This window comes from Lygodium microphyllum, chromosome 29 (assembly GCF_053477565.2).
Source record: "Lygodium microphyllum isolate KBCC chromosome 29, Lygodium_microphyllum_v1.1.10, whole genome shotgun sequence".
NCBI classification, from domain to species: Eukaryota; Viridiplantae; Streptophyta; class Polypodiopsida; order Schizaeales; family Lygodiaceae; genus Lygodium; species Lygodium microphyllum.
The window spans coordinates 120249514-120321602 of NC_141163.1; positions in this window are offsets into that span (position 1 = coordinate 120249514).

Here is a 72089-nt window from a genome sequence, read left to right on the forward strand (position 1 = left end):
AAAGAAAAGAAAGAAAAGAAAAGAAAAGAAAAGAAAAAAACATATCGGTTATGGGAGAAAAGGACTTAGGTCCCTGTCATGCCACCTATTCTTCGAGAAAAGGTGGAAACACCCTCGGGAATAGGGGAAAACAAGAAAAAGAAAAGAAAGAAAAAAAAAAGAACAAATCTGTTATGAGAGAAAAGGAAGCAATTCCCTGTCATAGCAGGCCTCGTTCCAAGAAAAGGTGGTAAACACCCTTGGGTGGGAAGCTGGCTGTGGAAAAGGTGGCAACACCCAGCAGTCCAGAAAATGGATTCATTAATTGATATTCCCAGGATCCAATTCTGAAGCTACCTCCCTTGGTACACTGTGTCCTGGGTCTCTCTGCAAAGTGACTACCTGTCCTCTAGCAGACGACATGTTCCCGTCCAATACAACGTTCGATTTGATGGCTACCTCCCTGGGTACGCCTCTTCAACAACTGATGACGCGATCTTCATCGACAAATAATCGAGTGATGTGAGTTTTCATCCTAACCAGATGGGGAAGTGAGTATGGGTTGCCCTCTATATCTATCAACAGAGTGTAAGACAGAGGGTGGGTCGAGAGACCAGTCTTTTCCCTTCAAATCAAATGAGAGGTGAGTAGTGTGAATGAAGTGTTGCACGCACGAGATGGGCCTCTCAATGCACAAAGCACAATTTGTTCTGTGCACTGCACCATAAGGCTCCCTTGCCTTCCTTCTTGCACTGTATGCCTGCACAAGGCGGGATGCACTGTTGCACCATCAAATGTGCACAAGGCATACAATCTTTGCACAAGTGACTGTGAGGATTACATCAACGGGTTTTAGGAAAAGGCTGCCCTCTTATATCTATCAACAGAGAGTGAGACAGAGGGTGGGATGAGTGTGACTGGAGTTTCTTCAATCACTTACCGAGAGGTGAGATTGAGGGACGTTACGACACTTGGAGTCAGGTATGTTCCCGTTTCCCTATGCACCCATGGGATGGGTCTTTCCCGTCATCACAAGATACATCACCTTGTTCTGTACACTGCACTGTAAGGCTCCCTTGCCTTCCTTCTTGCACCTGTGCCAGACGGGTTGGACTCACTAATGCACCATCAAATGTGCACCCTGGTATACTCCTTCTGCACCATTCCCCCTTGTCGATTCCTCAACTGGGTACACGATATGGGTTTCAATCCTTCTTCCTCGAGTGATATTAGTCATGGGGTGAGTGACTGTTCTTTCATTTCATTTGAGTGACTGCGAGTTGAGTGTAGTAGCCCTCATCATCGACGGATTTTCTGCGATTCCTTCAACCAGCTACCTCCCTGGGTACTGCTGTGTGGTCCCTGCCATGAAGGATGTGCGCTGTCAAGATGCCTTGGTACCTCCTGCAGTCGACAACAACACTGGACGTGCCATCGACACTCAACCTTGCTTCTTGACGAAATGGGCCAAGTTTTTCTAAACCTCCCACTTTGGTTTCTTCGTGATGGTCATGTTTTAAGTGTGGGGACGTTAGTGGATGATCCGTGGCGTGGTCCTAGGTCCCTGTTGCTCGGTTAACCCTATCCGTTAAGGTCTTAAGTGTGGGGACGCGTCCCTGCGCGTCTACAGTGCATACCTTTCTTTATATGCCTCAACCTGCTCATGCATGTATGCCATGACTTGCTTTTACCCTAATGGGATCCCTTCCCACCCATCCGGTTATGTTCCACCCACCTTTGGGGCTGTTTCCTTGCAGTTTTTTGTTATTCCTTGATTTTGAGGTCCTATCCTGTGAATGCACTCTACGTTCACCAAAGTCCAAATCCAATCTTATAGCCCTATTCCTTCCGTTGCACTGACCATTTTTCCTTTTTACCTACCCCTGTTCCGGTGCACGGTTTTTGAGTTATTAATTTTTGAAGCATTTTGCGTAATTTAGCCGGTTTTCCATGTGAACGCGCTTTTCTTGCTTCGAAACCGTGATCTGACATCCTAGCCCTGACAACCAAATTTCCCCTAATATTTTTCCTTTTTATTCCGTGTCATTCCGATACACGGTTTGTCCATTATTAATTTTTTGGGTTTTTACGACTTTTTCGTGCGTATTTTTGACATTTTTCCATGTGAACCTATCCTGTTTGCATCGGAATTCCAATTTGATTTGACAGCCGTGTCCCCTATTCCTTCCCCCACCTTTTTCCTTTTTCCTGCACCCTCTTTCGACTTCCGGATTTTTACTTATTAATTTTTAAATGTGTTTTCAGGAGTATTTTTGGTGTTTTTTGCATGTGAACCCGTCCTATTTCCACTGAAACGGCGTTTTAACATGATAACCCTATGCCATTCCTTCCTGTGGACATTTTTCCTTCTTACTGCATGACATTCCGGTGAACGGTTTGTCCGATATTAATTTCCGATCCCATTTTCGGGTTTGTTTTTGGGTTTTTCCCATGTGAACGCGTCTTATCTCTGTCGAAATTATGTTTTGGTGTGATAGAATTGTCGGGCACATCTTTTAGCCCAGTTTTCCTTTTTTTTGCACCTCATTCCGTTGCACAGATTTTTGGATATTAATTTTTAATTGAGTTTTTTGATACATTTTTTGTGTTTTTTGCACGTGACCGCCCTTTACCCCTCCCGGAATCTCCGTCATATATTTTCCTTGTTTTCCCCCTGTGGTCTTGCCCACTTTTTGTTTTTACGCTATTTCGTTTCGACGTCCGGATTGGGAGTTATTAATTTTTCTTTATTTTTTTATGTATTCGCGCGCCCGTTTTGCGCGTGAACGCGCCCTTTTTCGATTTTACGCATCCCCACGCGCCCCGGTCGTGTCCGCATAACCCGTACCGTCATCTCGGTGCCATTTCAATCCCGTCACGGTAAATTTTTTTACCCCGCCCCGCGCACATGTGCGGGACGGGGATACGCCCCCTCTTGACCCTACCCACCTCCCTTGGGCCCCTTCCCAACCACCTTGCCCACCCCAACCCCTTGACCCTGCCCACCCACCCTGCCCACCCAACCCCTTGACCCTGTCCACCCCCCTTTGGACCCTGCCCACCCCTTTCCCCCAACCACCCGACCCCTTCCCCCAACCACCTCTCTTTCCCTCCTCTCCCCTTCCTGCGTGCCTCCCCTCCATCTTCTCCTCCTCCCTCCCCTTTTCCCTCCATCTTCTCCTCCTCCCTCCTCTTCCCCTCCCTCCCCCGCCCTCCTGCCCCTCTTCCGCCGCCCAGCGCTCCGTCTCCTCCTGCAGCAGCGCCTCCGTCTCCTCCCGCAGCGCCTGCAGCCGCCGCCTTTCTCCCCTCCTCTCCCTCCCCATCCTCCTTTCCCTTCTCTTCCCTCTTCTCCCTCCCCTCCATTTTCTCTTCCTCCCTCCTCTTCCCCTCCCTTCCCCGTCTCCTGCTGCTCCGTCACCGCGCTCGCCCTCGTCCCTCCCCGCCACCGACGTACCGCTGACGCCGCCTCTGACATCGTCCTCCCCCGCCGCCGACGTACCGCTGACGCCGCCTCTGACATCGTCCTCCCCCGCCGCCGACACGCCCGCCGGCGCCGTCGCTCCCTGGCCGTGCCGCCGCCCTCCACGCTCCTCTCCTCCTCCACCTCCACCTCCTCCACCACTAACCTAACCAGGTTTGACACTAACCTAACTGTGGTTAACACTAACCCTAGTTAGTTAACCTTAATCCCACCCCCTAATTTACTAACCCTAGTTAGTTGTAACTAACCCTAACCCTAACCCTGACCCTAACCCTGACCCTAACCCTAACCCTAACACACCTTAGGTTACTTAACCCCCTTTAGGTTAGTTTCTACTAACTGGACTTATCTGACTTATTTAACCTGACTAACCTAATTTGACTTGACTTCCTGTGACTAACATGACTTACCCAGACTAACTAGACTTAACTGACTTACTTCTAACTGACTTATCTGATTAATATGATTTATGTGATTTAATTAATTTCTACATTAATTTTCCCATCAAAATAATTCAGAAAAATTTCTAAAAATTCCCTTTGCTTTTTGCCAATTTTTGGGAGTTTGTCCGCTGGACATTACCCACCCTAAAATTTTTGAAAATTAAACATTTCCTAATTTCACCCCCAAATTGCCAATAAATGTCGAAAATTCATTTACAAATAGTAAAAAAAATTCTAAAAAATTCCCCTCACCTCCCTTGATCATTTTCCATTTATTCAACCATAAATAATCACAAATTACAAACATTAACAAACCAACAAAAAACCAAATCAACACATCTGCTAAGGTGTTGTCGTTGTTGTTTCATCAGTGGTCTTTACTTTTCCTTTACTGGATTCACTTCTTTTGGGAGACTCTTCCGTGCGCATTTCTGCATTACATACACACCCCTTCCAGGTATTTATTTTATGTGTTTTATTTATTTTCATTTCCCCCTTAATCACACATTAATTGTTAAAATGAACTCTTTATTCACCCACAGTTTCCACGCGCATTCGCGCTAAACATACACATACTTTTTAAATAAAATAAACCCGCCGTTCACTTAGCACGCGCTACGTGCGCTACAGAGGCACTTTAATTTTTAATTCAAATGAACCAGCCGTCACATAAGCACGCGCTGGCAAAAAAGCGCTCCACATCACCTTAATTTGTAATCAATGAATTTGCATTTAGAGACCCAGTCGGGTATCGCAATCCGGGATTCGAATAAAAGCAACGTTTTAACCTAATAATTGGTGATTAAATTTATAATAAGGAACTGCCATTTTCTTGCTAAGGTTTATCACCTAATAAAAATTCACCCATTTTTAATAATTTATTAAAATCAACCCTTCATTAAATTAATTCCCCCTCACTGCACTTAATTCCCCTTTTTAATGCACCGTTTCGTGGGATGGGTATGCGCTGTCATTCGAGTTATTTCCATGGTCTCGTCTTGGTTTATTAACGATGTAGTGTTGATATGTGTCGGATGTGGTATTGTTTTGGTTTACTGTCTTTGTTACGGTTACGTGTACGGTATGCAGTTTTTTTTCTTTTATTGCCTGTTACGGGATTCTGGGTGTTTGTTTGATGCATCGCATGAAGCTTTCGGTCGCATATGTCTCAAGGTCATGTCGAATTTTTTCTAGGATGTGGTTTGCTTGGGGTTAGTTGGTCGAGTCACGTTTTTTTTGTTTGGTTATTCTCTTATCCTTGGTTTTTTGTATGTTGCTTTGCAGGCATTCTCCTTGATTGTCTGTGTTTTTGGTGTGTGTGTAACCATCTGAATGGCGCCTTCTCATGCTCCTCCCCCTGTCCAGTACGTCCCACTAGTTAGTAGGGATTACTCTTCCCTACTTACTTTTGAGCCTCTCACGAAGGCGGGCCTTGCTGCTTTTGTGGCTACTTCTTTTCCACTGCTTCCAGCGGATCCGTCGTTATGTGATGAGTTCTTGGCCTCTTACAGCAAGAAGACAGGCGTAGTCCAGGGAATTTCTATGACTTTGACACCTCGAGGCTTAGGGAAGGCTCTGTCTCTACCCTTCAAAGGTGAACCTTTTGTGACCACTCGTCAGCTCTTCTCTAATGAAGAGATTCTCAAGCTGTTGCAAAAGCAGACAAGGGAAATGCTGGATGTTAAGAAGGTTATAAACTCTTCAGGAGTTTTCTTTTCTATGATCACTGATCCCGTATGGAAGACGATCTGTCAGTTTCTTCAGGACAGGTTTATGCCTGCCAAAATGCCATCCCACTATTTGTCCAAAGAGCTTTTTACAGCTTCTAGGATGGTGTTGAAAGGAGTTGCTATTGATTGGAGCACTTACCTCCTCACTAAAATGCATCAGCATTTCGTTAAAGTCACCAGGGGTAATGTTACCAATGTCACATATGGATCATATATGTCTGCCTTCTTGACCTATTCAGGTTTACATAAGACTGTGCCTCTACCTCCTCCATCAGATCCAGTACCTCCTCCTCCACCTTCAGATGAGTCAGAACCCATTGACATAGAGGATGATGATTCTCCGCCTCCCCTGGTCATTCAGCGCAAACGCTTGAAGAGGGTAGCGGATAAAGCTCCTTCCGTACTTCCTTCAGTGCCCATTCCTGCTACTTCTGGCAGTGAACTCCCTGGGTATCTCACTTGTAATAACCTATTCAGAGCACATCGAGAAGGATCATTGGACATCTCAGTTCCCTCCCTAAACAATCTAGTTTCAGGAGATGCGATTCCTTTCCTCTGTAAAGATATTCAAAGTTCCATTGAGTTGTCCGTGACAGCCTGTGTTCAACAGCTGTACGTGTCCTTTTATGAAGAGCTCATGTAGTCTAAGGACCAGCTGCATAAGGCAACATCCGAGTTAGCTTCTGCTAAGGATACCCTAGCAGATTTATTTAAGCAAATGGAACAGCAAACCCAACTGGTTGCCACCCAAAGCGATGAGATTTCTTCTTTGAAGACCCAGTTACTCGAGGCTCAGTCCCAGGTTACTAGCCTTTCAGAAGAGAAGGAGAGGATGTCCAGAGAAGCGAAGGAATTCCAAGCTATCTTAGATGACAAAAAAAACTTTCAGCTTTACAGACTGCTAATGACACAGTGGCCAACCAAGCCTCCCAAATCAAGCAATTGCAAGATCAACTTGCAAAGTCCCGCTCTGTTCCTCCAAGCCCTAATGTTCCATTGATTCCTTCTTTTTCACAGCAGGACTTGGCTGCTCTTCAGAGACAGGCTACTTTGTGCCCTCTATTTCAAGATAAAGTGGAAAGATTGCAGTCCCGAATGGACTTGTTATGGTCTACCTTTGAGCAGTTTCAGGAATATGTCTTACCAGACCATTCTTTCTTTGTCCACTACCACTTACAGAAGTTGGTCTTCTACATGAAGCTTTCCACGATGGATTTACCTCTTCCAGAGTATGGCTGGAGTGGGGCTTGGTCTGCTGAGTTGTTGATAGAGGTAGTCAGAATGGTGTTTGAAGATTTTGTCACACCAGATACCATGTTGATGTCGTACATGTATCTACGAGGAGACTTGTTAATTCCAGATGAGGTGGATATGGCATGGTATGTGGGAGATGTGGTATTATAGGCTGTTTTGTATGTCAATCATTTGGAGTTGCGCATAGCTGACATGTTTCAGAGTTATTCCTCCAAAGTAGCTGATTGTCATGATAATTCGTGGCATCCCATGATTGATTCGGTAGTCCTAAATCAAAGACAAAACACAGCTCCTACCTTTGCCCAGAGTACTAATCAACTGAGGATGGATCTCTTAGCCTATCTTTCAAAGAATAATCCATTTGATGCTCCCTTCTTTGATGCCTATCATAGACGATCTCTCTTAGGACCTTCTGTTCCTACCCTCCTCTATTACCAACAAATGGCTCACCGCTATGCTATATATCTTTCCCTTTGTCAATCTAATTCCACCATTATTTTACCCCTTCTTTTCCAACCTTCATCTTTTCCTCAAATTCCCATTTTCACTTACTGTTCCTTTATTGAGGATAGGGTATTTTCCCCTTCTCCACCCTGTCCTTCTCCCTCCATTAATGTACCCTCCACATTTCCTATTTATTAGTTAACACCCTTCCTTAGTGATTCCTCCAAATTTCTGCCACTCCTTCTTTAACCTTTTCTTCTTTTTATGATTTTTCATATCCCTCCCTTCATCCACTCTTCCTGATTCCATTACCCTCTCCTAACACTTCTATATCTCAACCACCTCAGTTGGTTAGTGACTGTGACGGGTTTGATAATCAGATTTCCAGAAGAAGGGGATGGAGTTCGGATGATTGCCTTACAGGACCGCAGATCAATTGGCCAGTAATTCGAGGAGAATGGACAGCTTCCAGTCAAGCTTATCAAAACTATGTTCATTTTGCTCAGCAGTATTCACAGTCTGCAGATCCTTCAATGAGATTAACTGCTCACTTTGCTTGGTACCTGGCGTATATGCATAGGCACTCTCATAATGATTCCAAGCCTATTCCAAAGTTGTGCATGAATGTCAATGTAAGCATTGATTCCCAGCAGCTGGATATATTGTATTTTCATGCCCTCTGTTTGCCTAGCAGATACCTGGTCTTGTTGGAAAGGATGTGCTGTCTCCAATTTTTTCAAAATCCTCCCAAAAACTTTGTAGATGAATCCTTATCTATGGATCGTTTCCGACAACATCAATCTTTTAAGAGGGATCATCTTCATTGATACCTTTCCAATGTATGGTGGAAGCTTTCTAATGAAAATCTCTCTTTTTGGAGGAGTCATTCAGATGGTTGTGTTGTGTATTAGTGTTTGTGTTGTGACTTCATTTATGTCAACCGAACGTGGTGGTTTCCTATTGGATTTCGTGTACGAGCTACGTTTTGGAGAATTGTAGTGATGGGTTTGTGGATGGAGAATTGAAGCTGATGCAGATGAAGAAGAAGCAAACTCTTATATCCTTTACAAATTTGTTGTGATTTTTATTTTGCTAAGAGGTGTTAATGTATAAAGGGTTTTCCTTTCTTTGTATTTTTATATTAGAAACAGGTTATAAGTTGGGGTCGTGGTGGATGGATTCTTTTTTAGGAGATATTGAAGATCAAAGTTGAGCTTTTCAATGAACTTGTATTCCCTTTTTCCTGGGTTGCAAGGATGCTTCCTTATTAAGTGTGGGGATATGTTGAGTGTTGAAATGACTTGTTTTTTGGCTGATTTTTGTTGTTTTTGAGAGCTGAATGGTTGATTTTATGAGATGATTGATTGATTTGGAAGTGGTTTGAGAGTGTTTTGGATGATAATGATGGTGTTTTGGAAGTTCATGATGATTATTGGTGGTTCTGTGATATTCTGATAGGTTCTGATAGGTTCTGTATACCTTCTGTTTTGTTCTGTTTTGCTCTGTTTTAGTCTGTTTTGTTCTGATTATCTTCTGTAAGGAGGGATGGAGTATTGATTGATGAAGATTGAGATCTTGAGAAAGTTTATTGAATGGTTTGTGAAAGTTTGGAATAATTTGAGAATGAGTTATGTGGTTTTGATGATCTTCTGTAACCTTCTGTAGGTCTTTTGTAGAGCTTCTGCTTCTGTTCTGTTCTGTTCTATACTGTAGCTGTTCTGGTACTGTTCTGTATACTTCTGTATGTGTTGTGATGGATGAGAGTGTAGCTTGGGAAAGTTTTCTAACCTTGGAAAGAGGTGAATACAAGTGCAAAAGAGCTGAAAGAAGTGGAAGAAGTAGCTGCTGAAGACTCAAGTGAAGACTAGAGTGAAGTGACAGTAGTGAGCTATGAAAGGACACTGTAGTGGTTCTGGTGACTCTTCATATCAGACATACCTCTTGGGAGGGGTATCCACGACTTAAGAAGGATTATTGAGGGTGATTTTGAGAGGTTGTAGTGAGGACATGATGTATTATTGATGGAGTGAGAGAGAGAGAGAGTCAGAGATAGCCAATTCTACTGAAACAGAGTGATTGTATATGAGAGATTGAGAGAGAAGACTATGAAGATATTGAAGATGAATACTATGTGATGTATTTCCATTCAAAGATGGTGTATTCCTTTGCTTTCTTTGTTCTATTGATGGATTTTGTGAAGATGTTGAAGAATATGGTTGATTCTATTAAAAACCGTGGGAGATCTACATGATGCTGCATGAAGATTTGTTGTGCCTGGTGTTCTTTTCTTCATTGTGATCATATGAAACATGATAAACAAGCTTGTTGATGTTACAAGATAGATTTTCTTGCAAGAGAATTCCCTTTTCCTTGGTGTTCCTCTTGGGGCTCCAATTGGACATCTGCTAACTCCTTTTTCCTCAGCCACGATAATTTTTCCCATCTTCATTTGTTTTAGTTCCTTTGCTTCATCAAGCATCATCATCAATAGAAGCACCCATGGAGAAGTCTTCTAACTATGTATTAGACTATGTAAGCACATGCACTCACTTAGTATTTGCACCATAACCTATTCACAGTTTTGGGTCCTCAGGTGTGGGACAACACTTCAAGATTCAATCCATCTCCCAAACCAACACCATTATTTGTCTTGTGCACAAACATCAGACTAGCACTTTCCCCTAGGGAGTGATTGCATGAGAGGTTTTACTTTGTAGGTTCAAAGTTTGTAGAGGATCACATGTCATCACTGCTATATCAACATCAAATCTCCCATCTTTCACAATATCCCAATCATTTCCCATGACCATTCAAGATATCTCCATCAACATGATTAAACCTCAAGTGAATCTTTAGAATCACCAACTTCTATAGGATTGTCACCACAACAACAACCTTAGTCACCATCTACCCCAGTACTAGCACTATCATCATTACCAAAGGTGGTAGAAAGAATATAATCTTCATCAACATCATTCATTTCTCCACCATTAGGACCACTACTCGTTCATCGATTGTTCCCAACATTTTGTGTCTTCGGTGCAAGCTACTCCATGCTACCTCTATGATGTGAGTGCCATGGGACTGGCACTTGTCTAGGGGGGAAAATAATGTTAACGGTATTCTGAGAAGGCAAATTGAAAGTGCAAGTGCCAGATCCTATTTTTTGGTGGATATTTATTTTGTGGAGATTTAGTGTATTATTCTAGGCACTTGTGTATCATGGACATAATCATATTATCATGGATGTATTATTTTAAGAGAGTCGGGCTCACTCCCATGCAAGTTGTATTTATCACCCGTAGTTATATTTGTCACACTTGCAAGTGTTGTGTGGGTTGTGCACATGTATTTGTGGTTAGATTAGCATAGAATTAGTCTATTTAGGCTAATGTTGAAGAAATGCAATGATGTTTGACCTGGCCTAGAGCCCACTAAGTAGGTAGAATGCCCAAAAGAGGATGCAAACCCTAATTCATAGTTGTGGAAACCCCAAACGCAAAAGGGATGCAAACCCTAAATGCAAAACAAAAGCCCTAACCCTAACCCTAATTCTTGGTCTATATAAGGGTGGGAGGTCTCAAATATATTTACCCCTTTTGGCACATCCATGTTGCGGAAGCTCTATCAATATGACTACTCAAGCTTTCTATTCTATCTTTCCATTCTATCATCTTGCTTTCCTTGTGTTGATGAGAGTGACTAAGAGAGAGAGAGTGAGAGGTGTGTTGAGAAGGGACTGAGGGAAGGTGAAGCTCTTCGTTGTCTTCTTGCTTTTCTATTCTTCTCTACTAGCTCGTCAACATGTTAGTGTGCTTGGTGGTGGATGCGAAGGAGTGACGGCATTGGATCGTGTTGATCGTGGTCGTGGAACCATCTTCAAGCCTTCAAAAGGTAAGTTAGGTGAGTTCACTACAACTCGAAGCTAGTCTTGTGTTCTTGCTTTCTTGGTTTAGAGAGAAGGATGCTTGGTTAGTTAGAGCGGAGTGTTGAGAAACAAGGTAAGAGATTGTCGCCGAAGTGAGTTTCAGCTTCTAAAACAATAGAAGTCTGTCCAAAGTCCCGCAACTATTGGTGTGTTTGGCTCAACGCGTGGCATCAAGCTGCTCTAGGTCAATGTGATGTCAACATACAGTGGGATTAATCCCCTTTAAGTCTTTATAAGACCAAGAAAAAACATCCAAATTCTCCTTCAATAGGTTAGGAAGTGTCAACAGCTCCTCTTCTGCAAGGCTACTACCTAGATTGAGATGTCTTTCCATCCCATCTGCATCAATAGAAGTCAACTTCTTTTCATCTTCCACTTCTCAAATGAAGGTCCCATGGATTGCTTTTGGGTATAGATATAACTCTTTCAAAGGAGTGGTGTCCTCATTTGATACTCTACTAGAACTAGTTTTGATCTTTAGTGGGGACTCGTCGAGCTCTTTGGGATATTGAAATGGTATCAAGGATGTTTCAAATTTTGGTTGAGAGTTATTTACGTCTTGACTCGAGAACTCATATTTTGAGGATGCATCCAGGAATGTCACAGAACAAGGACCATGTAAGTTCTATTTGGACTACGAGATTGGTGCTTATTGGCAAGGTGCATTATCATGATCCTTTCTTAAGAAGGGTGGATTAAGGAAATAAGAGCCACAACTAAAGGAAGATTTGTTTTGCTTAATCCAATTCCTATAAACCTTTTGGATATGATAAGATTCATTTAGCAGTCCTAACGGTATCATAATCATTCTATCCAATAACATAGGATCTTTAGCTTATGTGGCCTCTAGAACTTCTTGGTCATTAGTATCCTCTTCTAATTGGATAGCTTCTTCCACTTCACTTTCATAATATACATCTTTATTTTCTCCATCCTCCTCTTTGGACTTTGTCTCTACCCCTATAGAGGGCGCTATATAAGAGAAAATCATGTTCTTTGCTTCATCTTCCAGTTCTATCTCTGGCTTTGCTATGGCCATGTAACAGGGAGAGCAATACATCTATACCTCTATCTCACTATCAAAGGTAACTTCAAAAGCCATTCTTGGTTCCGGTTAGGAGGTATTCACTCATCAACAATGAATTTGCATCTTTCACGAGTAATTTTTTACTGCCCACTATTAGGGGATGTGCTTTAGATTCCTTTGGGAAAATATTATTGACATGATATTCTTTGGCTAATGTTCTACTAGTACTGTTTCATTGGAGAAGTCAGAAGAGACTTCTATGGAGGTGGATCCATTTCCTTTCTGCAAACCATAGATCTTCAACACCACTTTATTCAGTCCCTTGCTTAGGGTTAGGGTTTCTTTTCCTTTAAACCAATCTGTCATTGCTGGTGCTTCAAATAGCCATGGAATTTTGAGTAATAGTGGGTAAGATGTTCCATAAGAGTTGGGATTTACCACCTCTAAGTATATCATCCAGTCATCTATTTCGGCAACTATAGTATTTATGTAAGGAAGGATACCTGAAGGCTTGATTCTACTTTGATTAGCCATTGAGTAGGTTGCATGCCTATATCTTTCATCATTACATCCTCATAATGTTCATTGAAGAGCCTCCATATATCAATGCACTTGTAATGAAGCATCCTTCTATCCAAACACCATTCTTTGGAGTTCCTAGATCCAAGAAGGTATTGGCCACATCCACTTCTTTCACAAGATTTGGGACCTTATTATTTTTTGTAATAGTTGTAGGTTTGGTAATCCTTAGGTCACTTCTCCAATTGGCAGGGAAATAGGGAAATACCCACTTTCATTTTTCCTCTTTTTTCAAGCAAGGGCTACATCACCACTGTGTCTATCACTGGAGGTACATCTATATCTTTTGACCCTTGGATTTTTGGTTTCATGTCTTAGAATGTCTATGTAACCTTCTATGGTGCTAGATTGTTTTGCAATGTGTTCTCTTGTACTGTACTACTCTATGGCTCTATTGGGAGCTTGAACTTGACAGATTTTGTAGGTGGAACATTCTCTTTTTGAAATGTTGGTTCTCTTTTCTTGGCACACACAACTGGAACTATTTCCAACTCCACCAAGTTGGAGGTAGGCTCTTAATTCTTTTGTTGGTTATCTATGTCATTAACCTTAACATAGTGAGAGTTGATTTTAAGGCAAAATTTAAAGTGCAAAAGTGGTCCGAGAGCTATAAAAGTGGCAATTTTGGTGAAAATTGTGTAGATAATAGATCAAGGAGCTCGAGTTTTCCTAGGTGGATTTCAATGTTGGAAATTCAATGCAAGTGTTCATTCATCTATCGGAGTCCGTTTGACCCCCCATTTCATGATTGCAAGGTTTGGTGTTATAAGGAAAGTACTTGATTCAAAAGCTAGAAATAGTATCTAGGATGCATGTTGTACACTTGCCTAACAAAATCAGGATTACCTCTATTGCTATACACCAATTCTCCCATTCATATGATCTACCACAATCAAGGATGCTTGCCTAGGCTAACTTGAATTCATTAGTGAGAGACTTCTTGGCTCAAGATGTCCACCAACTTCATGGCCACCAAACATGCCTAAATCTCTCATATCCCCCTTGGTATGGCCTGAATCAACATAGGAAACACACCTTTTGCTAGAACAGCTCTATTGATGTCTTTGTATCCTATGTTTCCATTCCAACCAATGTCACATAGCACTGTGTAGTTCCGTTCCCTATCACTGACTTTTCAGCTTGCATAATAGATGGGCTGATCTAGCTTCGAAGAACCCTTCTGGCAAAGAACGGCGCCTAAGCCTTCAATAGATGCATCAGTGTGGACATGGAACTCTTTCGTCCAGTCAGGAGGTTGTAGAATGGGTGCCTCAATCAGACACTACTTCAGAGTGTTGAAGGCTTTGTCACGTTCTTCTATTCAAACAAACTCTGCATCTTTCCTCAGAAGCTTGTGCAAGGAGGTTGCCTTTGTTGCAAAATGGCCTATGAACCTTTTGTAGTAACCCACATGGCCTAGGAATCCCCTCAACTATTTGAGGTTGGTGGGTGCTATCAGAGCTGCAATCTTTTCGATCTTTGCAAGATCTGTTGATATCTATGGTTGGTCAATTAGAGAATATGGAACATGAGAGTTCCATCTTCCTAATGAAATGTTTTCCAATGCACTTGCTTGCACAATCCTTGTGGCTACTATCAAAACTCAGACATTGCCCATTGCACCATTACCACTTAAGTCTAAAGAAACTATTTTGTTCAAACACCCATCTCTGTGAGCTATCCATAGATTCTATGCTCCTCATCTTGAACCATCAATTATGAACATCAATATAAATAAAGCTTGAGATGTAAGCCAATCATATTTTTAAGGGCCCTTTGGAGTGGAATCCCATGGAAGGATTCTTAAATCCCACATGGTCTGCTGGTGTCATGAGGTGACGGGTCTCGTGGAGGGGGACTTGGGAGCTGAAGAATTTACACGAATGTGAGGAGTGGCCTGTAGATTCGGCGTAGCTTCACTTCTAAGATTTTGGTTGTTAACTATCTTATAATAATGTATGGAATGTATGGAAACATAGTTGAGAATAGCAAATGATGCTTACCCATAGAGGCTAGATGTATCCCTGAAGAGGCTAGAAGATAGACAAAAAATGTATGCTCTAGGAAGATCTGTTCAGAATCCCATATGCACAGTGAGGAGAATGGTACTATCCAAAAAGCTATAAAGGCATGTACTTAGTTGACACTCATAACAAGGTAATGATACTATCAGTTTGAGTCTTTGTTAGTGTCATTATCCATTTTATACAAGAACGTGTTTATGAGTCCAAGCTAATCTATCTTGGAACCTAATTCACTTATGTAACAATTAGTCTATCTAAGTCTATGTCATCATGAGTTGTATATTCATTTTTCATTCCCCATAGCTCCTACCATGCTCTAGATCCACACTTTTGACATGGTATTAGAGCCCAATCTGGGCATGGCACTACTCCTCTAGCTTCATTTCACTCTCACCTAGTTGAGCTCAGTCCGTAAGTCTAGAACCCCATCTCCTACTCCTTCTCACTGCCTTGCTTGGCAGCCATAGCCACCCTACTTGAAGCTCTTAGATATCTTCAATCAGACAAGATCTTGACAAGCTTCCTTCTGGTGATCTCTACTTTTGCTCCTGGAGCTCCTCTTTGTCACCTCAGAGCTCAACAGTAGGTCGTTTGTAGTTGAGCATTGTCAACTCAGTCAACTTCTGCTCTATATGTCCTCCATAGCCAAATAGGACTTGCAGCCAATTGAGCTCCTGGATCTCACAATAGAGGCCATTTTAGATCATGATTTCTTCTGTGGATCTCTTTATCACTTCAGGGAACTCCTCCTTGGTACATCACAATATGAAATTGAGCCTCCCTAACTCCAACATTGTGTGGATTGTTCGTCGCTGCCCTATTTGCCCTTGCATGTGCTATTCGTACTGACGAATCGTCTCCTATGCTACGCGATGTATCTTGTGAGCATAGGGCTTTGAAAGCTCACTATGTAAGCTCTCTCCTCGTAAAATATATTCAAGAAATTTTTCTCCTACAAGCTGCACTAGAAGAAAAATCAGTCAGGTTCAAAAACCCTTACTATGGATTCCATAGCCACTCAAGCTTCAAGCTCATCTTTACTACAAATTTTCACTCCTACCACTTGAACCAAGTTCTTGCGCAAGCTCCCAGCAAGATTTGCACATCAAACTAGCAAAAAAGGGGAAGATCTATGAAGATTTGAAGGATTCAAGCTCATCGTCAAGCCTGACATCAAACTAGTATCTCTTAATACTAATTTAGTGCTTCTTGGCAGTTGTGCTTTTTTAGCATAGCCAAGATAATCTGGATTGCTGATCATTTGAAGTTGATTTCCTATCAAAAAATGCCAAGCATGAAGAAATTTAAGCAGATGTTTTTCATGAAGGGTAACATGACTCATACTACTCATTTATACTACATGGAAGAACTAGTTGTTTCACTTGTAGGGATGGTTGGATTTACTTGTTTTGAAGATCAATCAATGATCTTATTATGAAGACCTCAAAGACATTTCTGCTACCTCAAAAATAATGATACCTTTGCTTGAGGAGGACAAGAAGAGCAAAGTTAAAGTCAAAGAAGCTACAAGCAAAGTAAAGAGTGACAAAGCAAGAAAAATGAAGGACAAGATGTTGTATGATCTCAGAAGAAAATCCAATGTAATGTCAAGTCATGAGTCAAAGCCATATGAAATCCCAAAAGCTATGTATCCCAAGATTTATGAAATAGTTCAACAAGTCATGTCAAGTCACAGCAATGTACCCATCTCAAACTCACTAAGAAAGAAGACCAAAAGGACCTCACAAAGAAGACTAGAGCACAAGATAATGAAGAGCATGAAGACCAAGAAGGAGTCCAAGAAGATCAAAGACACCCAGAAGATTGAGAAAAGCAAAGGATGCCAAAGAAGCATAAAGAAGATAAAGAAATCTCCGCTGCTAACAACAAAGAATATTCCCATAATGGATCTCATATTCCCTTAGTGGATTTACTTCCCATAGTGGATGTAACAAACCCTATCAAAAATGTAAAGTCTTAATCTTGACCTGACTAAGGCTACCAAAGAGCTAGTCTCTTGGTCCATGTCCACATGTAGGGGGGCAAATGCTAGTAGGTGTAGGAACTCATCATTTGAGGGGGGTGTTGAGAATAGAATATGATGCTTGCCCTATCTAAGTCTATGTCATCATGAGTTGTATATTCATTTTTCATCCCCATAGCTCCTACCATGCTCTAGATCCTCACTTTTGACAAGCATTACAAAAGCTAAGAATGTATTTGTTGAGGTTTATCAATTGGATGTTGGGTTGTAGAATGCAATGCTTATAGTGTATGTCAACCAAGGCCAAGAAGGGAATGCCCTATGCCTATACAGTTTGATGCAAAAGAAAGGTGTAAGCCCAAACTAGCAAACACTTGTGAGTGCTCTTCAATCATTATTTGGAAGAGTTGCATCTATTCTTAGTGAGGAGGAGCTTGCCAAGATGTCAATCATAGGTAAAGCACTACATGTGGATGTTGTGAGGTTTGGTTTTGTTTTGTGAACATTGAGGTTGGTAATACAGTTGTTAGTATTTATGGAAAATATGGAGATATTGTTGAAGCAAAGAATTTGTTTTGTGCTCTACACCACCATGACCTTGTATCATGGAATTCCATGCCTTTTGCATTTGTTGAACAAGGAACATTTGAAATTATAGTTGTATAGAAAAATACAAGCAAAGATTGTTGGCTCAAATGGACACCCCTTTGTTATGGATTTTCAAGAATGTGGTAATTTTCCATGAGAAGAAGGTATGGTCCCTTTGACACATGGACAAAAAGAAGTAGCTTTGCAAATGGGAAAGAATTACATGCAGATGCTCAAAAATAGGGAATTGTTGCAAATGTCTTTGCTGGGAGTAGTCTTGTAAATGTGTATGGTAAATGTGAATACATACAAGAAGTTGAGTGCACATTTTATGTATTGTCCCAATGTAATGTGGTGTTGTGGATGTTATGATATTAGCATATCTCAAACATGGGAAAAATGAGAAAGCATTACAACTTCACAAACAAATGCAAGAGGAGAGTGTCAATCCAAACCAACAAACTTTTCTCATTATACTACAATCATGTTGTGAGCATGTTGTGCACTTGCAAAGAGAAGCTAATGCCTCAAATGGACATCCAATTGAAATAATGTAAAGATTGAAAATTTTGAGAGCATTGCATGTCGATAGAAAGGGCTTAATTGCAAATGTATTTGTCAATAGCACCCTTGTGAGTGACTCTTTATGGCAAGTGTAGAAGCATTATTGAAGCATTTTTTTAAAAAAAGTGGTTTGTCCGAGCTCAACACTATGTTATGGAATGCAATGTTCACGACATACTTAGAGCAGGGATAATGCAAAATATCTCTAGAATGGTGCTTGTATTGATGCTTGTTCTACAAGCTCACTATGAAGTAGGAGAATTAGAGGCTTGTACAAAATTGCATTTGAATATTGTATCTATAGGTTATGAGATGAACATAACCCTTGCAAATACTCTCCTTAGTGCTTATGAGAGTTGTGCAAACATGGCAAATGGTCAAGCAATATTGGCTGGACTTGTTTGTCCTTATGCTATGTCATGGAAATGTGTGCATTTCTAGCTATGCACAACAAGGAAATTGTAATAATAGTTTTTACATGTTCTAGGAAGCACAATTGGAAAGTTATGATCTAGACCAAGTGACCTTCCTATCTCTTCTCTTAGCTTGCATTCATATTGGCTGTGTCACCAAAGGTGTTGAGTGTTTCAAGTCTATGAGCAGAGTGTTTGGTTTATCTTTAGACTCAAAGCACTACACCACTACGATAGACCTTCTTGGATGTGCAGGTGACTTTGAGAGGATACAAAGTTTCTTGTTAGGAATGCTTATCAAGGTAGGTATAGCTATTTGGTCCTATTTGCTAGGGGCGTGTTGCACACATGGCAATGTAGAGTCAGAAAAACAAGCATTTGAGCATGCGATCTATTTACAATCCAAGGAAACTTCTACATACATAATTATGTCAAACATGTATATGTTGGTTTGGAAATTGTTAACTCAAGTAGCAAGGCAATTGACACCGGGATTGATGATGAATATTGTTATCTTGTAAGTGAGGAGGTTGGAAAGTGCAAGTGGCTACAATGTATAGGGCACACCAATATGCTATTTGAGCATGGAAGTAGGACGATTTCCATAATCATAATTCATCTTTTGGTTCATGATAATTAGATTTCATGTAGTGACACACTAAAGTGATCCATAATTAGATAGTAGGTCTCTGAGAATGTGGAAGCATAGTCTATGTAATGAATAGATCATATAAAGTGTACATAGTACCAAGGCTTTGAAAGGGATCCATAGATAGTAGATATTTGAAAGTGTGGAAGAAAAGTTTGAATACTAAATGCATCTAATAGCATTCATCATCACATGTGATCCATAAACTAATAGTAGATATGTAAACAAAGCCTGAATATTGAATAGATCTAGGTATGGCAAAATAGTAGAATGCATGCTGCTCTACAAGGCTAATAATTGTGCTTGTGTGGTGCTTGTAATAAAGCAATTTTCATGTTGCTTTAATTAGGAAAATAGCCTAGCTTGGATTGAAGTATAAAAGGCAAGAGGGTGCCAATCTAAATCATCTTTTAATCATTCTTGCACATTTCCACTTCTTGGAGCTTGAAGGCATTTCGTTCTCCACCAGTGTAAGGGGTGAGTTCCTTGCATTAGCCATCATCAATTGATTCTCAAGCTTCAATAGCTTCAACATCTCTTGTAATTATTGGTTGTAAAACATCTTGAACTAAGAAATGGCAAGCTATGGTTTCTAGCATTTCTTGTTACTCCTATGTTAATTTCCATTGAAGTGGCATCCATCTTTACATTGGTATCAGAGCATGGACTTCGATCCATGGGAAGAGTCATTTTCATGGAGAATTTAGTCAGAGGGACACAAACTAGTTAATGGGAGCACTAAGATTTGGTCACAGGGTTTGGTAGAGTTCAAACCGTGACTAGTCAGAGATCTCTGCAACAAGTCGGAACTAATTTTGGTGGCTTCTTGAAGAAGATCTTGAGGAAGATGGAGGTTCTTGGTCAAAATAGCAGGACGTGGTCAAATGGAGGTCCATTTTGAAGGTTTTTGACTCTAACTGGAGTCCAAACTGGCATTACAGGGGTTTAACCTTGATTACTTTTTGGGACCAACTTCTCTCTCTTCTTTCTCTCAAGATTTCTTCAAGCTTTCATGGTGGATCTTGACTTTTTTCTTCTCTCATGCCCTTCAATGGTTCAAGTGACCTCCAAGACCTTATTCTTCATGCTTTAAGATTTCCATAGGGTAGCCATATGCCTTGATCAAGGCAACTATCATCAATGGTACAACAGGCTGAATTTGCACATTTTGCGTGAAATTGATCCTCTCTTCCTCCACGAAAATCTACAACATGTGGCATTGGCTATGGCTTTTGCAAGCTATGATAATGATTCTCTGAGCCTTCTAACAAGCATATTGAACTATATCTCATTCTCTTGAACATTCTTGATCTCTCAAACCCTAGCTATGGCAGATTCAGGACATCAATGAGTTTTCCAAAATTTATTCAAAAGATCAAAGGGATTTTACTCTATCAAGCTCCCTGGAGCTTCTTCAACACTCAAGGGACCAACATTGATGCATTCTTGGACGTGAAGCTTCAAAGAATGGTGGCTATGGAGTCAAAACAGGGTAGCAAGCTTTAGGAATCCAATTTTTGGATTAATTCCTTCAATTTCATGGGGCTTTTTCTCTAAAACACTTCAGGGATCTTCCTTCTACTTCAACCACTCAAGATATTGAAGAATCCAAGTAATGTATTCAAGATTGAAGCTCAATCTTCTCTTGGATTGCAACTATGACAGGGATTGAAGAAATTTACTAAAATCTTCATCAAATAGGTTTCAAATTTTAGGGATTATCATCTATGCTATTCAATGGAGCTGAAGTCTTGATCTATATTTCATTCATGGATCAAATTCGAAGCTAATGAGTTGGTTATGGAGCTACTCTTCTCATGATCAACTGTTTTATTCAAGAGGAAGATCTATCATCTTTGTGACTAAGGAATGACTCAAACAAGTATTCTTCTTCAATCATTGAAAGAGGTATTCCTAGTACTCTTCTTAAATCTCTCCAACCTTCATTCAATTGTTGTTGCATTTCCTATTGCTAAAGGAGAGGTTAAGTAGAGTACTATTGCATTGTTGATTGATCATTGATTGATTACATTGAGCTTCAATTTCATCATTGATTGATTGAACCATAATGCTCAAGTAACCAAGCATGAATTGATCAATAAATCAGCCCATTGACATTGATTGAATAATTACTCCTTGCCTTGTTGCTTGATCAATCCATATTATAAACTCATGCAATTTCCTTTCATTGATGCTAAAGAATTGCTTAACCTCTAACTTTGGGGTCTTTTGTGATTCAACCTGTTGAGAGTACCCAATAAATTGTAAAAGGTAAGCATAGTAAACTAGTGAGTCACTGATTACTATTAGTAAACCTTTCTTATCCTCATTTTTCATACATTTTTCTCTTTCAATTCTTGCATACCATTAAGCGAAAAAATCGTGATTTAGCCATGCATTTCATGCCTTGATTGTTAGAACACTAGCTCTGCCATGTATATTTCGATCGAGGAAAAAGGTCGAAGCCAGACGAGATAGCAAGACAAAAGAGAGGTGACCCTCCCTTACTATTTATGACTTTGTAGGGGTGCACAACCTGGCCTGGAAGGAACTTTGCACACCTTCCAGAGTTTCAAAGCCCATTTAGGTGCCCGTCCTACCATTTTATCCCTCACCATAGGTGGTGGACCATGGAAGAACACTTGGGAAAGAGTGAATAAAGACGTGAAGGCTTATGGTACCAAATAGAGCAAAGTAGGGCAGTCATTGACAATTTGATCATATATACAGGTCTACATGTACTTTGAAGTTGAATCCAAGTAGATGATTGAGCCTCCAGGTCATACTTCAGTTCCCTTAGGTGGTTTTTGATGATCTATGACCAAAAGGTTTGAAACAAGGTCCAAACAGTGAACTTATAGGCTATTACAGGTTGTTGTCTAATACTCTAAAATATTGGTTCTTATGCTCATTGTGTAGAGGACGAAGTTTTGGCCATTTTAGTGACAGGTGGTCACTGTAGACAACACTGGGACTGGTTGGCAGGGTACACTATTTTGATCTGAAGCAACCACATACCTCTTCCAAAGTTATTATTTCAGTAAATATGTATATCTACATGTTATTAGCTTCGTATGGAGCTATCAAGAACTTAGATTGGAGGAGAATAGCTTTGGATATTGACCATTCATTATCAGGTAGTCCTGAATTGTCACAGTTTCCATGATGGCAAGGAACAAGAAGAAAGATCAAGTATTGGAGCCCATTAACGAAGGTCTAGAAGATTACCATGCTGAAGCTAATCCTACCATTGGAGCCACACATCAGGGAGAAGAATTTATAGGCAATAGTACAACAAATGAAGAGGCCATTAGCCAAGGGTTCCCTATGACATTGAGCCCAGAATTGAAGCAAATGTCACCCATGATTCCAATGACTTCCAACAATTATCAAAGCAAATTGGTAACATGAATGAATGTTTAATCCAACTCACACATTCAATGGATGACAAAATTGGGTAAGATGATTACACACATGGAATAACAAAGCCATAGAATGGATGCCAAATTTGAATAGCTGGTCACAATATTCAACAACTTGGGTAACAAATTTCAAGGCAATCCACTTTTTCATGCTGAAGATGTACCTATTGTTCATGGTAATGTGAGGTTCAAAATAGTCCATCAGCATATACCATCAACTTTTGAACATGGAGGACCTTCTAAGGTGAATGATTCAGTTCAGCCTCATACCAATTCTTGGAAGGAACATGCCCAACTTTACTAGTTCAAGAGATAAAGGACAACAAGATTATTCCCTATATGATGATAGAAATGAGTTTGTACATGGGTGTCCTCCCTTTTACAAAGAGTTTGGTTCTCAACATACCCAAGTTCCTCATGCAAGAGATGATCAAGGGCAATATGCACATGATAAAGCAAGGAAAGGAGACAGTTTCCAGCATGCTGAAGATCAAGAAGATAGTTGCCACATGGGATATCCACTCATAACCAACATTCGCATGGACACTCATTGTTTGGTCGTCAATCTTTCGAAAATAATGGAAATGGAAAGCATTCATCTACACATAATCATGGACAACAAGCAATGAGTGATCATTTTAATAGACAATAATCTTTTGGATATACCAACCATAATGGGCAACACTATCATTATGATAAGGAATACAAGGACAAGGCCAATATATCCAATTTTAAAGGAGATAACCCTTCACCGACCGAACTTGAAGAATGGCTCAACAAATTAGAAATGTATTTCACTCTCTACCCACGTAATGATCAAGCAAAGATTTGTTATGCAGCCCTACACCTAGAGGGTTATGTGCATACGTGGTGGAGATACATGAGCAAGATTGGAGAGAATTTTCAATCTTGGGAGGACTTCAAATCGGCCATGACTCAAGTGTTTGTGTCACCAATGGAGAAGGAAAGGCTTGAAAGGAAATGGTATGATCTTAGGCAAAGGGGTTCTACCGTGAGGGAGTATTCCAACAAATTTTAAACCTCTCCATGTATGTGGAAGGCATTTCCGATTCAGCCAAATTGAACAAATACATTTTTGGTCTTGATCAAAACCTTTTAGCTGAAGTAGGGGCAGCTAAGCCTACAAATGTTCATGCAGCCATTCAATATGCTTAGAGGCATAGCCAAAAGTATAGAAGAGATTTGACTTCATTTGAGCCCAAAACAGGAATGAATTATCAATACAATCATCATATGAGATTTGTATAGCAGTTCAACCAACAAAGAGAAGGATTTAGAGTTGAAAACAGGTTTCAAAATAATTCTAGCAAGGTGCCAACTTATCCTACAACATATGCTTCAAAATAGGGCAATAATTTTAGATATAATGCTGATCCAAAAGGAGATTTCAAAAGGGCTGAAGGTGCAAATAGGCAATATCCCAATAAGAACAATAACAAGGCACTTCCTAATGATAAATCCAAGGGTATATGTTACAAATGTGGGGAGAAATGGTCTCTTGAGCACAAGCAAAAGTGCAAGGGATATATAGCAAAGTCTAATATGCTGAATATTGAAGACTACTCTGATGAAGAGGAGACACAAGAAGGACATCTTTTGCAAGTAGAGGTAGTTCCTACTTGTGATGAGATGCATAAGCATGATGATTAGGACACATAGGAGGATTTAGAGCCGGTTACTAATTTTCCTTATGATCCAAGTGGTCCATTTGATCCTAGTGGATCAAGATTGATGATTCTTCTATGGTTACTTGTCAGCCATGTTATGTTCCATATCTCAGGATGCATGGTTGGGTTGTAAAGGTGAAAGTACACTTCGACTTAAAGGCACTATAAATTCAAAGGTTGCCCATATTCTCATTGATACGGGCAGCACATATAGTTTTGTCAATGCCAAATCATTGTATGAGCTGAAGTTACTACCTCAAGATAGAAGCTCCACTGAAGGTACAAGTAGCTAATGGTGCCCAAGAGTTGAGTAAAGAGATATGCAGACTCCTATTGAATTATCACAGACTTGCACTATTATGATGGACTTGATTGTCCTAGAAATGGGTCCTATTGATATCATCATTGGTTGCAATTGGCTTAAACAACTGGAAAATTTTCTTTGGATCTAAATGAGATGTTCAGAGAGTTTACTTGGAATGGGTAGCAAGTAAAACTAAATGGCATGGAGAGAAAGCAAGTGGAAATAATCGGCAAGAAGAAGATGAAGAAGGGAATTAATTCTATGTCTTACGTTTTCACACTTCTTCTATCAAAGGCAAATGAAAATTAGCAATCTACTTCACCTAAGGAGCAAGATCCATGTTTATGTAAAATTTTGGAAGATTTTGCGGATATATTTTAGCCACCTACATCATTGCCTCCTCAGCAAGAAGTAGATCATCCTATTGATCTAATGCTTGACACTAAACCCATCAACAAACCTCCTTACAGGTTATCCAAGTATGAGAGAGAAGAAGTAGAGAAACACGTTAAAGACTTGCTGGAAATGGGGTTTATTCAGCCTAGTCAATCACCTTTTGCTTCTCTTGTATTACTTGTCAAAAAGAAAGATGGGTCGTTTAGGATGTGTATTGATTATAGAAACTTAAACAAGAGCACCATAAAGAACAGGTACCCAATTTCACGCATTGATGATTTGTTGGATGAGCTCAAAGATGTAAGAGTTTTCACAAAGATTGACTTAAGGTCAGGATATCACCAAATTAGGATGAAAGCAAGGGATGAGTACAAGACAAATTTTAGAATAGAAAGAGGTCTCTACCACTTCCTAGTTATGCCATTTGGACTTTCAAATGCACCTGCAACTTTCCAGGCTCTTATGAACAAGATTTTGCATCCATTCTTGTATAAATCAGTCTTGGTATTCTTTGATGACATTCTCATATATAGTAAGAATAGAAAAGAACATCTGAAGCATGTCAGAGAAGTCCTTATTACCCTAAGAAGACACAAGCTCTTTGCAAAAGAAAGCAAGTGTACTTTTATGGCTGATGAAGTAGAATACTTGGGTCATATAGTTGGTGAGAAAGGGATTATGGTTGATCCAAAGAAAGTTCAAAGAAAGTTCAGTGCATCAAGGATTGGCCTATTCCATAGAATTCTACTTCACTACCAAGATTTATTGGATTATCTTCTTTCTATAGAAGATTCATCAAGAATTATGCCCATGTAGCAGTTCCTCTTACGGATAGATTGAAAAAAGAAGCTTTCTTTTGGGATGCTACAGCCACTAAGAGTTTCAATGAGCTGAAAAGTCTACTCATTTCAGCACCTATTTTAGTGTGCCCAGACTTTTCCAAAGAGTTTCAATGAGCTAAAAAGTTTACTCATTTCAGCACCTATTTTAGTGTGCCCAAACTTTTCCAAGGAGTTCACTATATTTGCTGATGCTAGTGGCAGAGGTATTGGGGCTATTTTATGCCAAGACCATGGTGTTATTGCTTATGAAAGTAGGAAGTTGGATTATCAAGAAAGAGAGCTCCATGTCTATGAGTAGGAAATGTTAGCCATTCTTCATGCGATCAAGAAGTGGCATCACTACATTTATGGCAGCCATTAAGGTGAAGAGCGACCATTGTGTGCTAAAATATTTCCTATCTTAGCAAAATATTTCTTCCAAACAAAGATGGTGGTTAGCTACACATCAAGGATATGATTTTGAGATTTCTTATATGGTAGGCAAGGACAATGAAGTGGCTGATGCTTTATCCAGGATGTGGGCATGTTCTGTTTCTAGCATTTCTACCATACATAAGGATTGGATCCAAGACATTCAAGAAGAATATCTTTTAGATGAGCACACTGCCAATATTATGAAGAAATTACAGCAAGATGATGGATCTAAATTTTCCAATTTCAAATGGCAAAATGGACTTCTTTGGTTTAAAGGGAGAGTATATTTGACCCCTTAGTCATCATTTAAATCTCGAATCTTACAGGAGATGCATTCTTCTCCTTTGGCAAGACATATTGGATTGTTTAAAACCTTTGACAAGATCCATAAATGCTTCTATTGGAAAGGAATTTTGAAAGATGTCAAGGAATATGTGATGCAGTGTTTACCATGCCACAGAATAAAGACTCAAATCTATTGCCTAGTGGTCTACTTTAGCCTTTGCCTATTCCACATGGTAAATGGACTGATATTAGCATGGATTTTATTACGTGACTTCCTACCACTTAGTAGGTCTAGAATAGTATTTTTGTTGTGGTTGATCGTCTTACAAAATCAGTGCACTTCATACCTACCAAAGTCCAATATTTAGCCAAACAGGTGGTAGATCAATTCATGGAAGAGATTTTCAGACTTCATGGATTACCTATGAGGATTGTTTCTGATAGGGATTCTAAGTTTATGGGAAATTTTTGGAAAAGTCTATTTACTTCCATGGGTACAAAACTAACTCCAAGCACTGCCTATCATCCACAAACAGATGGCCAAACTGAAAGGGTCAATAAATGGTTAGAAATCTACCTCAAACACTTTTGCCATTGTACACAGAATGCATGGGATCATTGGATTCATCTTGTGGAGTTTTGTTATAATAATACTCATCATATGAGTATTGGTATGCCACCATTTGAGGCATTATATGGATATAAAGTCCAAGTACCTTCAGCATAGTTTCATGATGAAGTGAATTCTCTTGCTAGAGAAGAGTTGGAGAAAATGGAAGCCTTCATGAAGCAATGCAAAGAAAATATCAAGAAGGCATAAGAGACAATGAAATCATATGTGGATGATAAAATAAGGCATGTGGCTTTTGAAGAAGGAGAATGGGTATTCTTGAAAGTACCTAAATCTCGTTACGCTTCTCTCAAGGCATAATGAGCTTGCTCATCGTTATTATGGTCCATATCAAATCATTAAGAAAGTTGGGGATCTTGCTTACTGACTTGATTTACCTTCTACCACACGCATTCATAATGTTTTTCATGTGTTTCAACTCAAGAAGTACATTGGACCTAACATATAAGTTCTTGAAGAATTGCCTCCTCTTGATGAAGATGGCTTAATCATCTATGAGCCCAAAATAATTGTTGGCAAGAGAGAGAAGGTTCTAAGGAACCGTATTGTTATGGAATATCTTGTCAAATGGAAGGGATTGCCTATGGAAGAATAATCTTGGCAACATGCTACTTATTTGGATCAGTTTCCATGGCTTCTTCAAGAAGATAGTTAGTTCATTGCACAGTGGTGGATAGCTTGCTATATTAATTTTCTATCATGAAAATAATTGACCTACCAACATAAAACTTGGATTTTGTTGATATGAATGGATTCTTATGAAGTATACTTCATTTCTATCCCTCAAATGTGACATTCCACCATTTCAGTCAAAAGTTATGGGTCATTTATTATCCCTACCCTGTTCAGGACATCATTCCAGATTTCCACTGTTTTGAGCTTATTTTGGAAATTCTTTTCAATGGAAGATTATCTTCTTCAATGGACAACTTCAACAAAGATATTCAGCATTGGCTTCTTACTTTTGTACCACTTACCATTCATTGTCCTTTCACCCTTTCAAAGTTTTGAGGACAAAACTTTTTGGGCAGAGATGGATTGTAATAAAGCAATTTTCATGTTGCTTTAATTAGGAAATTACCCTAGCTTGGATTGGAGTATAAAAGGCAAGAGGGTGCCAATGTAAATCATCTTTTAATCATTCTTGCACATTTCCACTTCTTGGAGCTTGAAGGTATTTCCTTCCCCACCATTGTAAGGGGTGAGTTCCTTGTAGTAGACATCATCAATTGATTCTCAACCTTCCATAGCTTTAACATCTCTTGTAATTCTTGGTTGTAAGACATCTTGAACTAAGAAATGGCAAGCTATGGTTTCCAACATTTCTTGTTAGTCCTATTTTAATTTCCATTGAAGTGGCATCCATCTTTACAATGCTACATGGAAACATGTATTGTTGTGGGCTATCTCTATTGCACAACTATTTTTGACTAGGTTGATTTTGCAAATCTAGCTTGGTGCTATCAGGATAAACCCTTTTACTTTCCTAATCTTGTTGACATTGGAAGCACCTATGATGAAGATGAATGTAAGCCGATAGAGTCATGACCAGTGGAGTCATGATATTGATTCTTATGAGGAATACATATTTACCTATAGATAGACTAGGTTTGATGGGCCTCTTGATTGGCAGACCTTGCAAAGTAGGACTAGTTTCATCTCAAAGTATTTGGATGTTGGTACAAATGGCCTTGCACATGAAGATTTTGGTTTGATTCTTGTTGGTGACCCACAAAGTTGTACTCAAGAATATCACCAACCCTAACGAGTTATTGCTACTTATGCTCAAGAACAATTGAAATCTTACACAACACATGAACAACCTATTTATTACAACCCTAATATGTAGGCTTGGTTATCATTGCGCACTGTGAGCCAGATAGTTGGCAAAAGGCTCTTCAGCAACCCCAATGGAAAAACACCGTGGAGAAGGAGCTAGAGAGTATTGTGATATCCTGACTTCTCACAAAATGGACTTGAAGAACTCTAGATCATTAAATGGAGAAGATCTCAAGAAAAATGGTCCAAGGTTCATAACCGGACATTTTCTCGGATTGACAAGGACTGTAGTCATTCGTCACAAAAGTTATCGCATGAACGAGAGTTGTGACCCGTAAGTCGAATTTGACCAAACACATTTTAAACTTGACAAGTCAAATAAATCACAATGCTTTAAACTTTAAAAGCTCAAAAAGCTTATGAGTAAAGAAAAAGGAGAAGAAGACATCATGAATAGGCTGCCCCCCTTTTTTATGGAAAAAAACAGCACATGAACCCCCCAATTTTGGCATCTCTAATTTTGAATTAAAAAACTTGAATTCACCTTCAGTATTTCAACAGTTAACTCTAGCAATCTCCCCCTCTTCTCAATTTGACGAGAGGCTTAGATTGAAGCAAGATCATTTGAGAGCCAGGCGAATTAGTCATGACATTTTTGGCAACCTCTTTGGGCCTCAAAGATCAAATCACTAGCATCAAATTGCATCTTGAAAACTTCTAGATTGCTGATTTGCCAAGATACCCTCCATAAAGAGCTTTTCTTATTGGGCACAACCCTTCTCCTTCAATTTATCTATAAATATGAGGCATGAGAAGTGGTTGAGGCTGTCCAAACAGAGAGGAGAGGCCCTTCTCAAGAGTATAAAGTGAGAGGAAGTGGGCAAGAGAAGCGCGAGGATGATAACCCTCGTCACAAAGACAAGGAGGATACTCCACGAGCTCTTGAATTCGAATCCCCCATCCCTTCTATCCTATTTCTCTGTGGAATCAAGACTCTTCTCGATTTTCCTAAATTCTTGGTGATCGCCTTCCCCCATCAATCAAATTTCTATCAATCTAATTAACCCCAAGCTCCTTAGCCAAAATCCCCTTTTGGATACTTGCAATTAAAGAGCATGGCCCCGAAGAAGAAAGTTACAAAGGTCGTGGAGGCAGGAGTTGCCGATAACACTGCAGACAATTACTACAAACGGAATGGCGAGTACATGGATTAAAAATGAAGCTGTGAATACCATTAACCAAGCACCTGTCATGGATCTTTAGGTGCTATTTTTTTTATAAAAATAGCTAGCAGGCTTTCATCCCATGAACGGGCAATAAAAGCTGCATTTGTGAAATAATAACTTATTCAATTCTTGCATATAATCTTTTTAAAAGAATTTGTAACCACAAATTCCAAGGGATAGTTTGGGTCTGTACAAGATGAACCTATGCGAGTATAAGGAAGGTACTGTGTCCCTAAAAGATATATTTTTGATTTGTGTTGATCGAAAGAAACCTCTAATGGGTAATCGCGGACACTAATCCCTGGTATATAAGAGATCTTGAGATGAAATTAACAAGGGATACTGTTCATAACTAAACTAATTTGGATTTTCTTTTATTACAGGCAAGGACCCATGAAACTTCAAAGGGGTTATTCCCAATAAAATTCCTGTTTAGATTCAGTCCAACTAGATCCAACTAGATCCCAAGAAAGGGAAAATACAAGCAGACTATTGGAAGGTATTACCACTTACGCTATTTTTTCCACTTATGCTAATTTGCCTTGATGTTATTATTTTTGGAAAGAAAATATTTTTCTTGGAAATAAACTTGTTATTGAGTTTATGTATAATGCATTCAAAATAAGATGTTTGTGATTGTAAGTTAGATAGTGATCTTTTCTAAAATCATCAGTCTAAAAGATGGATGACTAAGTATAGATCACCAACTAAGGCAGTATTTTGGTGAGCACAGAATGCCAATTGAGGTAGTGTTCTTGATGGCACTAGACCTCCCTAAGGCTAGCGTAAATAAAACTACTTCAAGGGGAATTTTTTTTTCGCGTTAGTGAGTTTAGACCAATCATAACGCGAAAGTTCTTGTTGTAGGGAATTTCAGTTGGCAGGAGGAGGTGAGGATACCAAGGGGGTTTGGTCATAAACTCCTTAGGCTCTTACACGAACTGCCAACTACCCTTCGATTTCCAGACTCTATCCTAGAAGTTCCAATACTAGTTGGAAAACGGAACTTGGAGAGAATAATACCTTCGAATGAGAAAATATTTGTAAAAAGTCATTTTTTTGAAAGGAACTATTAACAAGGAATTACTTTACTCTGTTTTTGTGTCATGAATTAAAGGTGTCTAACGAATTTGTATCAGGAGATAATTCAAAGAAGCTGCTTTTATATATTGAACCTGAAATGGTAGGTAACTAGGTAACTAAAAACTACTCTCTTGAGGAAAGTGGGAGGATGGACCCCCGACCGGATCTAGACCTATGGTTGGGTGGTCTCGGTAAGCTGTGAGCTTTCCTAAGAAGGAATACAAATCACATTTTTTTGATAGACTATTAGAGATTAGGAGGCGTGACTTGCATCGCTTTAGAACCTCGGGAAAAAGGGATTAAAGTGTCTTACTTCTCCCATTCTCTTGAACCCAACACATCGTAAGTTTGCTTCAGTTAGAAATTCCTAAAGGAGATGGAATTTCAAACTGCTAATATTATTCAACCGATAGTAATAGATTTGATAAGAAAGACTCAGGACGATCCTCATGGGAACACTCAAAACTTCCATTGCGGGGTAGACTCAAGCGAGCCTAGTTAGCAAACTATGAGGGTTTTCATAAAAATTCCGAATGACACTTCCTATGACATCTCTTGATGGACTACTAAGAATGCATCGCCAAGGAAAGCTCGGGCGGGCACGTTACAAATATTAACTAAAATGAGACTTGAACTTAGGTGGATCATTCAAGTCACAAGAAAGTCATCGAGACCAAGTGGATTTCTAAGACTAAGACAAAAGCTAATGGGACTTTAGACAAGTATAAGGCTTGCCTTGTAGTGCAAGGATTTCAATAGAAGTAAGGACTATGAGGAGACCTTTGTTCCCATTGCGCGATTGACATAATTTTGTTTGTTCTTTGCATTTGCCACTCACCACAGCTGGCCAATCTATTAGATGGATGTCAAAAGTGCATTTTTGAATGGTTATTTGGAGAATGTAATCTATGTGGAGTAGCCACCTAGGTTTTTCTTTTGCTAACTAGAAAGATAAAGTCTTTCACTTGTTAAAAGCTCTTTATGATATGAAGCAAGCACCATAGTCTTGGTACCAAAGGATGGATGAGTTCCTTCGAACGCACAGATACCATTCTATCCATTATGATCCAAACTTACATGTCCACATCACTTCAAAGGGGGGTCAACTATATCTTGCTTTATATAGATTGTTTACTTCTCTATGTGCCATGCTTATTTCATCTTGGAGGGGTGTTCCACTCCCATTTTTTCGCATATGCTCTTGGTATCTTCTAGAGGGCTATCTTTCTCTTTCCACCTAATCAGCCAGATGTGCAAGGCTCTACTTTTCCACCTCTTCTCCTCTTCCAGTGCTACATTCACAAGCTCTTCATTCTTTGTTGGTGTCTTCTTTGCCACTTCGATCCATTTGGAGTCCTCATCCACCTTCACTTGTGCTTATTTCACTATAGTCACCCATGTATTAATCTCCTTTGTCATGTGTGTCTTTAGCTCATCTATTTCAGTTTTCACATTGTTGGACATTTGATGATTTTCCCCTCCTCCCAAGCGGGTTACGGTATTTGGTGATCTTGTGCTTGAGTTCTTCAATCACTCTCTTTACCTCTTGGGGAGAGGCTTCAATGTGTACCTTCCAAGAGCTAAAGTGAGCCCATTGTTGTTGTCTATTTTCTCACGAGTAGTTACTAGAATGCCATGGATTCGTCACGATTGGAATGCTTCTGGTGGAATGTGACTAGACTGAAATGACATGGCCATGGATGAAACCAGGGTGGTGGGGTGGAGTCAAGACCGAGGGCAAGGGTGGATGGGTGCTGAAAAAATTTACATGTGCAATGTAAAATCCCTTATATGAATAACTTTATACATATTAAACTATATCCTTTTGTAAATGTATATATGTAAGCTAATGTTTTCTTATATTTCCTATTTTTAAACTCATGTTGTCGTGCCACTACACGGACATAGTGTAAAAAACTCTAGAGTGTGGCTTTCTTATTGATGTAGAGAGCCAATGCCATATTAGTCATTAATGTTAGTGTATGTAGTGTGGATGGTTCAAAAATATTAGATTTTTGAACAAGTTTAGCTTATTTTTTATATTTTAGATATTTTCTCTTATAAAAATCCAAGAACTATAGACAACTTCTAGAATAGGATGACATGTAAAAGAAATCCATTTTGAGAGGATTCTATGTAAAATGAAGGATTGTCAAAATCGCACAACGTGCGATCGCTGTTTTCAGGCAGTGAACAACACTCCGAAGTGGGAGATGAAGGAGTGATCTAGCAGAATTTTGGCTAGGTATTTTGGTATTTTACCCCCCGTTCGGAGCCAATGGAAGGGTCAAATTGGCAATTTGAGTAGCATAGAGGAAGGTATTATTTTATGCACGTTTTTTTCTACAAGAGATTTATATTCTCATAATGCAAAAATAAATTGACAAGCTTCACCTCTATGAGTATTCTTCTACATCTTCTATTTCTTTGAACCCCTTCTCTTCCATCTATTCTTTTCCCTGAATCTCCCCTCACCTTGCTGTCTCTTACCCCTGCGGTAGACTTTCGACCCCAAATGCTCCGACAACGTGATGCATATTTTCATGCACATTGTCCTTCGTAAGGTTAAGCTCTTGTGCATTCAAATATATTTGATCCCATGCTCTATTAGTGGTGCAAAGTATTTTGTCACATTTATTGATATTTTTTGCATAAGTTTTGGGCCGATCCAATCAAATTTTGTAGTATTCTTAGTCATGTAGGCTTACCACAATACTTTTGGGTTAAGAAAATTACTATTTTAGTTTATTTGATTAATAAATCTCCATGTGCTACACTTGGTGGTAGATTTGTAGAGGAGATATAGTTTGGTAAACCTTCCTTATATGCATACTTGCAAGTCTTTGGATATGAGGCTTGGTGCCATATTCCCAAAGACAAACTCAATAAGTTGCATGTGAAACTCATCAATTCATCTTTCATGGATATGATAATGCAAGTGAGATATGCTATCACCTTTGGGATCCACACACTCAAAAGGCTATCCATAGCCATGATGTTGTATTCCATGATAAAAATATGCATATGATATTGGAGCAAATAGTTGAGGTACATTGGGTGATCTTTTAGGAGGAGCCTCTTATTACAATATAGCCAAATCTAATTAGATAGTGTGTAGTAGTAGTTAATGATATAGTGTCTCAAGTTTCACCTATTATGCAATTATGATGTTGGACCAAGAGAATAGGTAGTACATATCCCACATCCATATTTGAGATGCTCTTCTAGAGTCTCATGTGCTCTTGATTTATTTGAACCCTCTATGCATTATGTCATGGTGGCAGATTCTAGTGATTCACTTATGAAAAGGCTATGCACAGAGGTAATAGTCACTCTTCAGAGAAGGCTATGTAGTCTAAGTTTGATTGATTAAAGAAATTCATACATGGGATTTGATTTTCTTGCTATATGGTGAACATGCAACTCCATGCAAGAGCGTGTATAAGTTGAAGAGCACCCTGATGAACCTAACCAACATACAAGGCACATTTGGTTGCTAAGGATATTAAGCATGAAAAGGGATTTGAATTTGATAAGATATTCTCCCTTGTGGTCAAGATGTCTACCCTTCAGTTGGTATTAGTCTTGGTTGTGTAGATGAATCTAGACTTGTACCAAATGGATCTTAAGATGGCTTTCTTATATAGGGACTGACATAAGGATATCTATATGCAATAGCCTTAGGGCTTTGAGAGAAAGGGTAGGGAACACTTAGTGTGCAAGTTGAGAAAGAGTCTTTATGGACGTAAGAAGGTAGCTAGATAATGCTATCATAACCTTGATATCTTATACATCCACAAGGTTATTTTTCAATGATATGGATCCGTATCTTTATAGACAAAGGCTTGTGATGATAGTCTTATCATCTTTGTGCTATATGTTGATGATAGTCTGATTGTTGGGAGTGCTCATGAATGCTTTGAAGACTTAGCTCAAGAAGAGCTTGATGTATGCCATGATAGCCACTGCTAGACTTGAGATAGTATTTTGTGATATCCCAACATTAATTAAAAAAATTTCCAACTTCTCACAAAATGAACTTCAAGAACTCTAAAATCATTAAATAGAGAAGATCTCGAGCAAAAAGACCCGAGGATCGTAGCCCAATATTTTCTGGATTGACAAAGGACTGTAGCCACCCATCACAGAAGTTACTGCATGAACAAGAGTTATGAGTCATATTAGTCATCAAAGGTTCAAAAATACTAGATTTTTGGATAAAACTAGCATATTTTTGATATTTTTGATATTATCTATTGTAAATATCCTAAAAACCTATGGAAAATTCTAGAACATGGTGTCATGTTAAAAAAAACAAGTGGCTTTTTCAGCCAGTTTTGGAGATTTAATGCAAAAACAAGGATTGGCGAAATCGCTTGCATCTCACGATCACAGTTTATAGACAGCAAACAACACTTCAAATAGGGAGAAGAAGAAATAGTGATCTAGAAGAATTCTAATCAGGTGTCCTAGGGTTTTACCCCCCTTTTAGTGCCAATGAAACCATCAGATTTGTGGTCTGAGCATCAGATTGTTGATTTTGCCAAGATCCCCTCCATAAAGAACTCTTCTTCTTAGCCACAACCCTTCCTCTCTAATTTAGCTATAAATAAGAGACATGGGGAGACATTGAGAGTAGTCCAAGCAAGAGGGGAGAGGCCCTTCAGGAGTATAGAACAAGAGGGAGTGAGGCAAGAGAAGCACGAGCACGATAATTTCTCAAGACAAGGAGGATACTCTGCGAGCTCTCAAATTCAATTCCTCCATCCCTTCTATCCTATTCCTTCCTGTGGAATCAAGACTCTTCTCGATTTCTCAAAATCTTTGGTGATCACTTTTCCCCTCCCATCAATCAAAATTCCGCCAATCTAATTACCCCCAAGCTCCTTTGCCAAATTCCCCCTTTTTTGCGATGTCGCGATTAAAGACCATGGCCCCAAAGAAGAAAGCTACAAAGGTTGCGGAGGCAGGAGTTGCCACCCAATAATGCTGCGGACACAATGACTATAGATGGAATGATGATTATGGGGATTACAAACAAAGCCACGAATACTATCAACCAAGCACTCATCATGGATCTTCAAGTACTAATTTTCTTAAATAAAAGCAGCTAGTAGGCCTTTATCCCATGGATAAGCAACATAAGCTGCATGCAAAGAATAAGATTTTATTCGATTCATACATATAATTTCTTTGAGGAATTCTTAACTACGAATTCCAAGGGTTAACTTGGGTCTGTACAAGATGATCCTATGCGAGTACAAGGAAGGTATTGTATCCCTAAAAGATTTAATATTTTTTATTTTTGTGTTGATCAAATGAAATCTCTGAATCACAAATGCTAATCCTCGGTATATAAGAGACCTTGAGATGCAATTGCCAAATGATACTGCTAATCAAGATTTTCTTTTATTGCCGGCAAAGATCCACGAAACTCCAAGGGAGTTATCCTCAAGTATGAAATTCTTGCTTAAATTTAATCCAAACTAATCCCCAAGGAAGAGAGAATCCAAGAAGACTATTGGAAGGTATTGCCACTTATGCTTATTTGTCTCGAAGTTATTTTGCCACTTATGCTGATTTGTCTCGAAGTTATTTTGTCACTTATAGTTATTTTGCCACTTATGCTGATTTGTCCCAAAGTTACTTTGCCACTTATGCTGATTTGTCTTGAAGTTATTTTGCCACTTATCTTGATTTGTCTCGAAGTTATTTTTTCACTTACACTGAATTTTCTAGAAGTTATTTTGCCACTTATGTTGATTTGTCTCGAAGTTATTTTGTCACTTATAGTTATTTTGCCACTTATGCTAAATTGCCTCGATGTTGTTATTTTGGAAAGAGAACATTTTTCTTGGAAATAAACTTGTTAAGAGTTTACGTATAACGCATTCAAAATAGGATTTTTGTGATGGTAAGCTAGGTACTGATCTTTCCTATAATCATCAAGCTAAAAGATGGATGATTGAGTACAGATCAGTGAACAGAGCCAGTATTCTGGTGAACACAAAACGCCGACTAAGGCAATGTTCTTGATGGCGCTAGACCCCCCCAAGGCTAGCGAGAATAAAATCTACTCCAAGGGGTTTTTCTTTTTTTGTTTCGTGTTAATGACTTTAGACCAATCATGACGCGAAATGTCTTGCCATAGGGAATTCTAGTCGACAGGAGGAGGTGAGGATACCAGAGGGCTCTGGTCCTATAAACTCCTTAGACTCTTATGAACTGCCAACTACCCTTCGATTATCAGACTATGTTGTGGAAGTTCCAATATTAGTTGGGGAAAGAAACTTAGAGAGAATAATACTTTGAACAAAAGACATTGTAAAAGTCATTTTTCTGAAAGAAACTATTAAGAAAAAATTGCTTTACTCTATTTTTGTGTCGTAAATTAAAGGCATGTAACAAATTTGTATTAGGAGATCATTCAAGGAAGTTGATTTTATATGTTGAACCTAAAGTGGTATGTAATTAAATAACTAAAGTTACTCTCTCGAGGGAAGTGGGAGGATAGTGGATCCAGACCTATGGTGGCTGGGTGGTCTCAGTAAGTTGAGAGCTTTCCTAAGAAGGAATAAAAATTGCACTTGATGGATCATTAGAAACCAAAAAGACTGACTCACATCACTTTAGAATCCACTAATATTAATTATCGACTAGTAATAGATTTGACTTGGAAAAACTCAAGTCAAAATCCTCATGGGAGCGACCTAAACTTCCACTGTGGGGTAGACTCAAGCGAGCCTAGTTAGCAAAATTTGAGGGTTTTATCAAAATCCTGGATGGTGCTTCCTAGGACATTTCTTGATGGGTTACTAAGAACGTACCATTGAGGAATAGCTTGGACGACATGTTACATATTTACAGTGAAAGTCATAGCTCATTATATGGTAACATCTAGTAGGCAACATTGGGATGCCATGAAGGGAGTCATGAGATACCTTAAGGACACTAGATATATATGCATTTTCTATGGTGTCCAAGACATTAGAGGCATGCACTACACATTAAACTCTGATTATGCTAGACATGTTGATAGTAGGAAGTCTATCTTTGACTATGCCATCACTTTTATTAGAGGCACTGTCTATTAAATGTCCTAGGCGTAAACATGAATGGCCTTGTCTCTACCAAGGCTAAGCACACTGCAGCCACTGATGCTTGCAAGGAAGTTCTATGATTAAGCTATCTGGTTGCAAACCTTAATATGACTATGAATCCTAACTTGCATTCCAACTCTATGAGTGCTATTCAATTGCTAAAAATCTGATCTACTAGGAATTCCTTGTAAATGGATGAGCTGTCCATTGAAGATAAACTCCATGTACAACTGTGAGAAATCCATAGTGATTTTGCCTAATGTCATCAACCAATCACAACTAATTACAATGTCTATAGGCCCCATTTCCAAAGTAATCAGGTTTACTTTTGCTTCAAAATTTTCAACTAGTTGTAAAGAAACCTATGGGCATATTTGTATACTGATTTCTTCTTCACCATTGGTCACTTGAACTCTAATGGACTACTGTAAATCAATGGAAATACAATTCAGCTTGTCCATAATGGACTTATTCACAAAACTATGTGTACTGTCACTATCTATCAAAGTGAACACTGCCTTTCCATGAATGTTACCATTCATATTGAGTGTATTAGGGCTCTTAGAACCTATCCAAACATCCATGGAAATGGAACAACTAGTGGCAGCAAGTGGCTCATGGCAAGTCCCACATGGGTCAAAAGAAATACTCCCACCTGGATCAAAAGGAAAAGAGTCGACTGGATCATAAAAATACTCTTGCCCAACTTCTTCCTCAAGATCATCATTTTCAGCATTAGGTTCGATTGCATTAGCTTCATCAATCTCATCTTCAAGATCCTCAAAGACTAACATACTCTGAAGCTTGGGTTTGACATTTTTGTATACACACTTTGTGGCATGATCAGGTGTATACTTTTCCCCACACTTGAAACATAAGCCTTTCTCCTTTCTTTCTTTGTAGAGATCCATAGGAATAGACTTAGAATTCATGTTGGCTGAAATTTGAAGTCAACTCTAGGACTGCTTGCAGCCTTGAAATTACTTTGAGGTCTTGAAGCATTGAATGGTGGATAAGTTGGCACTCTTAAGCCCCCATTTGGCACATGATTGCTACCATAAATGTTACCAACTTGCCCTTGTTTTAAAACATTCATTAGCTATCCAAAACTAGGCTGAAATGAAGATTCTCTTTTATATTTCTTTCCATAGCACTCCACAAGTTCAATAGCCTTAAAGAGAGAAGTAGGTTTTTGTGCCATGACATCAGTTGATAAAGATGGCTCTAAACTATACATATACTTGTGGAGCTTAGCCTTATCATTGATGCTCACTACATACATGGTTAGGTTGAGAAATTGGTTAGTGTAATCTCTTACAATTAGGCCTCTTTGCTCCAAACCATACCATCTCTATGCCAACTTCTCTTTTCAAGAGGAGAGACAAAGACTTCAGCCATAAGTGTCTTGAAGGCTTTCCAATTCTCTACAAGTATGTTCTCCTTTTTAAGATACCCCCACCGAGTATTCGCAAATCCCTTCAAATGCAAGGAAGCAAAGTGTATCTTCATGTCATCAATTTTAGGAAATATGTCAAAGTAAAATTCCATTTTAGAGATCCACTCTTCTAAATCAAATGGTAAAGATGACTGACCATTGAACTTGGCCAAAATTATCTTATCTTTTAGTTCCCTTTCATGGAATGGTTGTTGTTCCAAAATAGATTGATCATGATTGCCAAAAATTGAACCCCCAAAGTGAGATGAAAATCTCCCAATAGGTGGCTGAGAAACACTATGCAATCTTCCCATTGGTAGAGGACCCCTAGGAAGTTGAGTATTCACCCTAAAAGCTTGAGAGTTGGCTCCATTCAAACTACCTAAATAGTCATCATGCCTTTTGAAGTCTCACCTACTTCATATTGGCTATTTGGGATGCCTCTTCATCCAATAATTCCATGACCATGACCATTTTGGTTAGGTGGTTGAAGTGGAGCTGAAGGCTCACTGTTTGAATAAGCTTTCTCCTTCGCTTCTTTAGATCCCATTTGCATTTGCATCCATTGGGAGAATTGGGCCATAATTTGAGCATTGAATTCCACCAACTTGTCAATAGAAGCCTTTGTTTGAGTTGTTGAATCCAATAACTTCTCAATGGAAGACTTCGTTTGATCAGTAGATAAAACCATCTGCTCCATTCTTGATAATAGGGCCTCACGACGTTCTCTATGCCTTCGTTCATGTGCACACAAGGTATCATTGAGTTCACTGATTTTTCCTTATTGTTGAGGCTCTTCAGGGATCTCTTGGGGTACATTATCCAATATGAAATCTCTGATTTGCTGAGCATAATCATCATGGACCTTATTTTTGCATTTATGCCCTGCCATAATAATGCAGTCCTGCAGTACCCCCTATAAGAGAAATAGCTATAATTTGGGCTAGAAAAATATGATTCCAAAACTTTCTAGTTAAAATCAAAGCTAAAAATTCCCTCTTCAAGATGAGCTATAGCACACTATAATAGGTTTAGGATAGAAAATTTTGTAACTCAATCTTTGAGTTTGAACTGTCCAGGCATGCACCCTATTTTAACTAGTGAGTGCCTTGTTTACACCCTATAAGGTAAAATAGTGACTCCAAATGGCTACCAAACCCTATAGAAGGCTGAATAGAACCTATGGGTACCCTGTAGTACTTGCATGTGTACTTCAGTAATAAAGTTTGTACCTGTATGGACCTGTAAAAGCCATGTAGTGTCCTGTAAAATCCTTATTTTATCCTATTTTGATTTTGAAGAAACTAGCATTTGGAAACTCTTCAATATTCAATTCTCCCCTCGTTGTACCTATGTGAGGGATAAAACGGCATGATAGACTTCCTACACAGGCTCCAAATCACCGAGACGTGGGCAAAGTTTCCCCCGGATCGGTTGGTTGCACCCTCTAGGATCTTTGATAGTGAGGGAGGATCACCTCTCTTTTGTCCCACTATCTCCCCTGACATCCACCTTTTTCCTTTGTGGTTATATCAACATGGAAATTCTATTCTATTCTAATCAACCAACATGAAATGCATTGCTGAAATATTCATTCAACCCGTTTCATGAGATGCAGTTGGATGAACTCTTGAAAATTTGGATAGGATGTGGGTCTTACTGATGCAAATCAATGACTCACTAATTGCTAGTATTTACCATTTTACAAATTTTCATCTTGGGCAAAATAATTCAACCAAACAAGTCAAGGTTATGCATCAAACTTGGCAAATGATACCTATGATGATATTATGATTGAATCAATGGTGAAATTCAACGAGATAGGATAAAAATTAATGGGAATAATACTAATATCTGATCTATTGATCAATTCAGAGAATTAATTGATCAATAATCTCTCATCAACAAGTGGAAAAGCGTTAGCAAGTGGATTATTGAGAGATTTCAGAGATTAAGCAAGGGAAATACCTTGATTAAGCTTGAAGAGGATGATAGATGCCAGCTTCAATCCCATTGATGGAAGAATTTTCCATAATCCACCATGAATCCATTATAAAGCTTAAAATATCCATAAAATTAGTCCATATGAGCTCCAATATGATCAAATCCATGAAGAATCAATGTCCCAAGCTTGCTTGAACACTTGAATACCAAGGATTCAAGCCTCTTGAAGGAAAGCCCCAAAATAAACCTTCAATATGAGCTCCAATGTCCTCCACAAGCTGAAATCTTTGCAATTTATTGAAGAATCCTTATTTCCTTGATCCCATCGACTAGATTGATGAAGAATCTTCAAGAAGTTCTTGAGAAATGGAAGCTTGGATTGAAGCTTTCATGGCTACCATGGACTGTTCATCTAGGGTTTACAGGAAGGCTAAAAGTTCATGAGTAGAGTTCAATCTTCAAGGATCACTGATGATTTTCACTTGCCAATGATTAGAGAGAGTGCTAGAGGTTGGGTCTGAAGCATTTGATGCAAGAAACATGCTGGAATCAGCCCAAAATTTGTGCCACAATTTTCGGGCACGTTCTTGGCTCCATTGCTGAGTTCTCAAGCAACAAATAGGTTATCATTTGAAAGATCTTAAAGTAGGGAAGCCGTGTTATGAGTTGTTTGGCCAAGAAGAGCACGGATTTGAGAGTTATGAAGAGATCTTGATGGTAGACTCCATGAAACCTACAGGAGACTCCAAGAAAGGGGAAAGAGAACTCCCTCTTTTCAAAGTAACCACAGTTTGTTCCCAAACTAAGCCCGGTTAACTCTCCTTTACCCTACTTACCTCTAGTTTTGTATGAAATTTTGATGACAACTTTCTACTTTAGCCTCCTTCCGCTATATCTAGCCTTGAAGATCTGCAGATGTAGTCCCTTACTAACTGTAGATGGTCTGTAACCCTCCACTAGTCACTGTTTTTACCAAGTACCTGTTTGAAATTGATTTTTGATGGAGAAAATAGGACTGAAAATAGAAGGAAAAATAGATCAAAGACCAATGCTCTGATACCACTTGTCAAGAAGAGAACTGGAGAGAGAGAAAGAGGAGAGAGAGTGCAAAAGAGAGAGAAATAATGCAAGAAGAGAGACAAAGAGAGTGACGAGCAAAGAGAAATACTAGAATTGGAGAGAGAAAGACAAGAAAGAGAAAGAAGCCATAGAAGTTGTGAGAGCAAGGAGAGAGGAGAAGGACAATAATTGTATTAATGTGTCAAAAGATGAGAAAAATTACATGTCCTCTCCTTTTATACCATGTCAGTGTGACATGGCATAACATCAATATTATTCACACACTAAATCCTTATTCTTCCCATCTTCTTACAAACTAGTATAGTGTGAAGGGTTAGATAAACAAGTAGTAAAACTCCCTTGAATAGGAATAATTTTCATATTCTTATGCCACAATCTCAATCAGTCAATCTATTTGAATCCATTAACCAATAGCACCTTGCATAACAGTGGTACCATAATGTCGAAAGTAAGTGTGACATTGCTCAGGAGTTGCACATGCACATAAAGATGCCGCAGACACTGTCTACAACCAAATGGTGGATGATACTGCAAATAAAAAATGGTCATAAAAGAAGAACTACAAAATTGGCCTCTCCCCTTGATGCATAACATAACTTGTCATGTGCTAAAAAACACGGAATACTATAAGGCCCAACACGAATAGGATGAGAACTATCAGCGTCAAGACAAGGGTAAAGCACATCCATCCACAAAAAAGCCATACTTGCATTTCATTAAAATAACCCCCCCAAAAGAAAAGAAACCCAAATTTAGATTAGTTAGGGGTTATTTTAACCGCTAACCTAACTACCTGAAGTCACAAAATTTTAAGACATAGGCTATTAATCATAAAGATCTCATTTTCAGCATTAATATCCTACACATCTATAGAGCCATTATCATAAACTTTAATATCCTTAAAATGTCATATTTAGTGAATTTAAGCTTTTTGAAAATTGATAATAATGATTATCATAAAGTAAAACCAAATCACCTTCCTTAAACTCCCTTACTTTCTTATTTTGATCATGCCAAGCTTTTTGGTGTTTCTGCATTGCTTTTAAAATTTATAGAGCTAATAAGCATTCCTTGTCTAACTTCACTAATTGTAAAATCCTTTGCTTCAACAATTCAACTTCTCCTAACCATAATGATAAGGCCTACTCTTCCAAAGTAGGAAACTCTTGCTCAATTGGAAAAATAGCATTAGCCCCATAAACTAAATTGAAGGGTGTATTTTTTCTTGTCACCTTATAGGTGGTTTTGTAGGCCTATAATGCCCTCATATAGACGCTTATCCCAATCTTGCCTATGAGAAGAAATCGGTTTAGTTAAAATCCTTCAAATAATGTGATTAGTTACTTCTACTTGGCCATTTGCGAAGGGTTAATAAGGCATTGATTGCCATGCTCAATGTTATGTAATCTCATTAACTCGCTAATGAGACCATTTAAGAAATGGAAACCTCGATCACTTACTAATTCTAGTGAGAAACTAAAACGGATAATTATATTCTCATATATAAACTTAGCCACCTCAATGACTTTATCCGTCTTAAGTGCTTTTGCTTCCACCCACTTCATATTATAATGAGTACAAACCAAGATATAGAGATTAGGTCAATATCTAGTAGGTGGATCAATTGGGCCCACAAAATCAATTTCCCATTTCTCAAAAGGTGCTGATGCCAATATAGGTGTCAAAGGTGTAGCAGAACTCTTGCTAGGCTGACCAGTCCTTTGACATACATCATATTTTCTACAATAATAATGAGCATCCTTAAATTGGGTAGGCCACCAATAATCGGCTAATAGAACTTTCCTTGATGTTAGTTTACTAGCAAAATGGCCACCACAAGGCTCATCGTGTAATGCCTTAAGAACCACGAGAACTTCATTTTCCTTTACACACCAACGATAGATGCCCTCTCGTGGAAAAAAATTATGTAAATAACCCCCTAATAATCCATAGGAGCGTGCTTGCATTAATATCTATCACTTTCAATGCTTATCAACACCAGGTGGATATCAAGTAGTACTAAGAAAATTTGCAATATCAGTATACCATGGAACTTGTGTCTCCATAGTAAAAAGTGATGTATCTGGTAGAACATCTTCCACACCCTCTTCTTTATCATATGTTAATAATTGTGAGAGATGATCTGCTAGAACATGAGCTCGACTAGGACGAGTAACTATTTGAAAATCAAATTCTTGAAATAATAACATCCAAAGAATCACACATCCTGAAAGTTTTGATTTATTAAGCAAGTACTTTAATGCCTCATGATCAACATAAATGGTAAATTTATTCCATAGTAAATAATGTCAAAATTTTTCCATCACAAGTACCATTGATAAGCATTCTTTCTCAGTAGTAGTGGTATAATTTTTCTCTGCATCAATTAAATTTTGACTTGCATAATAAATTGGATGATCCACCTTATTCTCATATGCTTGGCATAAAACAGCTCCCACAATATACATAGATGCATCTGCATGGATATGGAATTCTTTCATCCAATTCGATGGTGCTAGTACTAGTTCTATTAACTTCTACTTAAGGAATTCAAACACTTTTTGACACGCATCATCCCAATTAAAAGGATTATCCTTTCATAGCAAATTTGTTAAAGGTGACACCACTTAGCAAAATCCAAAATAAACCGTCGATAATAATTTAGATGTCCTAAAAATCCTCACAATTGCTTAAGATTTGTTGGTGGTGGAAGTGCAAAAATCTTGGCAATTTTAGTAGGATCCATAACAATGCCTTAAAAACAATATGCCCCAACAACATTCCTTTTGGAACTCCAAAAACACATTTATTAGGGTTCAAGGAGATATCCACTTCATCACTATATTTGAATACTTGTACCAATAGTTGAGGCATTTCTTTTATCGTCCCATACACGCGAAAGTCGTCTAGAAAAACTTCAATCCATTATCATAGAAAATCTTGATAGGCTGTAATCATAACCCTTTGAAATGTTGCAGGTGTATTGCACAAACCAAAATGCATTACTTTATAAGAGAATGTACCCCATTTAGTAGAGTAAAAGTAGTTTTAGATTGATCTTCAAGATGAAACAACATTTGATTGTAGCCACTAAACATGTCCATAAAAGAATATAGCTCATGGCCTAGAACCTTATCAAGTACCTGATTTGTAAATGTAAATGAAAATTATATTCGCATGTTTTTCTGTTAAGCTTTCTATAATCAATACAGATGCGAATTTTCTTACTATTCTTCTTGGATACAACCAGAATGGGGGATACACATTCACTATATGCAACAAGATATATAAATCCAACATCTAAAAGCTTATTAATCTTAGCTTTTACCAACTTTGCATATACACGACTTGTTCATCTTGTTGGCGCTAGCATACGAGTTTTGTGCTTGGTTCCAGATCAATATAATGCTGACAAAGTTTAGCTTTAATACCCTTAAGGTCAGTATAAGATCAAGAAAAACCCTCAACATGCACTCAGAAGGTAAAACTTTCTCAAATCTCTCTTGATCTTGGGATTCCAATTGAGCTCCTAGATTTAAAGATTTTCCATCCACCATTTAAATTTTAACTATTTCCATTTCAAGCTTGGGGACATGTAAGGAAACTATTTTGCAGGCTTTAACCACCATCGATACATCTTCTGTTGTCTCCATTGAAATATTTTCAAGTAGATTATGCCTTGTACTTGGTTAGTACTTGACATATAAGAAAGAAAATGATCAAGAGGATGCATTTTTTATGTATAGCAGGTAAAAAAAAATTCTTTCCGATGACTTAGAAGAAGAGGAGATGGTTGAAATAATGACATCTAATGTAGATGAAATCTTAACAACCTCTTTGGAAAACATGGAAGAACTTGACACTATTAAGAATAATAATGACAACCTTGAAAGTAGGGTATTTGCTGCTTTTCCTTGAGAGATAGATGTTCTACCCTTTGGATTTGGACAATTGACAGATATAGTTAAAAGGACTTATTGCCATCAATTAGAAAGGAAGGAAAGAGAAAGGAGAAACAAAGATAGTTGCAAACTTGTACAACAACCAATATTACATGATGATAGTGATGATCCATCTCTGTCGTAAATAGATTTGCACATATTTTTAACAAATATCATGGTAATTATGATAGGATAATCGAATAATTAAAAGAGGCATTGGAAATAGAATGAGAGGCAGCAGTGATAGTTGTGAATGAAGCAATGAAGAAAATTGTCGAGTTACAAAAAGAAAAGTAAGACTTCCAATTTTGGGAAAGGCGATATCTAGAAGAAATTTCACTTCTAGAGTGGTATTTAGAAGAACAAAGATCTAGATTAAATAGTGGGGTGTTACAGCTGGAACAAGTTTTACCCATATATAAGGAGTACTAGGTTGGACATGTGTAACCTGATATATTTAGGAATGAAAATCAATCTATGTACACTTTTTGAAACAAACACTTGAGTGAAAAACCCTACTAGTGTCCCTTGGTTGTATCATTCCTTTAAATGCTTTTGAAAATATGCAAAATATGTATCATTATTCTAAGGGATCGCTAGTTGATTATCAACAAACCCAATGGGAACCGGCTCAGAGCTACATGCCAAATATGCAAGAGGTGGTGTTGCCTCATTTGAAGGAAAGAGTGATGGATTTTACTATCTATGGGGATGGGGTGGAACCACAACTTAAATGGTTTGAACCAGTGACACCTAAAGATTTTATAGAACTCAAACGAGTCATTCATTATCTAGGCCATTGGATTCAACGTGAGGAAAATGAAGATCTGCATTCATTAATCCTCAAGCTAAAATGTAATCAATGGTCCTAGAATTCAAATGACCAAGAATGTTTGGAAAAACATTATAGAATTTTACATTGTTATCGTTGAACACTACATGCTCAATATCCATGTGATCTAGAGCAGATTCTTTATGTAATTGGTTCTATAAAATCCTCATTTATAGTGAGGGCTACATTTGTCCCTCATAAGTTACTATCTCTAGGTTGATATTACTATATAGCTCCTTCAAAAATAAAGGAAATATATGTTATTCCAAACAATTAGTATTTACCATCTAGTAGCCATGAGAGTTTGACCTTGAGGCAAAAATGTGGGGAATAAGACCCCTTACATTTTAGCTATTAAAGAATCTTTAAAACATCATCAATAAATACTACTAGTCAACCAAAGAATTGGTAGCAAGTTTTGGATTAGCAAGTTATGGCAAATCTACATGGACATAATGTGCATGGACTTCATTAGGAACTATGACCTTGATATTAGAACTAGCATCATGCGAACATATAGGTTGGAGAATGTCCAATAGTATAAGGAGAGATTCAAGAAAATAGAGCTAACTCCAAAGCTAATAGAATAGTCCTTGGGGATTCAAGCAGGTTTTGCAAAGTATGGAAAGCCACAAAAAACCTCCCAAGTGTCTCAAAGATGGGAGGATGCATTAGAGCTAACCAAGACTCCTACTAGAATCTGTAGTGGAGGAAGAGATGAGATCTCAACTCAAGTCTTCCACCACATTTTCATGTACAGTACAATGACTACCATTTCACCAAAACTATTGAAATGGCTTATGTAAGACAAAGTGACAAAGAATATATCAACTCATGGCCTATGGCTAGAATGCATTTGTGAATTCGTTGCACAAGCCCATAGAGCCTTGTAAACATAGAGCCTTGTAAAAAGACTTAGGAGTGAAGCTTACAAAAGAGGAAATAAAGCATAGCTTTATCAAGTACATTAGTATTCTCAGGAGAGTTCATTGCAACAATCTTGCGAGTTCCTATTAAGGCCATTCAATCATCAACATATCCTAAAACCCCATTGCAAAGTGAGTGAAGTAAGGTTGTCAATGATGTGTGCATTGAGTAATGCTTGCAGTAATGTATCTAGAGGAACATTGGATCTATGAGGGTTGATGGGTACAAACTCGTCATCTTTAGTGTTTCGCCATTCTCATCATCAGAAGAAGAGAGGGTATAAGCAGCTTGATGCTAAAAGGCTTCTTGATCTCTGAAGTACCATGTTGGTAGTTCATTTGGGGGGCCATATAGCGGCTGTTGCTCCAGACTTTCACCCATGAGGTGTGAAGTAGTACGGGTTTCCATTTTGAGCTAGGGTGTGCTTCATCCAAATAATGGTTGAATTGCGCAACGATTTGTAGCGTTCGAATGACACGGTCTTGAAAGCAGAGCTAAACACATGCCACCGGTCTTTCAGGAAGCCATGAAGGATTTACGAGACTTTGATGAATAAACACTAAAACAACGGCACAAACCACAACATAGCCTCACTAGTTGACAACGAGCAAAACCTCACACGTCAGTGACAACCTTTACTTCACTCAGACGGAATTATGTTAATGGCTTTGATACCAAATATAGAGGAGCATGGCAGAAGCGGGCAACGAGTGTGATGCAAGAGATTGAAGTAATTGGGTAGCAGTTTTGGGATTATGCATTTGTTCCAACTTATGTAGAACAAACATATTTGCTTTTGATTTTGTCTCAGAAATTGAGTGTACTTGGCTTTGGCAAGTCATAAGGGTTGTGGAAGAATTCTTGCCTAAGCTTGTCCTTGGCTTTTTTGTCTGAATATTCTGTTTCTAATGTATCACTGCCATCTTTATAATCTGATTTCTTCTTTCTTGCCTTTAACTCTTCGAGAGGAAGATCCACCAATAGAAGTTGAACCAAGAAATAATTTGTCTTTTCTACTTGAAAAATGAACACAGTGTGCATTAACTATTGGCACAAAAGAGTTAGAATGGATAGAATTATCATAGGAGATAGTGGTTTTGGAGGAAAGAGGAGGTAACTCCAAATTGGATTCAATATAGAGATCTTCATCTTGTGTATAGGAGTCAGTATTGATCTCAGACGCTTACTCAGGCACTATCAAGGAACATATTGAGCATTTATTCTTCAAAGTCTCGTATATCCTTCATGGCTTCCTCAAAGACCAGTGGCAATGTATTTAGCTCTGCTTTCAAGACCCTATCTGAATGCTACAAATCGCTAGGCAATTCAACCATTATTGTGGATGAAGCACACCCTAGCTCAAAATGGATACTTCCTGAGATTGGTGCAATGAATATATATGGTGAGAACCAAATCTGCAATTTTAAGGCTTCAACTATGTACATTGAAGATCAAGGCATCTTAACTATTGGTGATATGACAGAAGATCAACGTGTTAATATTATTTCTTTGGTCCTTCCTAAAATACAAAAACATTAAAAAAAAAAGGATTACCCATATCTGCACTTAGCCTATATTGTCATAGGTATTATCCCACTGTTTCGTAGAGGACTAAATGTTTCTTGTATGGCAGCTATTCTAGACACTAGATATGTTGAGTTAATGAATATGTTTGTAGGTGATGTTTGTGTCCCCTTTGTCTAATGGTCCAATATTCTTTGAACTTAGGCCTAAAGTTAGGCCTAACTATGTCATAGCTATGGATGACCCCTATCTTCTTGAGTTACTGATGCTCCATATTCGTATTATGGGACTCTAGATGAAAGCATCCTCTGCTCAGTTAGTTATACAATATAGTATGGTTTTTAGACGTATGTCTCTTGCTATCCCTAGAGTAGTAGAAGGAATGAATTCTTCTAAGGAGTGAGGTCAGACAATCATCATGAAGTCTGATGATAGTACTCAGAGGTTTCTTGCTGATTGTGTAAATTGGTCTAAAATAGATTTACCTCATGAGTGGTAGTTAGATATCACTTCTATTAAGAAAAAAAAATTACTTCCTCCTAGAGTCATAAAAGTCCAAAATATTAAAGGAAAAACATTACATCTTTCACAAAGAATGGTCCCTGAAGAGGTTCACAATGCATCTTCCAAGCTTCATGTGCCATTAAAACCTTAGATCAAAGTTTCTCCATCTCAAAGAGCTTTCCTTTAAGTTATGCCTCTGACTCTGGATGGGGTGCTTGCTTGTGCAAAGGAAACACGTCTATTTCCCCCTCACTTTTACATATTTGCTAATATGCACTATACAAGATGTAAGTTCCATTGATAACTTACATTGATCGACAACCCAATCTTCTTCCTAAACAAGTACAAAAGTATCGGTCTTTCCTTTGACTTAGGGTTTCCTAATCCTTGAGCTCTCCACTTGCCTTTGAGGCATGGAGTTGTTGTTTGTATCTAGCCTAACCCCGAGTTAGTTTGATAAACATAGTAATTATCAGATGGATCTCAAGGCATCTTAGTTTTAATCCTTAGGATCTTTACTTGTACTAACTATGCACATCATCAAGATCCCAATCTAGCAAACATGAGCTATCCATTCGTGATATTAGCAAGAGGTAGGGAAAAGGCCTAGAGTTTCTAAGATGAATTTCTTTTAGACTAAGTTGCCTACCATGCAATCCATCAAGCATGAAAACTACAACACATACCTTCAATGTGGCGAAAACATAACTACTAATTTGCAAGAAGAGGGAAATTGACACTACCTTGGAACCTTATACATTGTTCATGCTACATATGGATTCGTCGCATAGCAACTAGGTGCAATTAACTTCTCTTGATACATGCATTTAGAAAACTCACTCTTTTTAAATATTTGAGATGATCTAATGAACTATTCTCATGTCGTATAGCTTGGGACCTAACGTATCTCACACGAAAATCAAAGCAAGCATCTATCAATTTGGAAATTTATTACTTATGTTCGGTACCGTAGTTGGATTGATAGTGATGCCCTCACTTGAAGCTTCGTTGCAAGTTGTGAGATTGCCACCTGTACTCGACATTCTTCACTTCGGGGCCATTCTCAATCTTCCTCTCTTCTAGGCGCAATCCTTATAGGAATTTCAACAGCTTCTTGCTCAAGTAGAGGGGCAAAAAGGGGAGAAAAGCTCATGAGATAGGAAATAAGTTCACAAGGAAAAGGAAAAGGAAGAATGCATGTGGACACCCTCTAAGGATAGGAAAACCTTCTACAACCTTCTCCCCCCCTCTCTCTCTCTATCTCTCCATAGAGCGTGCCATCTCTCCTTCTCCTTACAATGGGGGGGTTTTATAATAGGAGGGAGGTGGGGAGAAAGTGGAGTGGTGGTGGTGGTGGTGGTGGTGTCTCACCACTCATGGATGCATGGTGGTGGGGAATTCTGGGCCTCCCTATTGGCCGCGGACTGTGGCTGAGTTCCTTTTGCAACCAATTTACACTTATCATTAAAATCTATCACAAAATAATCTTTTGCATTAAATCAAACTTGTAGTCCTTACTTTATGATCTAACCAATAGAACACTAAATTATTTGTGATGGATGTCACATGTAATATATCTAACATGCTTTTTGTGTGACCATCATTCAAGGACAAGGAAACTTTTCCAATGTGTGAAATTGGGTGGCATGAATCATCACTTGTTTATACATACCCTAGGTTTGTAAATTTTACACCTCTCTAGACCATTCAACGTGGTTGGCCATACGATTAGTGTAATGAAGCAAATTAGGCCAATGGAAAACAATGACAGCAGGCTAAATGCCTTTGTGATAAAACTAGAGGTCTAGGGCTGAGGGTTTGCTATAAATAGGCAGCCCTAGCCAAAGTGAGGGGCCTTTTGCCATTTGGACATGTTATTCATGTAAGTTTTCTTGGTAGTCACATTAGTTTTCTTGTCCTTCACCTACATGGAGGTGAGTTTCCATGGCACCAGCTTGGGGTGTGTTCCAAGAATCCTTTCTTGTATTCATGTTTTCACCATAGGTTAATGTAGTGATTTCTTCATTTTCCATTGTTCCATAGTTAGATTTTATGGTAGTCTAGGACCTTTCTTACATTGGTATCAGAGCAGTAGCTTAGATCCTTGCAGAAGTCATTTTCAAATACTAGATTCAGTTTCCAAAGCATCTCTGGACCACAAGGACGGCATGCAGGAGCATTAATGGCAGCTTTCATGAAGACCACACAGACCATGGCAGCCTTTCTTGGAGTCTTAAATGAAACTTGGACCAAAAATGGAAGCAAACAGATAAAGATGGCAGCTCGTTTTGCAAGCTCAAGCCAATCTTGAAAGCAACGATACATCACTGGTTTTAGGATCCTCAACTATTGGAATGTTATCTTTTTATGGAGCAAGAAGATCTTACACTATTTCCATGTAGAGCTGCAGATACGAAATTGTAATTGTATCCTGCTCAGATGATGTATCTGTTAATATATCTTCCATGGCTCATACCATGATTCCACGGTCTACTGTATCCTCCTCACCAAGCCTACCAAGGCCTCTGTCAAGACTTCATCAAATTGAAAAGTCTCACTGTCCCAATTATTTCTTCGTAGTTTCAGCCGCTTCAGCTCTCTGGCATCAATTCAACAACAGCTCCTCAGAATTTCTAGCACGAAGCCTGCTCCTTACACTCTCCCAGCAACACCTTGGCAGTATCTTCTAACGAAACGAGGATGAGGACCGCCAGCACCTGCTCCGCCTGTCTTCGTTGTCCTCTTCTACATCATCTTCAAGAACGAATCCTCGGCTCTAGACATCTCTTGCTCATGCTCAAGAGCGGATGAGACTGAAGAAGGAAAAGTATCCACTATCATTGCTTCTGTTGCCCGAATCCAAGCTCTTGTTGCTTGTTTGAACATCTGAAGACCTAGAAGACACCTGGACCAGAGAATTTCGAGAAGTGCAAGCAAGAAAACGAAGAAGTCTCAGAACTTGGCGGTGAGAAGCATCGTCAGGTCCATCCTCCACTACAAACTGTTGCATGCCAGTCGCTGCATTGAGGGATGGATGTTGCCGCCATTGATTATTGCGCCGAATGGATCTCCACATGCTTGCAAGAGCAGTCGCTGTATCCATGGCTTTGATGAATCCACTGCCACAATCAAAACAGATCAAATCTCTGTCTACTCCCGTGCTAACCTCAAGCTTGATTACAAGGGCATTTATATCTTTCAATCTTTAACCATTGATTATTGCGCCGAATGGATCTCCACATGCTTGCAAGAGCGGTCGCTGTATCCATGGCTTCGATGAATCCCCTGCCTCTTCTTTATGCTGACCACGGGCCTTAATCTTCCAATGTATTTCCCCTTTGTGCTGCTTCTCGTACCGTTGCATCATTTGGAAGGCATGTTCCATCTAGCTGCTCAGCCTGGATTCGTCTGACAGCACGTTCTGTAGCAGCAACATGAGGATTTGTAGTAATATAGGACTCACTGCCAAAGACATCCAATATTTCTTTTACTCCGTCATCATCATCTTCTTCCATCCAGCTTTGCAGATCTCACCAAAATGCTTCTGGCCTTCTGCTCTTTTCCATTTCCCTTTTCCTCCTCATGAGCTCTTGCACTATAGGTGAAGGCCTCGTACAGGCTGTCTCAGGAGCTGAAGAAGACGGTGACCAAGTAGCCATGAACCCGATCAACACCTTCGGGGCTTTGGGCTTCGTGGCGGGTTTCGGCTAAAGTTGCTTGCCTACAAAGATAAGCCTCTGCTGGTAGGGAAGGATGCCTTCCTTATCCTGGATCTTGGCCTTAACGTTGTCAATGGTGTCGGAGCTCTCCACTTCCAAGGTAATGGTCTTGTCCGTGAGGGTTTTGACAAAGATAGCGTGCTCTCTTTCTGGATATTGTAGTCGGCGAGCGTGCGTGCTGCCAGAATTGAGAATTGAATAGTCAATTGGCTAATTCTGCTTGGCAAGTTGCCACAGTCACAAAACACCACCTCTCGCAAGATTTCTAAAGTGATTGAATCAACGTTGGAATGCAAAACAGATTTTCACAGCCTCAATGTATTGACAATGAAGCATACATAGACAGCACTATGTTGAGATTCCACATGATGTGGAGAAACAAGATGATGGCTCTGGTGTTGAAGCTGATGAAATACCTCTAGACAATGTGACTTCTTCAACATATATGGATTCTGTCTCAGCAGCTTCTGTAAAGCTTTAGTTAGTAAGTTCCTAGATTTCATATTGGCAGCAATAAGTGAATCCCTTTGTTGAAACAAAGACGTGGATTACCATCTTGGTCAAAATGGACATGGTATGCATTCAAGTTATGATATAGAGGACGGTTATTGTTACTGCAATATTTCAGTGCTTGAGCAATATAAAAGGGCAAACTGCAGTTCTAGAAACTGTCTTTTCAGTGTCACTGGAAGGTCCTGCTACAGTCTTTAGAGCAGCACTGGCAGGCAAATGGCTTTCCCTCTGTCCATATCCACCCATCTGAGCATTTAAAGCAGCAAGCATGTGCAGCTCAGGATTCCAAAGAGATTTGCCTATTGTACCATATGTTGCATTTCCAGGAAGGGGAGTCCAAGGGTGTTGACTCTAGAACATAGCTTTTAGTGCTATGATTTGCACTAGCAAAAGCACCAGTTTCATCTCCGCATCATCATCAACAAGAAGGCATTTCTGGTATCAACAAGCTTTCTATCTGCAATAGCCATGGCGAGTAATCCAGAGTAGAATGATCCACATCGTCATCAACAAGAGCATGAACATAGCAAAGCTGTCAAACTCAGGTCTATTGCTCCATTGTATGAAGGCTGCAGCTTGGAATTCTGTGTTTCAGGCCAACAAAGTCGTGAGGAAGAGGCGGGCTGATATTCTCAGATTTCCTCATCTTGATAATGGGGCTTTTGGCCTTTGATGCTTCCTAAAGGTTCCTCATATATATAACCAGCAATAGAAGTGTGATTTATGCAGCAGATTTCATGGACAAATGTATTTTGCTTTGGTGTACTGCTTGAGAATATGGCATGCATGCTAGTCAACTTCATATCAGGGAAAAGCCTTGCATTCAAAAGGAGTTTGTAATTCACTGCTGCCCACATCAAAATATCCATGACCATTTCTTGGGTATTCTTAAGCAAGATTTAGGGCATACATGTTCATTGGCTTTCCTATGGGCAAAAGAGAATCTCTTTCAGTGAATCTTGACTTGGATTCATATTGACCATTTCTTGGGTATTCTTAAGCAAGATTTGCTTCAGTTTTGGAATTGCAGAGGTTATTTCCATCTATTTCAATACCCTACAGCTCTTCTCTACTCCTTTGAGTGTTTTGGTATTGGAAATTTGCTCAAATTTTGATGAGAAGTACAAAAGACACTTGAAACAAGGCATTCACTCTTTACAGAGTGTGTCTGGCTGACAACAAAAAGCATTTCCAAAATTGTCTATACTTATCCATTTGCAGAGCTTGATAACTCATTTGAAAGAGTATTGTATAAGCTTCAAACAAAGCCATAAAGCACTCAATTTGGACAATTGGAGCTCAAGTTATTGAGGATTTTCCACTGCTGTATACTCAGACTGCATGTATAAAATGGGAGACAGACATGGATATTTTGATGGAAGGGTGAATAATCATGCATATAATGATCCATATGAGCAGTATGAAGCTTGTGCATTATGCATGAATGGTGGACAGCATCAATCTTATGCATATGAGAATGATATGGATGCAAATAATGCCTATGGCACACACTATGCAGGGTACCAAGGACAGTCAGCTTATGTCATTGATTGTCATGAGGAAGAAGAAGTACTAACCCATCCTTTCTCCTTCAACAATGTTCATGGTACCTACTTATCAAGCCGTATGTTGGATGATCTCACTTCTAAAGGTCTATGCTACAAATGTGGAGAGAAGAATGTTATTGGTCATCCAAATGTATGCAGGGCACAGCATGTTAGAATTTCAATTATCTTAGAACGGCCTACTCCTTTTGGCACCCGAAGAAAGCTTATACCTCATCAAGAGCTGATGGAAATGAAAAGACAACTCATATGCTATAAATGTGAGGGTCAATGGTCTCCTATTCATGAGAGTTACTGCAGGAATAGTCACTTTGCTACAGCCCTTGTATTGGAGGATTCTAATGTAAATGTATCTCAAGTGGAAGTGCAAGTTTGTCATGGACAGCAAGAAGAGGATAAAGATGTTGATAATAAAGTTGAAAATGTAGTGGGAAAGCTTAGGGAAATGTCTCTTAATGCAATGCATGCAGAAATTTGTAAAGAGCAAGCATACTTGGAAGATCAAGAAGAAGAAGATGATTCAAATGACCAAGTTGAAGAGCAAGATGATGCAACTGAAGATGAAGAGCAAGAGTATGCAGATTCAAATGAAGATAGTGCACAAGAAGAGTTTGTTGCAGATATGAACAACAATGTATATGTGCATGATGATGAGTTATCATGGGGTAATGATGAAGACATGTATCAGCCTATCCTTGATCATCATCAGCCCATAGATGATCATGGACTGCGACTACCTTATGATGACATTTCGACTGAGTATGATTTTGGTTATGGGACTGATATGACATATGACTTTGATGTGTCATTTCCTTATGATCTAGGGATTTATCTTGATGATTATGAAATTTTGGATGGATTTCCATATGACCCGAGAGGTTGTGACCATTATTTTGGAGGATTTCCATATGATCCCGGAGGTTATTATGGATGATTGGATGATGATTTGACATCCCTTGACCTGCAAATTTGATTGACAGCTTGTCTTCATTGATTTTTGACATGGTTTATGGAAAAAAAAAAACAGTTGAAGAAGAATGAGCTCATTGTTTAATACAGCTTGCTGTATTAAATTACTGTCATGAAAATAAATGGTCTGACATCATCAAAGTCATCATTTGATGATTGGATATGATGCTTCTAGGTGTATTCTTCAAAATGACACCTCATTTTTTGGATTTGGAGCTATATTTAAGAAGTTATGACTCTTTTTCTATCACTGCCCTTCTATGGACAGCATGGGCAACATGCAGGCAGTCATCAACTTCTTGGACCATGGAATCTTCTTCAAATTGTGCTTTCGGACATTCATGACATATCCATTGTAATATCTTCCCATTTGCAGCTTTGAGGACAAAGCTAATTGAGGCAGGGAGGGTTTGTAATGAAGCAAATTAGGCCAATGGAAAACAATGACAGCAGGCTAAATGCCTTTGTGATAAAACTAGAGGTCTAGGGCTGAGGGTTTGCTATAAATAGGCAGCCCTAGCCAAAGTGAGGGGCCTTTTGCCATTTGGACATGTTATTCATGTAAGTTTTCTTGGTAGTCACATTAGTTTTCTTGTCCTTCACCTACATGGAGGTGAGTTTCCATGGCACCAGCTTGGGGTGTGTTCCAAGAATCCTTTCTTGTATTCATGTTTTCACCATAGGTTAATGTAGTGATTTCTTCATTTTCCATTGTTCCATAGTTAGATTTTATGGTAGTCTAGGACCCTTCTTACAATTAGATACACCTACATCAACATACCATACATCATCACGTGTCTCTTTTTCTATAATAGCATTCATCATATGCTATATACCAAAAAGATGCTCATTTTATAATAGCATTCATTTCATATGTTGAATAACAAATAGATGCTCATTTTTATCTTAACTCTATCTCATGAAGATGATGCATAGTTTCGTGAATACGATCCAATATGACTTGTTTTGTCACAATAATGATAAACAATAAAAGAATTGCTAGAACCTTTGTTTTGCATCCACCTCTTCCTCTAGGGATCCCCTACCCTGCCTCTAAAGTTGCCATGGCCTTCTTAAACCTGTATATCACCAAATTGTTGATTTGACCTATTTTGCTTGTTATCAAGAATATGTCATGTACCATGACCTCTTCAGAGGATCTCCCATGCTCTCTTCCTAAACTTGAGTAAATATCTTGAACATGTTCACCACTTATTTTAGATGATTCACCCTACATATTTATCTCTTTAGTAATCATGAGAGAGACTAACTCATTAGAATCTACAAACCACTTCCGTGCATACACCCTGTAGATGAAATCAAATCATCATTATAAGGCATTGCATCAATAGTTGCTAAGGTATCTACATTGCTTCTCACCTTGAAAACATACTCATTTATAATCATCTTGTCTTTCTTCAAGATATTCAACTCTTACTTGAGTTGAATCTTCAGTGTCTTTAAATTTACTAAAAATTTATTCTCAAAGATTTTCCAAGCTACATGGAAGTTTTTTGCATTTCTGATATGCCCCAACATAGAGTTTTTAATGACTACAAATAGCATGCACATTATCTTTTTGTCCTTTGAAGTCCATTCTTTCCATACCTTTAGTTGTTCTGCAGTCGCGAAATTATTTAGCTCTAGCTCCTTTTTTCACCTAAAAAAACTCATGGAGGCCTTTTCTAGTAAGAAAGTTTGTCACACTGAATTTTCATGATAGTTAGTTATTCTTGTCTAGCTTCTCAATGATAGGGTTTTCCCTGTTCTACCATTATCACAAATTAATAAAAAACAACAAGCAAATCTTCTGCAACCTTTCACAACAAGTATATGAAGTAATACACCAAGCAATCTTTTTCACAAACTGGTCGATAGTACATAATCTATAACCTATTTGTAGATAAAACTTGTGTTTTCTTCTTAACAAACGCCTTAGAACTTACAAACTCAAAATTCGTAGCATGTGCATCCACTTTCAATCAATATAGCTTAAATTGTAATATATCCTAAAGCTGTTGTTTGCAAACTTGTAGGTCTACAACAAGGCCCAAAACAGTCTCAAGTGGCCAAAAAAGTAGTAGGAGATCTATCGGGCTAATTTGCAAAATCTATAATGCTATGCTTGCACACCAAATCTCACAGCAATCTAAGATTTTTGTTTTGTTGTGATTTGGTGCCTCCATAAGTATTATCCAAGAGAAAGAGCGAGAGAATGGAAGAGCTTCTTACTCACTGCTTACTTACTCAAATCCTTTATTCTTTTCCTTCACTTTAGCCTTTAAAACTAGCCTCTCTCATTGGCAATGCCTTGATACCATTTCACAAATCACATGGTGGGGGAACTTGCTTCAGTTGTTGTGCCAACATGCATATAAGAGGAAGCTCACTCAAGAACACAAGAAGAGAGATGGAGGTCAAAACATTTTCTTGTTGGTTTCTTATTTTTCTTTCATACACTTTTTAATGTATGCAAAGTATAGATAAGGTACAACATAAAGGAATTTGGAAGGCTAAGTCAAATAGTGCATAACAAACTATACTAGTTGACTTGTCCTATAATTATGCCAACTGTAGATAGGTTCAACAAACCAAATATAATAAGTGAGAAGTCAATGGACATATAAGGATCATAATGACTACTGACATGCTAAGTGTAGACATGCAGACCCATCTAACCAAGCAGTCCATTATCAATATCTGCATGTATTGGGCTTGCGATCTCAACATATACACCTCTCTTGCATTGACCTATCATGCAAATTTCCTAACCAATTTGGCATTGCATTATTTTCAACATGCCATAATATCCCATAAGTATCCTATGTAATAAAAATCGCCTTAATGAACAAGAGAAATCTCTCCACAAAACATTTGATATGCTTTCTCTATAGAGCAAATGCACTTTCCTCAACATATATTGATTGCGGATACCTATAGGCATTTCAAACTCTAGATGTATGACTTCCTTCATGCATCTCTAGTGCTTTACATTATCATTGCATACTACTACAGAGAATACATTAGTAATAAAGAGAGATGTGAGCTCAAGTTTTGGAGCCCAAAGAGGAATACTGAGGAAACATGAAAACTAATGCAAGAAAGTCTATCTTATCACATCAACAACCATATTCTTCATACTTTAATTAACCACAAGAAAAAAAAGAACACCAATCTTTGCGCATCTTCATACAACATCATATAGCAAATATTCTATGGACAATAAATATTCAATATCTTCTTCATATTCTTAATAGAAACCATCAAAGGACCACAATGACACAAAAGGATGATCAAGTTTAAATTAAATTCATCACAATAGTATTCATCTTTTATCATCTTCATAGTCTTTCTCTCAATCTCTCTCATAGATATAATGTTTCTCATAAAAAAATTGGCTCTCTCATACTCTATCTCTCTTACATATGCTCTCTTTTAATAGTACATGAGAATAACCAATAATATCTCTCAATAATCCTCTCTTGGTCGTGGATACCCCTCCTAAGAGGTATGCCTGATATGAAGAGTCACCAGAGCCACTACACTGTCCCTTGGAAGCTTACTACTATCACTGTCACTTCAGTCTTCACTTCAAGTCATCATCAATGACTTCTTCTACTTTTCTTCAAGCTACTTTAATCTTATAATCTTCCTCTTTCACTACAGTGTCCCTTGGAAGCTTACTACTGTCATTGTCACTTCAGTCTTTGCTTCAAGTCATCATCAACTACTTCTTCTACTTCTTCAAGCTACTTTAATCTTATAATATTCCTCTTTCAATATTATAAAAATTTATCCAAGCTAAATATCCATCCATCAAAACACTTACAGAAGCAAATAGAGGCTTACAGACCAAATACATAAGCTCTATAAAACATTATAGAAGGTCAATATAAGGCATAAAAACCATACAAATCAAATCAAACTACTTTAAACCATCAAAATCATTTAAGACACTCAATTCTTCCTCAAAAGACTCATTCACAATCTCAATCTCACAAATAGAAAGAAAATAGACCAAAATATAGGCAAAACAAACCCTATTAGAACCAAACAAATACATTACAAAATCTATCAAAACATTATATCTTAACCAAAAACTATAATGAGATTCTTCAACCTTCTCAACCCATCCCGAAATTCTTCAAAAAACTTCCAACACATCCAAAATCAATCATGTAACGTGTCCCCTTGTCCACTTGTAGGACACGTCTTAGCAGTCCATCAGGAAGAGAGTCTAGAAAGCGTCGCCCGGCACTCAGAAGGAATGTCACGAGGTTTGCGATCTAGGTCTTCCCGAGTCTGCCACGAAGGGGAAGCATTCTGGCCGTTCCCCACTTAGGACCGACCTGAATCAGGGTTTTCCTAAGGTCAAGTTTCTAGAAGGTAACTAGTATCGATCCCCCAAACGAACTACTTGTGCAGAAACATCAAGATCGAAGCGGATTTATACTACACTTGGTTCAAGGAGAATGGGAAACGAGAGGGATGCAAAGCTCGACCTCTCTGCCCGTAAGGCATAGTCCCATTCCGTTCCCCCAAAACAGCATAAATCGGGACTGTCAAAAATCGCGTGGTGGAGGGGATTGCTCAAGATGCTGCGCCGAACACACACAAATTGCACAAGGAGAAGCTCACTCAAGAGACAAGAAGAGAGATGGAGGCCAAAACGTTTTCTTGCTGATTTCTTCTTCTTCTTCCACACACTTTACAATGTACACAAAGTATAGATAAGATACAAGATAAAAGGAAAGTGGCCTACTAAGTCAAACAATGCATAACCGACTACACTAGTCGACTGGCGCTATAACTATGCCATCTGTAAATAGGTGTAACAACCTGAATATAATAAGTAATGAGTCAGTGGCCATGTGAGAGTCATAATGACCACCGACGTGCTAAGTGTAGACGTGTGGACCCATCTAACCAGGCGGTCCATCATCAATGTCCACATGTGTTGAGCTTGTCATCTCAACACTCCCCCTCAAGCTCAACTGCATCTCTGTAACTCCAAGTAAGCTTCGAAACTTTTGAAGCTTCTCTGTACCCAATGCCTTCGTGAAGATGTCAGCTATCTGATCCTGTGTGCTGACATACACCAAGTCAATCTCACCTGCTAGTACCTTCTCTCTCACAAAGTGGTAGTGTACCTCAATATGTTTTGTCCTGGCATGGAACATAGGGTTCCTAGCCAACTGTATACTGCTCATGTTGTCACAATAAATGACAACTGGACCTTCCACCTGCACATCCAAATCAGCCAATAACTTTTGCAGCCATACTACCTCACATGCTGCAACAACAGCACCTCTATACTCAGCCTCTGTACTCGACAAAGCAACTGTAGATTGCTTTTTGCTGCTCCAAGCAACTGCTGCACTACCAAGAGAGAACATGTATCCGCTGGTAGATCTTCTATCCGACATACTACCAGCCCAATCTGCATCTGTGTATCCAAACACATGTACGTCTGTACCTGCCTCATAGAAAAGTCCATAATGTAATGTGGACTTGACATATCTCAATATGCGTCTCACTGCATCCAAGTGTGGTTTTCTAGGTACTTGCATAAATTAACTCACAAGACCAACAGCGTAGCTCAAATCTGGCCTTGTAATAGTCATGTAAATCAAACTCCCCACTATCCTCCTGAACATAGTAGGGTCTTCTATCTCATCCCCAACATCAGCACTCAGCTTTACATTCTGCTCCAACGGGACTGAAAGTGGTTTGCATGCTGTCATACCATACTTGGACAACATATCCAAGCCATACTGTCTTTGGGACAGCCATATACCATCATCACATCTGACCACCTCAATGCCAAGGAAGTACCTTAGCTCACCTAGATCCTTCATGTCAAACTTCATCTTCAAACAACCCTTGACTTCAGCAATCCCACTATCACTATCAACTGTAATAATCAAGTCATCCACATAGATGACTATGATGACCAAACCCGCATCTCCTTTTCTCACATAAAGTGAGTGATCAACATCAGAAACATAAAAACCAATATTGACAAGATACTCTCTAATCTTGTCAGACCATGCTCTAGGTGCTTGCTTGAGCCCATAGAGTGCCTTCTTCAATCTGCACACATACGTGGGATGCTCTAAATCTTCATAACCTGCTGGCTGATCCATATACACTTCTTCCTGCAAATCACCATGCAAGAAGGCATTCTTTACATCCATTTGCTGCAACCTCCAACCTTTGGCTGCTGCCAAAGCAATCGCACATCTGACAGTTGCCATCCTAGCAACTGGACTGAAGGTTTCATCATAATCTATGCCATATGTCTGGGCATAGCCTTTTGCAACTAGCCTAGCTTTGTACCTGCTAATAGAACCATCTGCATTGTGCTTAATCTTATAAACCCACTTACATCCAATAGCTTTCTTTCCCTTCGGCAATGATACTAGATCCCAAGTCTTATTAGCCTCTAATGCAGCCATCTGCTCATCCATTGCTGCATCCCAATGAGCATGACCAACAGCCTCCTCAAAACATGTAGGCTCAACATCCTCAACTAGTTTCACCATAGAAGCATAATGGTGAGCTGCATAACCTTCAAAACCAAATTTTTTAACAGGGTATCTCACCCTGCTAGACCTGCGTACCACTGGATCACTCAATGGAGTCTTTGCATCAGCCCGTGCTCTCTGCACACCTGGAGTTCTCACTGAAGGAATGCCAAGCTCATCATCTAAGCTCTCTGAGCCACTGGAGTCTCCATCAAGTACTGCATCAATGCCTTTTGACACTTTATTCTTTCCTTTGTCTTTACATGTAGTGCTACTAGATGCACCTGAAGATGTAGAGGTACTCCTTAGTCTCCCAGACCAAGGACTACTAGATGATGTCTCTGGTCCATTAAGAGTCCGTGATTCTTGCTTTTCAGCCTGCACATGAGTGTCATGATCATCATCAACATCCAATGCATCACCACTAGATGTATACCAGCTGCTCATTTCATCAAAGATGACATCCCTGCTCACTCTGAACTTACATGTGATAGGGTTGAACAGCGATACCCTTTCTGCTCTAAAGAGTATCCAATAAAGACACACTTTTCAGCCTTTGGATCCAGTTTCTTCCGCAACTCATCTGGCACATGAACATACGCAATGCAGCCAAATACTTTCAAGTGTGAAACATCAGGCTTCTTACCTGTAAAACATTCTTCGGGGGTCATACCATGAACTGCAGCTGTGGGAGTTCTATTCATAATATAAACAGCAGTATGAACAGCCTCAGACAAAAAATGCTTAGGCATATTCTTTTCAGCCATCAAGGCGCGTGCAACTTCTGCAATATGCCTGTTTTTCCTTTCTGCAACCCCATTTTGCTGTGGGGTATACCTGCATGTGAACTGTCTCTTTATCCCATGAGACTTCAGAAAATCACTGAACTCATTTGAGAGGTACTCTCCCCCTCCATCTGACCTCAGGCACTTTACTTTCAAGCCTGTTTCTCTTTCAACTGCAGCCTTGAAAGTTCTAAAGTGCTCAAACGCTTCACTCTTTTCCTTCATAAAATATACCCACAGCTTTCTAGAACAATCATCAATGAATGTGACAAAGTATGAACTGCCTCCAAGAGATACATTTTGTGTAGGCCCCCAAATGTCTGTATGTACAACATCAAGAATAATTCTGCTTACATCTCTATCATGTGAAAAAGGTTGCCTTGCCTGCTTACCAAACTGACATGCTTCACATACCTTCTGAAATTCTGCAACTCTAAATGTAGGCAAACCTGTAACCAACCCTTTGGACTGCATTAGTTTCAGCCTTTGTACATTTGCATGTCCAATGCGTTTGTGCCAAATTTCAATGTCTGCAACAACACCTTTTCCTTTGGCATACATAGCAGCATTCATAGTAGGAATTCCAGCATCTAGAGTGAACATACGTCCAACTCTACTTCCCTTTGCTACCAACCTGCACTTGTCATTGAAATCTTCTACAAAGCAGCCCTTTGCATTAAATCTAACTTGTAGCCCTTGCTCTACCATTTGACCGACTGACACCAAATTCTTTGTAATAGATGGCACATGTAATACATCTGAAAGACTCTTTGTCTTACCATCATGCAAGGACAAGGGAACTTTTTCAATGTGTGAAATTGGGTGGCATGAGTCATCACCCGTCTGCACATAACCTGCATTCTGCAAATCCTGCATCTCTCCAAACCATTCTGCATGGCTGGTCATATGATTGGATGCACCTGAATCGACATACCAAACATCTTCATGTGTTCCCTTTCCTGTAACAGCATTCAACATATGCTGCATAACAAACAGACGTTCATTTTTGTCTTCATTCTGTCGTGAAGACGATGCATAGTTTCCTTGCTGCAACTTACCACTCTGAATATCATCTTTCTTGGCATAACATTGGGCTGCAATATGACCTGTTTTGCCACAGTAGTGGCACACAATACCAGAGTTGTTAGAACCTCTATTCTGCCATCCACCTCTTCCTCTAAAGCTCCCCCTGCCTCTAAAGTTACCACGACCTCCTGAAACCTGCATATCGCCAAATTGCTGATTCAATCTGTTTTGCTGGTTGTCACTACCACGTCCTGTACCACGGCCTCTTGAAGAGAACCTGCCACATCCCCTTCCTGAACTGGAGTAGAAAGCTTGGACCTGTTCACCGCTTCTTTCAGATGTCTCACTCTGCATGTTGATCTCTTCAGTGATCATAAGGGAGACCAACTCATCGAAATCTGGAAATGGCTTTCTGACATATACAGAAGTTACAAAAGACTTCCAAGCCTTTTCATTGTTAAGTCCACCCAAGGTAGACGACACCAAATCATCATCATCGGGCATTGCATCAATTGCTGCTAAGGCATTTGCAATGCTCCTTACCTTCAGTGCATACTCATTGATATACATCTTCCCTTTCTTTAATGTATTCAACTCTTGCTTGAGTTGAATCTTTCGTGCCTTTGTATTTACAAAAAACATACTTTCAAGTATGGTCCAAGCTGCATATGCATTCTCTGCATTTCTAATGTGTCCCAGCATATTATTGTCAATTACTGCAGACAACCAATACATGACCTTTTTATCCTTTGCATTCCATTCCTTCCGTGCCTTTATCTCTTCTGCAGTTGGAGGATCACTCACCTCCGGCTCCTTTTCTTCACCTGAAACGAACTCGTAGAGGCCTTTTCCAATAAGAAAGTTCGTGACACGGAACTTCCATGAAGGGTAGTTGTTCTTGTCGAGCTTCTCAATGATGGGGCTTCCACTGTTCTCTGCCATTATCATAAGAATAATACCAAATAGCAAGCAAATCTTCTACAATCCTCGACCTGTAGTGCACAGCAATACACTAGACAGCCTTTTTCACTGTCTGCTCAACAATACATGCAATCTGCAACCTGTTTGCAGATAAACCTTGTGTTTACTCACTAGTAAACACCTTTAATCTTACAGATCTAAAATCTGTAACCTGTGCATCCACTGTCACCGATACAGTTGAAGTCACAGCGTACCCTGAAACTGCTGTCCGCAACTTGCGGCTCTAAAACGGGCCCTGAAACGGCCTCAAATGCCCAAAATAACTGCGGATAAGCCCTTTATGCGAATAAGCCCTAAAGGGCTTATCTGCAGAATATACAGTGCTCTTCGCGCACACCAAATCTCACTGCAATCTGAGATTTTTGCTCTGCCCTGCTTCCGGTGCCTCCACAGGCACTATCCAAGAGAAAGAGTGGAAGGATGGGAGAGCTTCTTACCCGTGGCTTGCTTGCTCGAACCTTGCTTCTTCCCCTTTGCTTCAACCTTCGAAATCAGCCTCTCTCAGTGGTGCGGCTCTGATACCATGTCAAGAATCGCGTGGTGGAGGGGATTGCTCAAGATGCTGCGCCGAACACACACAAATTGCACAAGGAGAAGCTCACTCAAGAGACAAGAAGAGAGATGGAGGCCAAAACGTTTTCTTGCTGATTTCTTCTTCTTCTTCCACACACTTTACAATGTACACAAAGTATAGATAAGATACAAGATAAAAGGAAAGTGGCCTACTAAGTCAAACAATGCATAACCGACTACACTAGTCGACTGGCGCTATAACTATGCCATCTGTAAATAGGTGTAACAACCTGAATATAATAAGTAATGAGTCAGTGGCCATGTGAGAGTCATAATGACCACCGACGTGCTAAGTGTAGACGTGTGGACCCATCTAACCAGGCGGTCCATCATCAATGTCCACATGTGTTGAGCTTGTCATCTCAACAGGGACTCTAGCTCTAATGATTTTAGGTCATTGTTACCTCGCTATGAAATCCTTTGAGAAAAGTTCCCGGCCAATCGGGACCACCCTTCCGTAGGACGGACCCAGGGTCACATCCACCGCACTTTCCTTGGTTGCTTTAGTTATCTAATTACCTACCACATTTAGTTTGACAAGCAAAAATAGCTTCCTTAATTAACCAATTAAACACCAGTTCCTTCACGTAACTTACGCACCGACACAGAAAAACAATGTCAAGTAAGTTCCTTTTCAACATTTGATCTTTATTTATCATTCTTTGGAATACATCAAATAAACTTGCTTGAAGGCTATTCTAGCAATTCACACGGATCGCTATTCCAAGTTCCGCCCGTTAACTAGTATGTGGGCCTCGAGATCCCATCTCGAGTCACGTCAGCCTCTTGTATAGGATCCGAAGGCAAGGGATTTACGGCCAGAGCCTCCCCTGGCACCCAAGCATCCTCCTGCTCCAAGTAGCACCCACGGAGAGACCTCTCGCGGCGGGTTCGGTCCATGTACCTGGTGTGGCTAACAACCCCCTTGGATAGGGTCAGGCAGACAGTCAGAGGTAATTGGTACTGCCTCTTCCTCCAGGCTTTCAACCTGAAGCATTAGTTATTTTTCCTGAATTAGTTCCTTGAGCAAAGAAGTACAAACAGTGCACCTAAGTGTACAATTAAGAACATTCCAGTGGTCATTTGTACATCCAACTGCTAAGGTATAATTCTTCTCCTCGAATGCTTCCAGCATTTGATCCTGGATCAATTGCGACTTGGCAAGATCCCAAGGGTTTCGTAAGTTGAGTTGCTTGTTTACCCTCTTTCCTTGGGTTAGGATTTATACCCTGTTGACCCAATTTGTCAATACCTTAGGTTTCCTTATATCGAGGTCAATAAATCCTAGGCAACCTCGTCGCCCTAACTTGGTTGGTCAATTGCTTTCTTGGCAAATCATTATTACATTGGCTTCACAAATCAGTTTTCAAGGAAGATTATCGAAGCAGGACGACTACTCAATCTCTAGAAAAGTTAGACTTGTAATTGAACTCGTCAAACTTGGTCTAAGGTGTAGCCGTGCTATTTCGTGATTTAGACACAAGAGCATATGTCGTTGCAGCTTGTTGCATGAGATAGGTGTCAATACCTAACTTGTGGAGATTATATCATTCTTCGTACGGTATTACTTGATCAAGAATACCTATGACCAAGATATGGGTTTTAGGAGACTTCTTGCCCCTATCCAACCCTAACCCTACTAGATCGATAATGTTTTAGTCCTAGGGTTCCTAAATTCTTACGGAGGTCTAATATTTGGTCAATTGATCCTTAGGGTGAGAACCCTAGATCGTTCTTGCATGGGTGATTAGATAGTCCTAACATTTTGAGAATGTGGGTAGGGCCTTTGAGATCGTAAATATTAGATCTACATCCCAAGTGCGATACTAGGCAGAATTTTAACATAGCTTATCCCTACCTAGCACATTGAGGTAACTAATCATACCTTTACGATTCTGATGTAAGCTACTCAATTATACCCTAATTACTTAGTTGATCTAACCAACCCACGATTTAAGATGATCTTCCCTTTTAAAGATGCAAATACTTTCTTCTAAATTTGCAAGTACTTTTCCCCTAAAAGATGTAAGTAACTGCAAGATAGGTGAGATCCATCATTTCATGCAATTTCGAGAACATAGACCTTTTTGCCTTTATGCAACTTAAAGGATCTACAGAGATCTTCCTTTTCCTTGCCTTATAATGATTGACATTCAGAGCTAACTCTTATAAACCCTACGTTGATGCATCAAATTCAAGCTTTAGCATTTTAATGAAGATGCATCCTTTCCCCAATTTCAAACTTTTATAAAAGAGCTCAATGCATAAGCGAATGCCATGAGTCCATAATTGATTTAATCCTTCCTTTAGCACTTAACCCAACCTAAAATGTAACTATCATTGCATGCAATTTGCAGCGTTCATAAATCCTTTCCATGCATTGTGACTATTCGGATATCATTTAATGACCATCTACGATTATCTTCTACATGAGCCACAACCAAGAATTTATTTCATAAGTGCATTATGCGACATAAGCCCTATCCTTTGCGAGATGCAACAAGGATATGGTCTTAGAACAATATCATCTTTTAAGTTATGCATAATACGTTCATAATTTCAACTACCCTTGACCACGGAAGTGCAAGCAATTTCAAATACTCAACATGCACTAAACTTTGTAAATCGATGAGTAAATGCATTTAAAGCTTCCCTATGAGAATTAAACATGCTTTATGCATATTTTCCATGCGAAAATATTTTCGAAACCTGGGTATTCAACGTCTGGCCGTTGTCCACTCTCGTACTCGGGGTGGAAGCTCACGCGTGCGCTCCTCTCGTCTTTTGCTTGGGAGCCATTGACGAATTAAATCTCGGCTCAGCAAACTCTCCCTTGGTCCCCCTTTTCAATTTTTGAAATTTCCTTCAATTCGGGATCTCCCTCGTGGCATGAGAATTCCGCTTGGGGAACATGGATTAAAACCTGGGAGGCACGGTGTGAACTATGTCTATGGAAGCTTCAATAGAAGCTTCCAAGCTTCTATAATGACCTGGGTGGGGAGATGATTGGGTGGAGATGATGATGGAGAGGATGACGACGATGATGATGGAGATGGTGGGGATGATGATGATGATGATGATGATGACAATGATGATGATGATGATGGCAAGGGCGTAGCAGCAGGCGGCGGCGACAACATGTGGTGGCTCCTTCATGGTAGTAGCACCACGGTCCTAGGCAACAACATGCTTCTCCTTTTCCTCCCTCCTCAAGGGGGGTTCATATAGCTTGAAGGGGGGGGGGGGGGGGGGGGGGTAGCCACACAAGTGGCGGGTTGCATGCTCCCCTCCCCCATGCTCCTCCAACACCTACTCATACTCCACACATACTCCCTCTCCCCGCCATGCAACGGCTGAAGGGGAGGGGGTTAATAACAAAATTTGCACTTAATTCATTATCTTTTTGTCCCATGAAGGGGTGTTCCCATGGAGAACTATGGCTTTTGAGCCACGGCTTCCTATATGCGACACGGGGCTAGTGTTTGTTAATGCACGCGAAAGGAGCACTTAGCCCAAGGTTTTTCCATTGCGGGAGATTACTTTGAACCGCTTTTGTGCGAGGTCTAGAGTCATTAATATTTCGTTGCGGAAATATTACATTCTCTCCCCCTTAGAGAAATCGAGATGTCCTCATCTCGAGAAGATCTGGGGGTATTGTTGGTTGAGAGTACTTTCATCCATCCAAGTAGCATCCTTTTCGGGGTAATCTTTCCATTGAATGAGGTATTCTCTCAAGGTCCTGGATCTCAAATGCCTCTCCCTAACATCTAAGATCCTGTCAGGTAGTAGCTCATGGTTCGACATTACAACTTGTTGATCATCAAGCACGTGACTAGGGTTAGGCACATACTTTTTCAATAGGCTGATATGGAATACATTATGAACTTTTAGGTTTTCAGGGAGTTGAAGTCTGTAACCATTAGGCCCTAGGTACTTGAGAATCTTGTAGGGTCCACAGTACCTTGTACTTAGCTTTTTTGCATTCACCCAAGGATAGGGAACTCTTCTTTGGATGTACGTGAATGAAGACCATATCACCTTCAACGAAGGATCTGTCTTGACGTTTCAAGTCTGTGTAAGCCTTCTATCTGTCCTCGGCGGCTTGGATGTCCTGTCTTATTGACTTGATTTGGTCATCCATGTCTTCCAGCATCTGCTTTGAAGCTTCAACCCTCAAGGTTGAAGCTTCAACCCTCAAGGTTGGATCCGAAAAGCTCAAAGGACTACAACAATTGTGCCCATACAATGCTTGAAAAGGGGTCATCTGAATGCTTTGTTGGTAAGAAGCATTGTAGGCAAACTCAATCAGTGGCAAATATTGAATCCACTTTTTGGGTTCGCGACAGCAGTGTGCCCTAAGTATGTCTTCAATGACTTGGTTGACTCTTTCTATTTGACCATCAGTTTGGGAATGGTAAGCTGTACTGAAATAGAGTTGAGTCCCAATGGCCTCAAAGATAGCCCTCCAGAAGTGTGATGTGAAGAGAGAGTCACAATCACTAATGATTCTTTTGGGTAACCCATGTAGTTTGAACATCTCCTTGATGAATAACCTTGCGATGTCTAAGGCTTTATAGTTTGTCTTAATAGGGATAAGATGTGCAACATTGGTGACTTATCTACCACAACCATAATGGAGTTATATCCTCCCTGAACTTGGGGCAGGCAAGGCCAACAACAAAGTCCATACTAATGAATTCCCATTTCATTTGGGGAATGTCAAGTGGTTGCAATTTCCCTGGCATTTTGACATGTTTGGCCTTAATGCGTTGACAAGACAAACATTCTGTGACATATTTGAGAACGTCACCTTTGAGCCTATCCCAATAACAGCTCTTTCTGACCGCGTTAAGGGTCTTGGCATAGCCAGGGTATCCTGAGAAAGGGGAGTCATGGGCTTCCCAAAGTATCTTTTGCTTGAGTGATTGGCTTGTCGGGATACATAATCTTGTCCTAAATTAGACAAGTCCGCTATGGATAGAAAATT